General features: G+C 41.0%; 1 protein-coding gene, 1 long non-coding RNA gene and 1 pseudogene across 3 annotated transcripts; 1 reads left to right on the plus strand and 2 right to left on the minus strand.

Moving 5' to 3' along the window:
* Positions 1-799: 799 nt before the first annotated feature.
* LOC150039968 (uncharacterized) lies at positions 800-1973 on the plus strand (annotated as a pseudogene).
* An 8-nt stretch (positions 1974-1981) lies between these two features.
* Positions 1982-15787, minus strand: LOC150039969 (vinculin-like). The gene is given in 7 exon segments (XM_090327465.1): positions 1982-2041; positions 3711-3874; positions 10336-10402; positions 11165-11405; positions 11407-11773; positions 11776-12627; positions 15742-15787. Coding segments are annotated over 7 exon segments (1797 nt in total).
* A 9247-nt stretch (positions 15788-25034) lies between these two features.
* Positions 25035-49270, minus strand: LOC150039970 (uncharacterized). 2 transcript variants are annotated; one of them, XR_016534132.1, is made up of 4 exons: positions 49194-49270; positions 40862-40923; positions 35868-35973; positions 25035-25167 (listed from the first exon to the last, which is right to left on the minus strand). It is a non-coding gene; the product is annotated as an uncharacterized LOC150039970 (long non-coding RNA). The 2 variants fall into 2 exon arrangements; XR_016534131.1 differs by lacking the exon at positions 25035-25167 and adding an exon at positions 29568-29663.
* Between the last annotated feature and the right edge of the window lie 4280 nt (positions 49271-53550).

Genomic DNA, 53550 nt, shown 5'->3' on the forward strand with positions numbered 1-53550 from the left:
TGTGGCTTTTAGCTCTTGCTTTTGGAATTATTTGTGGAATATTTTAGGAGACTGTGAACTTTGAGGATGTGGCCATCAATTTTACCTTGGAAGAATGGGCTTTACTAAGTCTTTCTCAAAGGAAGCTCTACCAAGATGTGATGGGGGAAACATTTAAGAACCTGTCCTCCATAGGTAAATATTCCCTTACTTAACTGTGAGCTGTTCCTGCCCTTGGTAATGCTGCATGATTTAGAATGAAAAATGGAACATGTAGATGAATATATGACTGTAAATATACCATGATCTCATTATGCCATGAAAAGTGATGTAGTCTTAATATTGTTTCTGTAATGTTGAAGGAATCAATGGTTTCTGTGTTTGTATTTTAGAAAAGAAGCAGGGACAAGAAAATAGTGAAGTTAACCAAAACTCCAGGGAAGAAAAAAGGTAATTGTACTAAGTAGAAACAATACTGTTCTTTCAAATATTGTAGGGTGGCAGGAAATTTTTAAACTAAACAGATAATGCAAATACATAAGGATAGAAATTGACTTAATCTTAGGACATTTTTCTTTTAACATGTATACAAGTGGAGTTCCAAAATTTGTAAATTCAGAAGTATAAAATATGACACTATGGAGACCATTTGGAGAAGACCGTGCAGGCACAGGAGATACTTTTTAATGGTTTAGTGCTTTAATAAAAAGTTCTTAGTTTGTGTGCCTTTTGTTTTTCAGAACTATATTTTTAGAGAGGCTCTATGGGTCTGAAGAAGAGAGTCAGTTTAATGAAGCCTTCCAACAGAATGTAGACATCCATGAATAAGAAAACTCTACCCAGACTTGCATCTTTCAAAAACTATATGTTTGGAGAAACCATCTTTGCTCCTTCACCCATGGGTATGTCTTTCAGAGCTCACACAGGACAAATATCTTTTCAGTATCAGGACATATCAGTATATGTGGACAGCCACAACACTCATAAAGAATATGGGAGAGCTTACAGGAAATTCCATCAGGGGAAAATCAGCTGTGGAATGCACAATGAGGAAAATCCATTTGCAGCTAAACAATGTGAAAACTCCTTTAGCAGTTTTTTTCACAGACAAGAAAAAATTGACACTGAAATTAAACACTGCTGTGAAAGTATGCATTGTAGAAGATCTTGCCCTCATTCTGGTATTCTTCAAGGGCATGAAAGAATCCACCCTGGTGAGAAACACTTGGCATATGAGCAATGTGGGAAAACCTCTTTTTCTAGGTCTCTTAAAGCACATGAAAGAATTGACACTGTCAAGAAACCCTATAGATGTAAGCAATGTGGAAAAACATTCGCTTTTTCTGGTGCCCTTCGAAGACATGAAAAAAGTCACACTGGAGAAAACCCCTATGAATGTATGCAATGTGGGAAAACTTTCCCTTTCTCTAGTTACCTTAAAGAACATGAAAGGATTCACACTGGAGAGAAACCCTATGGGTGTAAGCAATGTGGGAAAACATATGTTTTTCGCAGTTCCCTTGGCAGACATGAAAGAAGTCACACTGGCCACAAACCCTACACATGTAAGCAATGTGGGAAAACATTCATTCTTCTCCATTTCCTTCAAAGACATGAAAGAATTCACACTGGAGAGAAACCCTATGGATGTAAGCAGTGTGGGAAAACATTTGTGTTTCCCTGTTCCCTTCGAAGACATGAAAGAATTCACACTGGAGAGAAACCCTATAAATGTAAGCAATGTGGGAAAGCATTTGTTCTTCCCTACCATCTTCACAGACATGAAAGAATACACTAAAGAGAAACCTTACAGATTTAAGCAGTATGGGAAAATATTTGTTCTCATTATAACTCTGATTACCTAGAGTTATAGGATGAGCCCCTGGCTCCTGGCTGTTTTTGCTCTTTTGAAACAGGATCTCCCTATGAGTGTAACCCTGGCTAGCTTAGGGCTAGTGATTTTCCTTCAAGAGGAGAAGCTGTTTCCTCTGTATCCTTACAGTTATCTTTGCTGTTTGGTATCCTGGGATGAGGAGAGTTCTTGGCATAGACTGCTCTTTTTCTGCAATAATAAACCAATCTAGGAACAGAGCCCCGTGATCCTCTGTACCCTGAGCTTTGGGAGAGAGTAAGTAGCTGTTGATTTAGATACAGGCATCTCCCAAGGTCCCCAGCTGGGGATGGGATCCCTGAGATTTCCAGAAGGAAGTGGGCAGATACCAGCAGCCTGCCTGGAAGATACCAGTAGCTGAGTGAAGGATGGGTGGGTGAGGAGGCATGCCTCAATCTTTTCACTCACTGTAGATCTCACTGTCCTGGGCTGATATGAAACAACAGCATAAAAATATTGCATGCATTTTGTAATACTGAACATGTAACTTTTCTGTGCACACACACACACACACACACACACACACAGATATGTGTGGCACCAGTAGTACTGAGGCTTGAACTCAGGACTGGGCATTGTCCCAAGACTATAGCTCTACCACTTGAGCCACATCTCCAGTTCTGGCTTTTTTACTGATTAAATGGTGATGACTCCTGTGCGCCCCTAACCCCTCCCTGCTTTGACACTTAATCTTCTGATCTCAATCTCCTGAGTAGCTGGAATTCCATGTGTGAGCCTCCAGCACCCAGGTTTACTTTGTTTGGATATACTACACCCAAAACTGTAATAGGAACAGCACTGTTTGCCTCAAAACAGGCTGGGAGCTGATGCCTCATATCTGTAATTCTAGTTATTCAGGAGGACTCAAGATCTGAGGATGGCGGTTGGAAGCCTGCCCTGGAAAGAACTTTCATTGAGACTCTTGTCTCTAATTGACCAAAATGAGGAGGGAGGAGAGAGAGGTAAAAAGGAGGAAGAAAAACAGACAAAAGAAACATAGAAAGAAAGCAAGTGCCATAAGATGAGCTAAGGCTTGAGTGGTAGAGCAGTATCCACCCCAGCACCAGGCCCAAGGGGACCCATGCGGGGTTCTGTGCCTCCTGTGCTACACGGAAGGCTGTGGGCCTTGAGGGGCCCTGAGGAACTGGACTCAGCCTGCTCCTGCCAGGTGCTGAAGGGAGCAGCATGGCAGAAAGTTGCTGCATCCTCCTGAAGTTCCCAAGTACATCCACTACCCAGAGAGCAGAGCAAGGCAGTTTCCAGTCTAGGAACCCAGGCCTTGTCTCCCACTGTCCCCTATGCAGAGTGGGTGTGACTGAGAGTGTGTGGGCGGAGCCCATAGGAAGGGAGTGGGGACAGCACAGCCCCAATGCCAGGGCCTCCAGCCAGTCTGCTAGGGTATAGGGGCGTCCTCACTGAGGACCGGGCATAGGACAGGTGAGCTAGATCCTGCCAATCACTGGATGCCATTGGGAAGAGAGGAGACAAGTTGAGCTGCTTCCTATAAATTACTCCCAAAGCTGCAGAACTCAATCTGCCAAACTCCAGTTTTATCTTTCTCTTTGGTGGTCTTCGGGCTTGAACTCAGAGCCAGGGCTCTGTCCTTGAGTTTGTTGTTTTGTTCAACGCTCTCACTTTACCACGTGAGCCACAGCACTACTTGCAGCATTTTCTAAATAGTTTGCTAGATATTAGTCTCATGGCCTTTCCTGCCCTGGCTGGATTTGAACCACTGTCCTTAGATTAGTCTCCCGAGTAGCTCTGATTACAGGCATGGGCCACCATTGCCCATTTTTAGGGTCTGTTGTGTATGTGCACACACATGTACGTATGTAATCACTGAAAATTGTTCCTGGTCATGGATGATCATTATCTGGGTGGTGGTGACCCACGCCCTCGTTTGCACTGTGTTCCCACAGGACCCTGTGGACATCTCTGATGTAACATTTAATGCCCACGTGCCTGATTTCTCCTCCAGTGACAGGGACATCTCATCCCAAACATCTAGAATAGGATCAGAATGAAGATAAGTGAACACAAAATTAAAATCATAAGTGTATTCTGAGTGAATTAAACTCAAGTATTTAATGAGTAAGTAAAGTGCATATGCATTTGATTAATATAGCCATACTATTCAAAGGACTTGTATGAAACTGGAACCTGGTAAAATGAGGTAAGTAGGGTTGGGAGAGATGGGAAAGGAGACATTTATCAAGGTGCAGTGTACTCATTAACTGATTTGGTTGAATAAAAACTTCTTTGCACAACTACTTAGAAATAATCACAGAAGAGGGAGCATCAGTTCCTCTCAATCTCACTCTCACTCATCTTGGGATTCCCCTGAGATGGAAAGGTGGTCAGATGTTAGAACTCTCACAGTGACAAGGGGCATGACACTTGCTTGTTGTCTACTTCCTGACCTTCCCTGCATGATGCCTTGAGGCCTTCTCCCTTCTGGCCCCACTCTCGTTCTCCCTCACCTGGACTGTAGTCCTCTTACCCTGACCAAGCCTTTCTTCATGCCATCCTTCCATATCCCTGGGATATTAGTTTTCCAACTCTGCCATTAAATGCTACCACAAGGAAATCCAAACAGCAGAAATGTATTTACTCAGACTTCTAGAAGCTATATGGGAAGCTGAGGTTGAGAGTATTGTAATTCTTGGTTAGCACAGGCACAGCTAACAGAGGAAGTGGAAAATAGGATCACTGTGGAGCCACACTAGAGGCAAAAATCAAAATACCTCAAAATATCCATGTGGAAAAAGCTTCCTGTATGACTTATTAGTTGAACTGGTGAAAGAAAACTTGAGGCCCTGAGTTCAAACTCCATTGATCATTTCCCCTCCCCACCCCATACACATAGATGAGAATTTGGCTGAGTGTTTCAATGGAGGGTTGTTGGAAAATCTGTCTGTGTGCCCATCCATCTATCTATCCAGTGATCTACTGATTGGTCTATCTCCCTGTTTTGGATGTGGACGTATTTCAGATTAATGAGATTTGCTATGTGCCAGTAGCTCACACCTGTAAACCTAGTATTCAGGAGGCTGGGATGTGGGGATTCAGTTTGAAGCCATTTCAGTCAGAAAACTCTAATACTCTTACCCTTAGTTAAGCAGCAAAATTCCAGCGGTGGCACGATGGATCATACAAGCACACTGCTGATTAGAATAATGAGACATGGGAAAGGGAGGGAGAAATGCTAGTATTGAAATTAGTATGCACCTAATTCCATAGGGCATTTCGTTTTGTTTGTTTTTGGGTTTTCAGAGATCACGTTTTTGGTCTGAGTGGGAGATGTAACCAGACTCTATACAGTAGCCATCTTTACCACACAGCTATGTCCTCCTCCCAAAGCACTGTTTCTTGTCATCAAATACCTTTGTAAAATATCTCTTTGCGTTTGAACAATTTGATTTGGGGTGCTGAACAAAGAAGCTTACACTGGATTGGGAAAGACATATCCATTTCTTTCCAAAACACGTCCCAGCCTTCACTGGTTCTCTTCCAAGTTTGAAAATGAAACTCATCTGTCATTCTAAAACTGATTTAATTCCAGGCTTAAACAGTCATGGAAAACAGATGTGTGAAGAGAGGACTTCTTATAAGCAGGCTCTTCTGAAAGCAAAAACTGAGAGGCAAAGGCGTGGAATTTGACATAGTCCACATCCTGCATAGATTTTTTTTCCTAGAAAGCACTTCAGGCTGCATGTGCACCTGGCTGCAGCGACTTGACCATCATTTAACCTTGTATTTCTACTACTTAACTTCCAAAGAGAAGAGGAATTGTCAGGGTTTTTAGTCCTCGGTCCCTCCTGACCCGCAGGAGGGATAGGAAGAACACGTCCTGACCAGGACGAGCCGAGAAAGGAGTGGGCCGACTGACTGCCCGCACCCAGCCCTCCCTCACTGGAAGACAATCAGATACGTCAGGGAGACCCGTCAAGGCAGGAACTCGTTTAATGAGGAAGTACATTCAGCTAATATAGGTTGCAGGGGCCTATCAACACAAAGGTGGGCAGCGTGGAGGAGGTGCACATGTTTACTCTCACTCTAGGTCTCAGCAGAGAGTGATTCACAATACCAACGGTATAGCTCTAAGTTAGGCATGGTGTTCATACATGACAGCTCATTTCTTTGGGTGGTTATCTGACTCAGTGATGCAGATTCATGGGTCAGCCTGACCCTGCACTCTGCTCCCAACAAGGAACAATTATCTTTTGACCTGTATCTTGTTGCCTATTTAGTTTCAGAACTGAAAACAAGGACATACTGATACCGACAGCCTGTCATGTGTATTCTTTATTGTTACACTATAAATTATTTAACACTCAGATGACAAGTACATGGACTGCAGATCTTTACATCAGCACATAAGTGAACAACATCACTCATTTAGATGGTACCCGTGAAGAAATTAAACAATACACAGAAATTTAGTATGAGTAGTGTAGAAACATCATTCTATCTACAGGGCTGAGTATTGAAACCATGGCACGTGCATGCTAGGCACACAGATCTGCTATTTGAGCCACACCTCTACCTCTGCTATCTGTGCCAGGCCTCTCTGCAGTACTGAGGTTTAACTTTAGAAGCTTGTGCTAGAGGAAGCCTGAAAAGCTTTTGGCAATGCTGCTTCATCATGTGAATCTCTGTTGTGCCTTCAACATGGCCAGGAGTGGACTGGTGACCCACTGGTTCAACTGGATGATAATATTACCGGGAGGATGCACACACACATACACAGTCCTGGGACCTGAAATCAGGGCCTGAGCATTGTCCTTGGGCTTTCTCAAGGCCAGAGCTCTATCACTTGAGCCATAGCACCATTCCCAGCTTTTTCTATGTATGTGGTACCAAGGAATCAAACCCAGGTCCCTTGTGCATGCTAGGCAAGCACTCTGCCACGAGACCAAACTCCTGTCTCAATTCCCTAAATTTTGACTGTGGATGTAATTTCATTAGAAAACCATCACTGCTCATTTAGCAGTTATAATCATGCCTGTTGCCAAGATTTTAACACTTTACCCTCAGTAAATGATGTCTATACACAATTAATTCAGTCAGAAACCTTGGATTCAGATTGATAAGAAAAAGTTTCCATGCTAGATTTGGTGGCTCACACCTTTAACCCTAGCTACTCAGGAGCGCCTAGGCCCCAGAGTTCAAACCCTGCAATCGATGTGACTGACCAAAAAAAAAAGTTATCATTAAGTGTATAGAAAGGCAGTCAAGTAGCTGGGCACTAGTGGCTCATGACTGTAACCCTAGCTACTCAGAAGGCTGAGATCTAAGGATTGAGGTTCAAAGCCAGCCAAGGCATGAAAGTCCATGAGACTTTTTTCTTCTAATTAACCACCAGAAAACCAGAAGTGGCACTGTGGCTCAATGTTGGAGAGCACTAACCTTGAGCTGAAGAGCTCAGGACAGCGCCCAGGCCCAGAGTTCAAGCCCTATGACTACCACCACCAAAAGACAAACCGCTCAGAGTTCAGGCCCCATGACCAACCAAAAACAAAAAGTCTTGGCCAGGAGCATAGCCTAGTGGTAGAATGCTCACCTAGCATGGATGAAGCCCTGGGTTCTATTCGTTACTACCACATACATAGAAAAGGCCAGAAGTGGAGCTGTGGCTTTAGTGGTAGAGTACTACCCTTGAGCAAAACGTGTCCCAGGACCGTGCCCTGGCCCTGAGTTTAAGGCCTAGGACCACCCCTACCCCACCTCACCTCCCTCCAAAAAAAAGGAAGGAAAGAATATCATGTGCAAAATAAGGCAGAAATCCTGAGAGTAAGTCCACTGGCAATTGTCAACAACCCAGAAAATAGGAAAAAGGGGACTTCATGGATAGATTCTTTTCTACCACCTGAGCAAAAACCAAATGGTAGCAGGCACTTCAATATGAAACCTGTGTTCCCCAGTGCCGTGATGTAAGTTGGTAGTACAGAAACTACTTTCTCTGATCATTTGTAACTGCAATCCTAGAAAATGTGAACCCATTGGAATAGGGTCTCATACACAAGGGATCCTATCAGGGTTTTCTAAGAGTTCTCTTCACTGGTAACTAGAACAGCAAGAACTCCATCTCCACACTGGTGTCTTGGTCATTTACTCAACTTGCAAAAGGACAGAATGGCACAGACAAAAGCTGCACTGCTGTGACATTCAAAATAGTTCCCATAAACTTGTTGCCTTGTCTCTGTACATCTTTTATATACATCCCTATCTATATTTGGATATCTGACCTTTTTAAGCAAACCTCTCCCATCATCACTGTGTTCTGGTTCTCTTGAGAACACGGAAGGATTAAATGATTCATAGAAAAATACCATGTGAATTCATACACTTACTTTTTCATCCAAATTAGCTATAATTTATATAGCTTTATATACTGTACATGCATGGGAATATTTCCTGCTTTTTCCATGAAATGAGGCCTCTTACTAAATTAAATGATGACCTCTGCAAAACAAAGTTTTTTATGCATGATCAACCAAGAGTTCTTTCCTTATGAACCTATATAATGTTTACTGTGCTTTTGCTGCTTTCCTTATTTTCCATTTCATTAGCTATGTAGGAACTCAAGCTGACATACCACGTGTATTTCTGCTTCCAGGACTCCTCTGCTCCCTCCTTGCTGGTGCTACTTTTGGCTGCCTCTGATTTTTTTTCCCCAGACCTGGGGCTTGAACGCAGGGCCCGTGCACTGTCCCTGAGCTTCTTTTGCTCAAGGCTAGCCCTCTACCACTTGAGGCACAGTGTCACCTCTGCTTCTGTTTATTTGGTGCTGAGGACTCCAACCTAGGGCTTTCATGCATGCCAGGCAAGCATTCTACCACTAAGCCACATTCCCAGCCCCTGCCTCTCTGATTGATAAAAGGCTCTGCAGTACTCCCATCCAGTGTGATGGTGGGTCTTTCAAAGTAACTTGAGTTGTGTGGTGCAAAGAACGGATTCAGACTCCATTCAGCTATGTTGTACATAAAATCTGTTTCCATTCCCTCCAATAAGTGTTTATTGCATATAAATCCTGTGACCATCTTCATTTAGTCTTGTAGTTCCTAGGACTTGACTTCCAAAGAGAACAGGAGCAATTATCTTTTGACCTGATCTGTTGTTGCCTATTTACTTTCAAAACTGAAGACAAGGATGTACTGATACCCATAGCCTGTCCCGTATACTGTATGGTTACAATACTCTCAATTGTTCCACACTAAAATGAGCAGCATATGGACTCACCAGGTGTTTGGTTCCAGACAAGATCAGAAATCATCGTCCCTTTGGGTGCTGGTGTGTTCACTATGAAGAAATTAAACACACACACAAGAATTCAGTCTGCAGCTAGGTAAGTGCTGGTGTCTCACACATGTAATCCTAGCCACTAGGAGGCTGAGATCTGAACATTGTGGTTCAAAGCCAGCCTGGGCACAAAAAGTCTGTAAGACTCTTATTCTAATTAACAGACAGAAAACCAGAAGTGGCACTATGGCTCAAGTGGTAGAGCCCTAGCGTTGAGCTGAAGAGCTTAGGGACAATGCCCAGGCCCAGAATTCAAGCCCCACGACCATCCCCCCTCCAAAGAAAAGCTGTACAGTGTAGAAGAAAATCATATTTTCCATCTACAATGCTGAGTATTGAAACCATGATTGTCTGCATGCTAGGCACACGATCTACTATTTCAGCTACACCTCCACTTCTTCTATCCCTGCCAGGCCTTTCTTCAATACTGAGGTTTGATTTCAGAAACCTGTGCTAGATGAAGCTGCATAGGAATGAGTCTAGCTTTTGGCAATGCTGCCTCATCACATGAACCCCTTGTGTGCCCTCAGCATGGCCAGGATTGGATTGATGAGCCGCTGGCTCAACTAGATAATATTTACTGGGAGGGTTGAGGCCAGATGATAGTAATTGGAAGGCACTCACAGTAGGAATGGCTTTGAAAGGCCATTTCCAATTCACCCGACCAATACAGTTCAAGGGTTAAAGCATCAGCCAGCAGCCCAAAAGAAGAAGCACAATGCCATACTACTAGTGCATGGGCACACACGTGTGCAAACACACAAGTTCATGGAAGTAGTTTTGGCTGTGAGTTTAAGGACTTGACACTCAAGTTGCAATCAAAAAATGCAAATCATATGAGACTGTAAAAATGGTACTAAAGAGTACAATCAACAAGATGAGGGAAAAAAGGGAAGAAAATAATACAAACCTTCATGGTCCACTTATGTGAAGCACAGAGCTCACCAAACTCACAGGATGAGAAAGTTGAATAGTGAGTTGCAAGCTTACAGAAAAGGAGAAAGACAGGGTGGCTTCTGAGCTGGAGGTTCAGATTAAACAAAATGACCCAAAGTTGCCTCACAGCATAGGCAATGCACCTAACACTACCCAGCTGTACAAAAACAGATATGCTGGCACATCGTGTGCTGTGGTTTTTATACTAATTTTTTAAAAAATCTTACTTCTGGGAGGTCTTCTTTTATGACTAGTTCTTACTCCTTGCTGCAAACCTGTATCATTCTCCAATTCCTAAAACGCAAGGGAACTTTTAACGTTCACATAAGAATTTGATTTTAAAAAGTTAAATTTGTTCCGTTTGGTATTGAAGATGCTTTGTAAATCATTCACCTAGGCCAAACAGGTATGGCTGAGGGGCTTCAAGTCTCTCCAGTAAGAGGTGGTGGAAAACTTTAAGGTTAGTATAATGAACCGCATCAAAGGACATGGCCTTTCCTCTCTTGTTTGCTTTCAAGCAGCTCCTTCTTTACTCTCTTTCTTCCTAGGGCAGTATCAAATATCTTTCTCACCTGTCTCTCATTGTTCCCTTTCTCCATTCTCTTCCTATACACTGGAATAGGCTATTATTCCTCTTTCAAAAAGCTGTGGAATAGAAAGACTATATTCTCTACAGGTAAGGAGACTATTGCTTTCTCCTGCTCCAATCTTGTGTGTCCAAGTGAATGAGCAAACTTTTCCACCTCACTAAAGGTAAAAGATGAAAGCCACCGTGGAGCTCCTCTAGGCAAATAGATGATTTCAGCAAAGGAAGTTCTGGGGCTTGAATTCAGGGACTGGGCACTGATCCTGAGCCTTTCTATGCTCAAGGCTGGCACTCTTAAAATTTTAGCCACAGCATTACTTCTGTTTTCTGCTGGTTACATTTCTACCCAGGCATGCCTCACACTGTGATCCTCAGATCTCAGCCTTCTGAGGAGCTGCAAATACAGGAGTAAGCCGCCAGTGCCTGGCTCAAATCTAGTCTTAAGCAGCTGATCTAAGCAAAAGACCAACATTTAGAAATGTTGGTTCCTGAGGTTGGAATGCTTCTCTGACCTTGGCCACAGCTCCCAGGATCCAATATCCTGAATCCAGGAAGCTCTTTTGCAGGCCAGGGTCAGAGATGTTTCCAGCCACAGCCTTGGCATCCATCACCATCGGAGAGATTGTTTTGCTCAGTTCATCAGAGGCGGCTTTGACAGCCTCACGGAACTTGGGATCCTCAGAGTTCTCCACCTCCCTCTTAGCAACCAGCTCGGTTCGCCCGATGAGCAATACTGGTTGCTCCAGCGACCAGCATCTGTGGCTGAATGCTGGCCATGGCTACCTTACACTTGCCCAGGTCCTTTTTGATGGCTTCTTCAGAAGCATCCAAGAGAGATTTGTTATCAGTTGCTTCGTCAACCAGCCCTGTCATTTTTTCAACATTATCAATCCACTGGTTCTTCATAGTCTCAAAATGTTCATAAGCAGCTTGATTTCCAGGGTTCCTAAGTAAGATGCGAGCAGCAGATACAACCTGGGGTGTGAGTTCTCGGGCTGTCTTCACTGATGCCTGAATGCCTTCCACTGTTGATTTATTAGCAGTACCAACAGCAGCTGCCTTCTCTGCTGTGGCTCCAACCTTCCTGAATGGTTCTCAAAGTTTGATGCTCTCTCATCAAATACCTCTTCCCTATTAGGAGTATCAGGAGGGGCAGTAGCCGCCACTGCCAAAAGCTTGATGGGAGTTGTGGTATCACTGAAAATATCTGACACTTCCTGAGTCATGGCTTCTTGCATCTGGGCTTTCAGATCCTTTAAAGAGTCTTGAAGCTGTGATGCAAGTGCTCTGGCCTGAGGACTCTCCCCTTCCCCTCGAGAAGCCAGGTCAGCCAGCTGAGCTGTCAGCTGATCCACGTGGTCACACTTAGCCAGAAGATCTTGGCGATAAGGTCCCATCATCACATTAGCCAGACGATGCCCTTCAGCTACAAGCCCCCGGATGGCAGCCTGACCGACTCCCCGGTCATCCACTGTGGGATTGTCAATCCACCGCTGGGCTTGCTCAATCTTGCCCTCCAGGTGGACAGCTGCCTTGGCAGGTCTGCTGTTGGCCACAGCCTTGTTGGTTTTGGTCTGCAGGTTCTGCAAGGCCGTAGCTACCTGTTTGGCCAGTGCTCTAGCTTCTGGTGAATTTCCTTTACCCTGTCTTTGTACATCTGCTAATTTAGAAGTCAGAGCAGCTATTTCTCCAAGGGAACGCAGAATGTCATCTCTCTCTTTTGGATCATCACACAATTCGGCTATTTTCTGAGCTTCAGCCAAAGCCCCTCGAATCTGTTCTTCCCCTTCAGGTCCACCATTTGGATCTGCAAGCCAATTCTGAGCAGCATCGATCTTCTTCGCAATGCTCTGCTTCGATTTTGTCATGGATTCCAACTTGCGGGCTGCATTTTCCACCTTTGCTGTGAGCACATCCAGTCCTTGCTCTATTCCTTGGTGATCCCATGTGGTTTTGGCTTTTTAAATTTTATCTCTCCTACTAGAAGTGTAGTGATTTGGGTATCACATTTTAATTGATGATGACATACATTTATTTTACACTTAATACTGAGCTTCATCAAAATGGAGGCAATCCAATGAAGCCAAGTACATATAGCATATACAGTATGAATATGATAGAAAGCTAATAAGGCTTAGTAGTGTGGGGAATCTGGTAATGTCTGTATGTGTGTGTCTGTGTATAGTAAGGCTAGAAATCTGAGGCTCAAATGCTTGGCATTTGATTAGGACTGGTTTTGTATCACTACACTTGACCCTCCACTTTCTTCCTTTTTACTGGTTAAGTATTTACCTGTCTCGGGTAGCTATGAACCCTAAACCTCTGAGTCTCCTGTGTATCTAGGATTATACCTATGAGCTACTGGCATCCAGGTCTATCAGCATGTGATTTCTTTCTTTTATTAAGTTCACCCCAATGTCAAAGGAAAATGTATCCCTTACAGTTAGGACTACTCAGATAAGACACAGATGGTTAACACATGGGTAACTTTAGTAATCCTTATCAACCTTCTGTATGATTTATATCATTTATATGAGTACTACATAATTTTCTCCTTTTATCTCTAATTGTGGAAACATTTTAGTCACTTATAAACCAATTGATTCCTACTCTTAGGATTTGTGTTTGTTTATTTTGTTTGGCTTTGCTGTTTTGTTTTTTGTTTTTGTTTTTGTTTTTGTTTTTGCCAGTCATGGGGCTTGAACATGATGGCTTTCTCAAGGCCGTCTCTCCACCACTTAAGCCACAATACCACTTCTGGCTTTTACTATGTATGTGGTACCTATGAATCAAACCCAGGCCTTCGTGCATGGCGGGCAAGCACTCTACCACAAGGCCAAACTTCCGGGTCTCTTTCTCTTGGTTTTATAAATTGTTAGCTATTTCAGGACAGGGTTTATTGAGGGTTAATTCTCCCCTGGTTACGGAAAACCTTTCTGATGTCCTCTGTTTTGTAAGGTTATCACTTGCCTGCAGTATGTGTGAATAACAGGTAGTTTCCTGTCGTGTCTTCGTGTATTTCTACCTCAATGCCAAGCCCTTTTCTGAGCACATTTGAGTCCACATATGCTAGGCATAAATTGGTAAACTACCCTAGGCAGCTGGTCCTTTAAAGAATGAGCAAATGCCAGTGCTACAGCTGAAGGACCTTAAGAATGAGTTCCTCCTGAAAATGTAAGTTGGGTTCCTTCCCTTCCTCACTGCCTCTCTATCCACTACCCACGTGGGATATGCATCTGTCCTCATTGGATACACAGCCTTGGGCTGTGACCCTTCAGCCTCCAGAACCATATGACAGACTTTTACTTTTCAAATACAGTTTTCTCACTCAGGTCTACTATTAGAGCAATGCAATTATCAAGACAACCACCATTTCCCCTCATGTTCCCACTATTCCTTAGCTCAGTAAATTCAACTGATTGGAACAAGTGGAGAATTACCATTTTGAAAAATGCATACAAGTATAATATTCATTTGATTTTCAACAGTCTGAATGAGTCTGTAATATGACAATCTGATATTTAGAGGAAACTACCGTAATAATACAATTTTACTAATGGTTCTTTAGATCATCATTTGGGACTTAGTGACAGTTATTTTTTATTGTAATTAATAGAAGGGTTACTGGAGAAAGTAATGTACGTATTAGATATTTTTTGAGATTATTTCCAATAGTCTAAATTGAATAAGTTCGTATTTTGTCCAATTCTTTAGTTGATCTTCTGTGATAGCAGAAATGTTCTATACTGTACACCCTAGAAGTCTCATGTGACTTTAGGTTCTAGGAATGTGGCTAGTGGTAACTTTTCATTTGATCGCAACTGAACCAATTGAAATGTACTATGACACAGATATCTGTGTCTGGTGGCTATCATGTTAAATAACACAGATTGTTCCCTTTTCTGCATCTACCTGGGTAGCTCTTATTATCTCTTATGTATTTGTGACATGTCTTTGACAAACGAATGTGTAGAAAGATGGAGAGATGGATGAATGTTTGAATGACATGGAAGGATAGGTGGAGGGATGGTTATGTGGGATGGATGGATGGATGAACAGATGAATGAACATGTTCATTAACCTCAAATATACTTAACAAAACAGTAAGTGCCAAAATTAACATACAGTTTGCCTTTGGTTTTTTAGTTCCGTTTTTATTTTCATTTTTATTGTCGGGTAATGTATAGAGGGGTTACATAGTTCCATTTTTGGCAGTGATGAGGACCTACCAGGGCCTGTGTATGCTGGGTGGTCTTTACCACACATCTCTGCCTCAGCCCATAGCACTGCTTCTTACCATCATATATCCATGCACAATATCTCATTGCAATTGAACAATTTGGGAATTCCTGCCTTATGGTGATTTGGGGTGCCGGCCAACAGAACTTACTCTGCATTGGGAAAGACCTATCTGTTCATTCCAAACTACATGTTGAGCCTTACTGATTCTACGCTCTGGGACACACCCACTCAGCACAGGGCAGGGTAGGAGATGAGGCCTTGGGTTCCTTGACTGGAAACCTCCTTGCTCTGCTCTCTGGGTAGTGGATGTGCTTGGGAGCTTTGGGAGGATGCCCTGTCTTCCCTGTCACGCTGCTCCCTTCTACACAAGGTAGGACCAGGCAAAGTTCCGTTCCTCAGTGCCCTTCAGGCCTATGGCCTTCCTTGTCCTATGTGAGGTGCAGAACTCCACATGGGTCCCCCTGGCCCTGGCCCCGGAGTGGGGGCCATGGTAGCCAGGGTACTGCTCTACCACCTGAGCTCCCGCTTGCCTGCTTTCCTTCCTTCTTGCTTGCTCATCTTAATTTTTCTCCAAAGACTAGGTCACAGGCCCTGAGTTTAAGGACCAATAATCACACACACACACACACACACACACACACACACACACACACACACACACAAACACAGTGGCCAGGAGCATGCTGGATTCCTGTGATGTCTCAGATGACCAGAACATGTGGCCCAGGAAGCATGGCACCTCCTCGGCATAGAGGACCAATTTGTCTGTGCCTGACTCCTAACCTGGCTGGACCAGTCTGGTCACCTTGGACTCCTGTCCCGATTTTGGCCATTACCATGTGCTCACTCATGTCCCCAGGTGAGTCCTAGGTTTCCCCTAAAAAAAGGCTAAAATACCAGAGGGATAGGCTTGGATGTCTGAAGATTACAATTAATAAACAGGCAGCAAATGCACCTGTAATCCTTGCTTCTTGAAAAGCTGAGATCTGAGCACTGGAATTCCAAGTCAACCTTGGCAATTATGTCAATAAAAACTCATCTCTCCGATTACCCATCAGAAAATATTAAGTGGTGCTGTGACAGAAAGTGGTACAGCACTAGCCTTGTTTGAAAAAGCTCAGGAACAGGGTCCAGGCATTGCATTCAAGGCTGTTTTGACCATAAAGATATGAAGGTAGAACAGGGGGTAATAATGTGAAAATACTAACATAATGAATATGATGGGAAAATACTAGAATAATGAATATGTTATGAAAATACTAGATGAATATGATGTGAAAATAATAATATAATGAATATGATTAGAATGAAAAAACAATGGGATGAAATATAGCTAAACTACTTCTAGAAGTATATTGTTAATGCCAACTTGTATCTAAAGGCATATGGCCATAAGAGATAAAACCACTAGAACAGGGCATGGGGCAGTAACGATGGAAACTGCCAGCATCCAGGCACACGGGATAGAGTAATTGCAAATGGCTAAGAACCAGACACCTTGCCACAGGAGAAAAGGTAAGAACCCAGCACACCCCTGGGCACAACTAATTGAAAAGAGACTTTTCTGGGCCCTAACCAAGCAAAATAAACAAGAAGGAGTTTGGGCCAGAGAGGAACAGCCAATGCCCAATATAACCAAAAGACCAAAAATGAGGGTCAGCAATTCTTCTGGCCTTAACCAAGACTGTGGTTTGAGGATCTTTGCTCTACAGGAGCTACTCTTGAGCCGAGAGGATTGATGAGGACTGATGGGGCCCCATAGCTCATACCATGACAGGACTGGGAACTGCATCTACCAACTGACTGGCAGGCCCTGTTTAACTTAGAAACTAAGAGATGTCAGAGTGGTGGGTCCAGCATGTGCACTGGATAGGCAGGCTAAAATTAGGCAAGTTAGGACTAGAATACAGGAACTGTGTTAATTCTGCTAAGCTATGTTAAATCAATAAACTGTTGGTGAATTATGTCCCCTTCTCAAGAGAAAGGCCCATAAAAAAACAGAAACAAAAACAGAAAATCATCAGAAGATGGTTGCTCAGGCCTGTAGTCGTAGCTACTCAGTAGGCTGAAGACTGGGATTGCAATTTGAGGCAGGCCAAGCAAAAAAGCCTCTGAGACTCTGATATCCAATTGACCAGAAACAAAGCAGGAAATTACTGTGGGTCAGGGTGTAGAGTGGCAGCCTTGAGTGTAAATAGGTAAGGGAGAACATGAGGCCCTGAGTTCAAATACCAGGCCTTGGGCAAAAAATAAAATAGAATACAAAACAGTGGTGGGATGCCTGCCTTGAATGAAAAGCTTAGACAGAGGGCCCAGGCCTTGAGGTCAAGCATGGTGACATACGAGAAAAAAAGAGAGAAAGAGGAAAGGAAAAAAAAAACAGCCTCTTGTCTCTTTTTTCCTGGTGATCAGTTTGCTATTATTTTTTATCAAATCTTTGTGTGTGGTGTGTGCGTGCGTGTGCGTGTGTGTGTGTGTGTGTGTGTGTGTGCCTCCATATGTGCATATGTTCATGACTTTGTGTGTTCATACTAGGGTTTTAAGCAGAGCCTTATGCTCTCCCTTAACTATTTCTACTTGAAGCAGAAAACTTATAAGCCAAAGCTCCACTTCTGTCTTTTTTTTTGGAAGACTGGAGATAAGGTTCTCTTGGATTTGATTGCCCAGGCTGGCTCTGGACCTTGATTCTCACATCTCAGCTTCCTGTGTAGCTAAATTACAGGCGTGAGCCACCTTGTGCTGGACTAATTGAAAGTCCTTGTTATCTTCTTGGTTAACGAGAGGAAGAACCATATGGGCCCAGGTTTGAAATCAAAAACCCAGTCTGAAACTGTCTGCACCATTATTGTACCTGAAACTGGGACTTTAGACTCCAGCCACTAAATCAAGGAGTCCTACCCACAATAGGTCCAGCCACTCTCCTAGAGAAGCCAAATAAAGTGATATGGTGAAGTGTGGGTAAAGGATATTTAGTTTATAGCAGGCTTAGGAAGATAGCACTACTTCTTCAGCTGTCTTCAGAGGTACAGATATGGATTTTAGGTTAAATAGGGAGGCTTAGGGGAAGGCAGGGAGAAGAGCTTGCATACAAAAAATAGTCCCAAATCCCACGGTGGCCTGGTTGACCACTAGTGAGCTCAGACATTGTCCCTAGAAGAATTCCAGAGAAGTTGTTATCACTTGATTACAGGAACACAACAGGGACCAAATTATCTCCTGAGATTTGGGCCATTGGTTTTCAGCTGCTAAGAAGCATGTTAAGGCTGTTGTTTCCACACAGGATGCTTCTCAGGGAGTCTTTATTTCCTCCTGGTACCCAAAGGTGATTGTGAAAGAATGCAGCACAGAATAGTTGATATCCAGATAGGAGGCCATTCAGTGAATTCACAAAGCCTGGCAAAAACATCTAAAAGGTTGCATCTTACATACCAAGATCTGCTTTGGATCTAGTAAATCTGTTCCCTGTTCACTTGGATTTAGAGTTTGTGACTGAGTGGCACTGGGGACAACTGAGAGCACATGGAGGCTAGGACAGCTATTGGCCCACAGGCTCTGGAACAGAGAGGGACAGCAGCCACCACATCCAATCCCAAGAATCACACACATGCTCCCTGCAGTGTCTCTAGAACCTTCCAAAGACAGACCTTCAATACCTAGCATTTTGCCCTATGCTAAGGGGGTCCCCCTCTACTTTGGGCAAAGAAAACACAGCACCTGAGCACCGCACAGGGATCTGCCAGACCCACACACAGCTGACCTCTGCCTCCTGTCACTACCCTCCTCTCCATCATCCTTTTAGAGAGCATTTATAAAAATTTTTATTGCTTTTATAAAGCTGAGATACAAAGGTGTTAAGTTGCAAAAGTAGCTAGGATTATAGGCAAGACACATAGTACTTGTCTTGCTCTCTCCCTATTTATGATTTTGCTAATACTGAGGCTTGAACTCAGGCCTTTGGCATTGTTCTTTTGCTTTATCTTTCAAGGGGAGTGTGCTTTAGTACTTGTGCCACAGTTCTACATGTGGTTTTTTGTGGTTGATTACATATAAGTCTCATGGATTGGTGTTTCTACCTGGATTGGCTTCCAACCACAATCCTCAGATCTCAGCCCCCTGTGTAGTTAGGATTATTGATCCCTGGCACCTGGGAGAGCAAATATTGTCAGTGTAGCATGGATGAGCAGAAGGGAGAGCACCTCTTTCTCCCCTGGGCTGTTGTGTGGCCACCCCAGGAAGGTAGGCTAATGTGTGGTGTTCACCCGATGCCAGGGCAGCAGACTGCCTTGACTGCAGAAGCAGGGGGGCTTCTAGACAGTACATTTTGGCTACTGGCATGAAGAAGGTGGTAGCCCTGGCTGACGTTGCACACAGTGGGGCTCATGAGGAACATCCCAGAGGATGATCCCACCCCAGTGTCCTCAGTGTTCAGGGGACACCCCACAAGAGGGTGTGCAGCAACAGAAACCCATAGCTCAATCAAGAGCCTGGTCAGGAAGCCACAGACAGGACTTCAGAGAAGCAAAGCTGTGAGTGCCTATGTGGCAGTGCCCCCTGGGTTGGAACTTCCCTCCTCTGAGCCTCAGTTTCCAAATGTCCAATATGGATTTCCCAGTTGCCACATGTAGTCTTTCTGAGGAAAACTACACGAGGTAGTCCTTGTTAAAACTTCAGACAGCCAGGTCGTTGTGTCTCTTGCCACTAATCCTAGCTACTCAGGAGGCTGAGATATGAGGACTGTGATTGAAAGTTGGTACTGAGTCAGTGAGACTCTTATCTCCAAGAAACAACCAAAAATCTACAAGTGGATTTGTGGCTCTAGGCACAAAGAACAAAACTTGAACCAAAAAAAGTATAAGTTTAATGCCTGCGCCCTGAGTTCAAGGCCCAGGACAGTCTCACAGGCAAATAGACACACACACACACACACACACACACACACACACACACACACACACACACCCCAAAACATAACAAAAATTAAATAAAGCACAACACTCCCCACTGCTATAATTGCCTACCACTAGTCCTCCTGCTATCCAGCTCCTCTGACTTTGGCCTCTCTCCAACCCCAATACCTGTGACAGGAGCTCCCCTTCCAACTGCCAACTTTGGCTCTTTGCAGCTGGCCAGACAGGCAAGATAATGGGTGACGAGTAATGCAAGAAGATTGTGTTAACAGCACAGTAATCGAAGTATGTCTATTTCTTGGAATTAGCACATGAATCAAATCTTATTCTATCAATTGCATGCATTCTATGCAATTTTGTGTGAATAAACTGGTGGTTTGTGGTGCCTGTGTGCGAGAGTGTGCGTGTGTGTGTGTGTGTGTGTGTGTGTGTGTGTGTGTGTGTGTGTGATGGTACTGGGTTTGAACTCACGGATTGCGTGCTGTTGCTTAGCTATTTTGTGCAAGGCTGATGCTCTATCACTTAAGCACAGGTCTACTTTTGATTTTTTTTTTGCCAGTCCTGGGCTTGAGCTCAGGGCATGGGCACTGTCCTTGGACTTTCTCAAGGCTAGAGCTCTACCACTTGAGCCTCAGCACCACTTCCAGCTTTTTTCTACATATGTGGTACCGAGGAATCTAACCCGGGTCTTCATGCATGCTAGGCAAGCACTTTAACCACTAGGCCAAACTCCTGGCCCCCTACTTTTGATTTTTTTTATGTGGTTTACTGCAGAAAAAAGTTTGATGGATTTCCCTGCCTTGATTGGCTTTGAACCTTGATCCTCTCAGCTCCACATACTAAGTAGCCAGGATTATAGGTGTCAAGTACTGGGGCTCAGATTTGGTCAGATGTTAGTAAATGCCAATCATGACTTTACCAAAGGCCAGTAGGAGTCTAAACGTGATACTTATGGGAAGGTTGTCTGAAAAGGACATTTCCAAGAAGTATTTGTGTGTGTATGTGTGGCTGGTGCTGGGGATCAAACCTAAGACCCAGCACTTGCTAAGCAGAGGCTGTGTCAGTGTACCACTGGGAAGCCTAAGTTAATATTGAAGTTGTATGAACTTCAGCAAAAAGGTATTTTTTAGCAGGCCCCACCGGAAGGTCACTCTGAACTAACTCTAAACCAGCAGAGATAGCAGTTTCAAAGAAAGTAATAAATTACAGCCTACTCCCAGTGATTTGAGGCCCCAGGATAAAATAACCATCGAAACATCCTGTGATAACCATTGAGATACCCTGGCCAGCTGCCCTTCAGCTGCCCTGTAGCTTGGCACATATCCCCTAGCACTAGCCAATCAATTAATAATACATCAACCCTGTGAGATAACCCTATAGAAACCGTGTACAACAGGAAGTCAGGACTCTCAATTCAGACCTGCTGTGTCAGTGTCGGTCTTGAGTCTAGGCTCGAGCTTGCAATAAGGACTCTTGTGCTCTTACATTGGGTTCAGCTCCTTGGAGGAGACCCTGAAATCTGGACCGTGTCTTCAGAATGAACAATTCAATTTTCAACAGAATTAATTTAGGTTTGGTCTACAGTCTAGACAGTAGCCATAAACCTAGAGTATCTTGCTATCTAATAGCTTCACTTGTGTCTAAGTATACTGTGCAAATAGGAACAGCAGTTAACATAACGAGCACTTGCTTGAGCCAACAGTTTCAAGGGCCTTGCAAATGGAATAGGATCTGTTACTGTCAACTGTTAATAGGAGAATTAGGGGCCCAGTGAATTTGACTGAGAGAGGCCAGCAGGGAAGACTGAGATCAAACATGGCAGTCTAGTTCCAGATCATAGGCTATCAACCTCCACCCTAGTTTACTTCCAGGTATATTTTAAATTTTAAGTTTTTGTGTGTGTTTGTGCTGGTACTGGATGAATGTATTTTCCTTTAGCTGTTTTTGCTCAATGCTGGTGCTGTATGACGTGAGTCACAGCTTTCCTATCGCCCTTTCATGGTTTATTGGCAGTCAGGCTCTCAGGGTCGTTTCTCCGGGCTGGCTATCCACTGTGGTCTTCATAGCTGAGCCCGCTGAGCAGCTGCCAGGAATCATGATATATTCTCATGTCCCTCAGCTCAGTTCTTTGGGCTGCTGTATAAATTACTATTGTTGTCTTTTCACCTAACGAGAAACTTGTACAAAATTTAATTTTAAACAACAAATTTTCCCTCCTGAGTCCAGGTGCATCAGCGCCGGCGGGTTAGCGGTTCAGATAGACATGGCCGAGTCCAAGAACCACACTGCACACAACAGTCCAGGAAATGGCACAGAAATGGTGTCAGGACACCCAGATCACAAAGATATGCATCTCTGAAGGAGAGGACCCCAAGTTCCTGAGGAACATGCTTTTTGCTAAGGAGCACAACAAGAAGGGCTTTAAGAAGATGAAGGCCAACGATGCCAAGGCCATGAGAACGTGGCCCAAGGCCATCAGACCCTGAGAAGCCCAAAGCAACAAACACAAGTTCCACAGCAGGCTACCAGCAAGCTCCAGCAACTTGCCTACATCGCCCACCCCAAGCTTGGGAATTGCATCCATTCCTACATTTCCAAAGGTCTTAGGCTCACCTGGCCCAAGGCCAGGGCCCAGGCCTTGGCTAGGGCACAATCCAAGGCCCAGACTCCAGCTGCAATGCCAGCTAAGGCCCAGGCCCCAGCTGCTAAGGGTGCTCAGGCCACAGCCTCCTAAGGGTGCGCTGACTTCAGCCTCTAAGCTGGAGGGCTCTGTGAAGGCCCCACAGAGAAGACCTTTGTCTGCCAGTGTGATGACAGGTGAACTGCTGTGGCTCCCTGGCTGCCATCTAGAGGGTGGGGTGTGGCCTGTGTCAATTCTACCAATAAACCTGAGGCAGGAAGACAAAAGTAAATCAATGAATAAATAAATAAATAATGTTTTTTGCCAGTCCTGGGGCTTGAACTTAGTGCCTGAGTACTGTCTCTGAGCTTCTTTTTACTCAAGGTTGGCTCTCTGCAACTTCCCAGCTTTTTGCATGTATGTGTGATACTGGGAATTCCAACCCAGGGCTTTACATGCTAGGCAAGCACTCTACAATTAAGCCACCTTCCCAGCCCACAATTTTAATTTTATACTGTAGTCCATGACAACAATTTAGAAATAAAAGTATGTTTTTTATTTAATTATGTCATTTAAGTTCCTTTCTGCAGTTAGCAACAGAAGACAAATTTAAACACACATACACACACACACACACACATACACACACACACACACAATTTTTAAGATACTTAGCAGAAAAGGAGGAAGACATTTGTAGTGGAATTTTATGTGAAAAATTCAATAATATCATTTCTGATTTGCCTGTTTGATTCTCTTGGTTTTTGCTCTACAGCTGTCCATCATTATGATACCAAGTGAATAAGAAAAAATAGAGAAAGCTATTCCCTTACTGGCGTGCTATCCAAAGTATTAGATTACTATGTTGGGTGTAAATCCTGAATTTGCTACTTTACTAATTTTTTGATATATCTAATTGTCCAAACTTCTAATTTCCCAAGAAAATAGAAGTAATGATAGTACTTGAATTATGAGGACTAAATGAATTTACTATTGAAGAGCTTCTAGGCAGTATGATTTATTATGATTGGGCTCCATAAATGTTACTATTTTTAGAATTATCATGAATAACTCTCTAAAGTAGCTACCGAAGTATACTAATAACTTTGCTCTTCTATGATATTGAAAAGTCTATTTTCGTTTTTAAAATTTGTGTGTTCATGTGTGCATATGTATGTATGTGTGTGTGTGAGAGAGAGAGAGCAAAAGAGAGAGAGAGAGAGAGAGGGAGAGAGAGAGAGAGAGAGAGAGAGAGAGAGAGAGAGAGAGAGAGAGAGAGAGAGAGAGAGAGAGAGGGAGACAGAGAGAGAGAGAGGGAAGGAGAGAGAGGGGGAGAGCCCATACATGCGGGAATGTACCTGGGTAAGTGCCCATTATGTGCTTGAACTGAGGGACAGGGCACTGTCATGAGTTTTTTTGGCTCTAGTGTAGTGTTCTACCACTTAATCCACTTCTTACTTTTTGGGGGACGTGATTAACTGGACATCTGAATCACATACATTCCTGACCAGGCAGTCTTTGAACTGTGATCCTCAAATCTTAGCCTTCTGAGTAGCTAGAATTACAGGCATGAGGCATTATCTCCCAGTTGAAGCATCTTTGGAAAATCTTTTCTGCATTACATTTAATTAGTACATTATATTTAATTAGTGGTTTCAATTGAACATGTCACTTTCTGAGTGCAATGCATGTTGATCCATGCCACGCCTTCAATCATTTTTCCCAATTTCTCCCAATCTTTTCCATTTCTCAAGTTACCTAGGTCCATTTTGATATAAAATTCCTCACCCTTCCTCTCTCTCTGGATCAATCTGATGTAGGGTATCTGAGCTGTTTCCATAACATGGTTGTATAGTAATTAGTGCATCAATGAACATGGAGGTATATATATATATATCTTTATTGTATACTGACTTTCAGTCTTTTGGATAAATTCCCAAGAGGGTTACTGCTGGAACATAAGTAGTTCTAAATACCTATCTTACCTGAAAACTCTTTTTAAAATTTAAAGATCTTGTAACATAGTGTATTGGAAATAAATTATTTTCACTATAGACTATTAGAGGGAGAATGATGTAAATTATATGCATATTTTTCAGCAGTACTTTTTTATTTTTCTGCTGTTCATGGGGTTTGAACTCTGGGCCTGGGCACTATCCCTTTGCTCTTCAGCTCAAGGCTATTGCCCTGGCCCTTGAGCCAGGGGCCACTTCCGGTTTTCCTAGTGGTTAATTGGAGATAAGATTCTCATGGTCTTTAGTACCCTGGCTGGCTTTGAACCCAGATCCTCAGATCTCATCCTCTTGTGTAGCTAGGATTACAGGAGTGAGCCACCACTCCAGCAATTCTGAAAAATGGATACACAGGGAAGAAAGAAAATGAGTTGAGAGAAGAAGGCCAGTAGTTGTGGAGACATACAATTGGTAAATTCATAAAGTAGCCAATTCAAGATTATGATGTATGTACATATGTATACATGCATTGATGAGTTCATAGAAACATACACACTCTGAAGAGAGGTTACTATTACCAATATATAATTTATTTAATAAACATACAGAAAAGTTAAACTGTGATGGGTATATAGTGTGTTTGTCACTGAAAGACTTCTTCAAAGAATATATCTACAGCAAAGTCTGGACGATATATGTTCCATGTCTTTTCTTTATGTGGATTGTCCAGGTCAGCTCGTGTTAAATAAAGTCTAAGGACAGGAAAAAAAGTCATTACATTTTCTTTTAGGGCTTACAGTATGTGATTGTAGTTCTTAATGTACTATGTTATTTCTCTTCTCGTTTTTTTGCCCTTATGGTTTTTCTCATGTTGTTACTGTGTGTGACTTGTTACCTGGTATATTGTATACACATTTATTTGTTTATTTGAAACAGGGAAGGGAAGGGGGGAAAAGAGAGGACTGGGAGTTGGAGGAGGGGACAAAAGCATGAGAAGGGGTACAATTATATGAGAAGTAATGCACCTACTACCTGACGAATATAACTGTAATCCATCTTTACATTCTCCCGACATTAAAAAAAGAACAATAAAACCAAAACAGAAGAGTCATCCAATAGCACACCCTTGTTTACAAAGAGACTTGCTGGCTGCAACCAGGATTTAAGTCCTACTTGTCTTCACTACTTAGCCCATTCTGCCTCTTTGGAATGACATAAAAGACCTTAATCTTCAGAACAAATTGATCAGTCACAACGTGACTGTTAGAGAATTACTGACACCCACTTTGAGCATATTATTTAAGTGTTTTGTAAAACTTTTTAAATTTCATTTGTCAGGTAGTAGGAGGTGCAGGTCTTCTCACACATTAATACACCTTCTCATGTGTTTCTCCCTGTTTCCCTCCACCCACCCCCTTCCAATCATGTTGTTTCCCCCCTTTCCCTACTTCAAATAAACAAACAAACATATATTCTAAGTGTTTATAATTGACAAAAGTTACCAAGGGGCTGGGAGTTTGGCCTAGTGTAAGAGTGCTTGCCTAGCATGCATGAAGACCCAGGTTCAATGACTCAGTACCACATACATAGGAAAAGCTGACAGTGGTGCTGTGGATCAAGTGGTAGGACTCTAGCCTTGAGAAGGCCAAAGGACAGTGCTCAAGCCATGAGTTCAAGCCCTAGGACTGGCACAACAATTACCAAGACATAATTGGGTGTATAATGAAACCTAGTAATTAAATAGTGTCCTGGGGTTTTTTTTGTATTTGTCTTTGTTTTCATTAATGTCAATAGTGGGGTTTCTACTCACGACCTTGAGTTCTCAATAAACTTTCTCTGCTCAAGCTGACCCTCTCTTACTTGAGCTCCAGTTGCATTTCTGATGTTTCAAGGACTCATTGGAGATAAGTGTGACATAGACATGCCTGCCCAGGCTAGCTTCTGACTGTGTTCTTCAGATCTCAGCCTCCTGTGTAGCTAGAATGACAGGTCACTGAGCCACCAGTGCCCAGCTATATCGCCCTGAATCGGTGAAATGATGTTTTTGTCTAATCCACAATCTCATCAGTGTAAAAAAGATTTATCAAGCAAGGAAAAAATGATACCGATTTTACAGAAATGACTACAAAAAGGAGGATCCAATGTTCTTATAATCTCCAATGAGGTGATGGTGGTGGAAAGGACAAAGCTATCCTTTAGCAAGAACCAGTTTGACAAGAAGTAACAAGTAAACACCCTGCCTTTGTTGAGGACTTTGCTCAAGAGACAGCTGGACACGTAGGAAAATTGATAGAATTTTTCCTTTAAATGCAGAGTTTACTCTTTCCAAAATCAAATTGTATGTGAGTTACAAATCTGTAGAAATGAGGCTTTCTTGCTGTTGTCTTAATAGATTTGAGGTATTATCAGGCCCAGTTCAGATTTCAAGAGAAGTCTGGCACTGGATGTAACCAATACTATCCAGCACCACTTCTGGCTTTTTCTATGTATGTGGTACCGAGGAATCAAACCTGGGTCTTTGTGCATGTTAGACAAGCACTCTACCACTAGGACAAACTCATGGCCCAAGGTCTTCATTCTCCTCTCTCTCTCTCTCTCTCTCTCTCTCTCTCTCTCTCTCTCTCTCTCTCTCTCTCTCTCTCTCTCTCTCTCGGTGGGTCATGGGGCCTGAGTGTTGTCCCTGAGCTCTACAACCCAAGAATGACACCCTACCCTTAACCCAACCCCTATTTCCCTTTTCTAGAGGTTAATTGGAGATAAGAGTCTCAGGTCCTTTAGCGCCCAGGGTCGCTTTGAGCCTTCATCTTCAGATCAGGCTCTTGAGTAGCTAGGATAATAGGCCTGAGCCACCTCCCCCAGCTCCAAGGTCTTCATATCTATCCTCACACTTTTATGATAACATGGCAACAGTCATTTCTGCCTTGATATGAATGATCTAGAAAGTGTTTTTGTTTTTACCACCACAGGTCAATACTCCTGAAAACTGAGTCTTTGTAGGTTTAGGAATGAGTTTCTAGATAAAGTAGTAGGTTCTTAGCAATAATACATCATTCAATCATGAGGAAACCTTTTCAAAGGGGAGGTTAACCAAACAATGCTTTTGAAATTGTTAATACTTCTCAGGCCTTAAAACTTCTGTCCTACATGGAAATGTGCCTACAGCAGAAGAAAGCCAGCTAAAGCCTCCCTAGACTAATCCCACCAATCATGACCCAATAAAGTGACATCCACCTAGACCTTTCTATATTCCAGGAACCGGGTAGATGTACACTTTGTGAGAGAACTTGATCATTACTATGATCTGGGTAATTGCCTCTTCACTGACACATTGCCTTGTGGTAGGGGATAGGAAATGTTTGCTTAAGCAATTCTTTATTTTTGTAGAAAATGAGCTTAGTATAGTAGGCAAAGGAATTGCCAATCTGTCTTACAATCTGTCCTTACCTGTTTTTCTCTATGAGAGATGTATGGAACCACATGAAGAATGCACAGTCATCATAATAGGAAGCTTCTAAAAACACATGATTAAAGAAAGAGGTGATTTGTATAATAAAATGGATACCACAATGAAACCTCCCATGGAAAACCTGCTAAGGTCACACCTGGCCCTCAAGAGAATGTTATTTGCTTCTAAGGTTGCCTTGTGTCCCTCAACTGTCAGGTATCGGTTTCCCCTGGATGGCTCCCCTCCATCCACTGGCCCTGCAAGATGTGCTGCCTTTCCCTTCTCTGTCATAAACTGCTTCTCTTAATCACTGTGTTGTGTTTTCATGCTTTATTGGTGACTTATGTAATAAGCATATACAACCTTCTCTATTCAGGGTTTTCCTAGAGTGATTAATTTGATAGAAAGTCAAAACACAACAAGTCAGACAGCAGCTATAGGTCAACTGTCAGTACAAACAAGTTTCCTGTGAGGAGGATCCATGGTCACCAGTGGGACAATTAGACATGAAGCCACTCCCCACCAGGGTAAACAATCATCCTGTGAAAGACACACTGTACAGCATCCACAGCCATTTCACCTGGAGCTCCATCACAACAAAGCTGGAATGCATGGTCCTGTCCAGAGACAGAGTCCTTGAGAGTCAGCCCAAAGACATAGAACTCACATCTATTTCCATAACTGACAGCTAGTTTGAATAATTAGGCATCAATATTGGTGATGGCTAGCTACACAAGAAGCTGAGATCTGGAGGATCAAAGTCAGCCATGGCAAAAAGTAAAATATTGTTTCCACGTTAACCAGCAAACAAACAGGGCTGGAGGCATGACTCGAGTGATAGATGTTTAGCCAAGCAAGTAAACCAAGCAAAAATCCAAACCAAGTATCGCCAAAAACAAAACAAACCAGTAATCAATAATTTCCTCATTTTTCACAAGCATGCCATCCCATCTTAACCCTTAATAATCACAAAACTAGCTCTCATCAAGACCCCCTGCACCAGGGGAAAAAACCACAGTGTTTGTTTAGAGACACTAGCTAAGCAAGAATTCACAGTGGTTCTGTTATCCAAGGGGAAACATTGAAATGGAGAGACTTCCCAGGTGGTCACTTGCTTCAACATTCACATTCACATCTCATTACCTAAGACTGCTCAGCAGTGAGCAAGCAGGTAATGAAGGAGGGCATACAGAACACATGGAAGTTCTTACTCAGAGTAGGAATAGATGATTTCATAGAAAATCATTATAGTCATATATGACACTCAGACATGACATGTACGGCTGATCCATTAAAATTACACAGTCATACTAATGATAGCAAGTCAATAGATAATTATGGACAGGAAAGTAAAATCTCCCTCACATTTGGTAAACACACTGATCATGGCGTGTTTAAAAGATAGACAAGATAAGTGTAATTACTCTTATGGAAAGTCAACAATGTCGGTTTCTTTGTACCATCTTTGCTTTCATCTTTTTCTCATTTGATAAGTAACAGATATCAATTGCTTACAATTCAGAAGAAAGTGATCAGAAATATTTTAAATATATACAAGAAATCCTGATGACTTTGTTTTGTGTTTTCCTCCCCTTCCCGAGACATGCATTTTTATCTGTCCTTTCTATTGTAGGGAACTGCAGCAAAGGAAATCGCAAACCCAGACCAAACAAAAGAGCATACAATCATGCAGGATACTTGAGGACTCACCGAAGAAGAAAATTTTACTTTTACATCATCACATAAGTCCGGACAGTTGGGCACCAAAAAGATTGCTCTATTTGTATCAATATCATGGACAACCTGTTAATGAACACATGGAATTAGGAACTCAAAGTGTTGCCAGCGATTAGTATTATTTTTCACTCATGAAATCATCCTTAATCCATTATATACTCACAATTTCATAGCTCGGTAATTTCATATAGAAAATAGCAGTAATTTTTTCTGAAGTGGTAAAGGTACTGGGCTCCAAATGTTTGATAGCTATCTTAAGACTGTACTTGAGAAGCAAAGTATTCATTTTTGACAAGTGTCTTTTTGTTTATTGTAATGTATAGAGGGGTTACAGTTATATTCACCAGATAGTAGGTGTCTTACTTCTCACACATTGATACCACCTCTCATGGTTTTGTCCCCATTTTCCTCCCCCAACACCTCTCCCAATCATATTGTTTCCCCACTTCTCTTTCCTATTTTAAATAATCAAATAAACATACATACAATATACCAGGTCACAAAGTCAGATATAGTAACAATATGAGATTAACCAGAAGGAAACTAAACAGAAGAGGAATAACGGAGTGCATTAAGAGCCACAATCACACAACATAAAGCTCTTGTTTCAATATCCTAGAGATCCTTTCATTTAGTCTCATCCTATATGACAGGAGTTTCTAATGTAATACACATGACTGTTCTATGTGAATCATCCGATTTTTATATTCTTTTAAGGATGCGCTTTTAACTTCAGTCTGAAACAGTATATTGATGTTCAAGAAGCAATGAATAATTGACCCCACTTTCATGACAAATATTATGTTGCTGATGAGGTCAATGAGCCATTCCAGTGAATGGAATGACCACAAACAGGTCAAGTTTGGGGATTAACAACTATGAAATCATCCCATGTATTACTCTGATATTCATATACCATCATAGAATAAGAAGAAAGCTATGCTAGGCTTCAAGAAACATACCCACAGAAGCTCTCACATGATTTTCAAGTTTTCAGGAAGTTTTCTACATATAGAACAATATGAAAATAATATATTGTTTTCAAGCTTTGTAAGGAAGTGTGCAAGTGTGTCATATGGGAGGGCAGTATACAGCAGAAAGTTTGAATAAAAAAGCATATTCTAGAAAGTAGAATTTCAGTTGGTCACTGGAGGATTTTAGTAAAGGAGGAATAATATAGGCCTGAGAAGAGAAACCAGCAAAAATATCAATGAAACTGAGAATTTTATTCCATGTGCCAAACAGATGAGTCAGTCTTCTCTAATGGGAATTTGTAGGTCCAGATATTGATGGAAATAGCTTGGCTACACTAGGGTTGTTATGTATTCAGAGCTTAAAATCCAGGAAAATAAGAATAAATATGGGCTAAGAATTGATAGGATCAGTGTCCTATGTGACAAAGTGATTTGAAAATGGTCACTTTTTACACTGATTTGATAACTCATAGATTAGAGATTAAATTCAAATATATTACCTAAACCTCACAACACACTACACTTGTGTGCATGTACAGAAGTTACAACAGGAATCATTCTGAAAGCTTCCTTTGGGATTAAAAAGGAAATTTGCCAATTTCTCCTAGAAAAGGTGCACAGTCTTGAGAATTTCTTGAACATTTCAGAAATGGCTGTGGGTAAAGAGGCATCTCCTCAGTCCATATGCTGTCTCTACTGATCTCAAGGTGACAGCCAACAAAACATCTCAATGCAGTCACTGAGCCCATTGCTGAGTGGACAGATTCTGCATCACTCTTTGAACCTATGACTTTCCACTTCCACAAGTGCCAAGGAGACCTTCAAGAACACTGCATTTGAGAATCAGAGCTTTGTAATACATGATCAAAATGATCAACAGGAAGATCATATGGCAAATACTGACATGATGTATGCATTTAAAGCCTCGAATAATTCCTGGGGACATTCTTAGCATTTGTGGGCACAAGTGAATTCGAAGCAGCAGTAAACTGAAGCACAGTTTGACAATATCTTTCAAAAACTCTTTGGAACAAGGCTCTGCTTTGCATCTGAACTAAGCAATGACAACTGGAATGGTGACAGAGGGCAAGAGCTGTCTCTTTTTGGTGAGTGTTACCTTGGGGAAGACCATCATGCCACTTGACTGGGAACTTTGAAACAAACATGAGAATTCTCATTTATGAGCTTTGGCTCACCGTGCAGTTTTGGCGAGTACAAGTAAATATAATCTTGTGCTGCATTATTATTTCAATTTTCAGGTCTGCTCCATTTCCTTCTCCTACTCCTGCATAAAAGTGAAAAAGAAAACGTATATGTTTTTTAGAGTACAGAGCAAAATGTCTTGCCAGTTAACTCAATGGAGAATAAAGAGAGAAAATATTGGCCAGCTAAGGTTGTGGGTTTAGTTAATCATTTGATCTTGCATAGAATTTGTCCTTTACAAATGGTTTCTGCCTCTTAAAGCAGTTCACAATATTGCAAAGAAAGAGAAAAATCATTATATCTTAATCTTCTACAAGATAAATTCTTACTACATCACCATTCCAGGAAAAAAAAAACATTGGGAGCTTCCAGAATTTCTTGCTTATGAAATGCTACCTTTAGAGTTCTATCATAATAATCTAAATTTAATTTTCTCTAAGTCAAATTTATAAATCAATATCAAGGATAATATTGGTCAGGTATACCCAAACAATCCTGTTTGTGTACATTAGAGACAAATAGTTCTATGCCATTTTAACTTATACTTTTAGTATCTTAGGTGGTTACACAAATGGGTTTACATTAACCAATCAGTTTATAAGTACAACATATCTTGATGGATATATCAACCCCTATCCTATCTTCTCCATTTCCCTAGGTTCATGGGATATATGTTGTTAAATATTATGGCTGCATTCCCCTATTCTCTCCACATTAATCTAAATTCCTCCTCTATATAGACATAAAAACCTATGACTCTATAGACATAATGTTTTATTTCATAAATTAATGTGTTTCTATGACATACAAACCTTAGCTTCATTGTGATTAAGTTCTAAATACTAAGTCCCAGTGATTGTAAATAGAGATTGCCTCCTTGAACACTTGTATGTTGAACTTGTCATTTAAAATATGATGTAAAAATCAACGTTAATAAATTCTTTTTTTAAAAAAAGAAAAGGTTAAAAAAACCTAATGGGTTGTCAGCCTGACAAAATGAGTGTGCTCAGGAAAAGCAACCAGGGAATCATTGGGAAAATTCACCGAAGTCAGGCCTTAGGTTTAGCTTCTTTAACCAGTTTGTGCAGAAATTTGCAGGCAAACCAGCAGGAGGTGTGACATTCCATTGGAGTTACTGAGAGATGAAACTGCTGCCACATATTCTGTTCTGCCTGATTCTACCACCACCCCACAGCCGTTTCCTGAGAGGACTGGAACCAAAAACTCTTGATGATGGGACATTCTGTGCTAAACTCAAAGTCCCCTAGTTGGTTCCAGCCATTATGGTGACTCTGGATGGGTGAATTTTCCATCCAGTGCTGGACAGCCTAGATGAGGGAGATGCTAAATGGGTATGAGGACTATGGGGCCCCCAGAGGAACCGTAATCCCCACCCGAGGGATATGCATCTACCGTTGACCGGTGTAAGCATTTGCATGAGGTGCAGCTAAGACTGCGAGGAGACAGCCTAAACAGCCATCAGTCTGGGGGTCTCCTGAGGGACACGCCCAATAGCATGGATGTTGGCATCTATGAAAACCATTCCCCCGCAAATAGATGCTTGGCCTCAGCAGATAGACAGATACATGAGCCAGTGGGTCTTGCTTCTTCCTCAACATGGCCTCCATTCTAGGAATCAGGGCCTCTGTCCCCCCTCTCAGGTTAGTGCCTACCATAATTCAGATATTGCCTAAATCCTTGCCCCTCACTTATTTCAAGATGACGGGAGGAGATCGGGGACATTCTCCCCCTCCCTGAATTCTTACTGTAAGAATGTGCTTGCATCTTGTAAGTAGGTCACTAAGCAACACATGCCTGCTTGCGTTGATATGCAAACATCCTACTACCTGGCCTCTACCCCAAGCAAACATCCTACTACCGGACCCCCTCCCCCGAGCAGTTCCTATACCCAATCCCTCTCCTGAAGAGGCATATAAACCCTTGTGTGAAAAATAAAATTGGCAGCTTGATCAGGATGCTTGTCTTGCTGCCTTCTTCATGTCTCCTGTCCCTTTCATTCCTCCCTCTAGGTTCTTGGCCCTAGTTGATGTCCCACTGGATGGGATACTCTTTCACTTTGGAATATTTATAATTAATTGGGGATAAGTGTTTTCTATCTGGGTTGGCTTCAAACCACAATCCTCAGTTCTCAGCCTCCTAAGTAGCTAGGATAACCAACGTGAACCCAGGGTGTGTGACCTTTTCCTCAGTTCAAATGGCCCCTCTTCCTTTAGCCTTTCCTCCAAGATCTGGTTTCAGAGTCCACAATGAAGTTTTTCCTTTCAACCTTGCCTATTTCACATTAACATGAAGCATGTCTGATTGGGTTTTCATCTTGCCTTGTTTTGGTGTCTCTTAATTTCATGGATCAAACACTATCATCAGAAAGATTTCTGATGGAAACATGGCTTTTGCTGCACTCTCCTCTCCCTTGTTCCAGTTGTCCAACTGCTTTCTACTGATATCCTCTAGCAATAAGCCACTGAAATGCACAAGTACAATGTGCTAAGCATTTATTTTCCTCACATTTAAACAATTTACATCACACAAAGGAATTTCATCCTTGAAAAATACAGACAAAGCTGGGCTCAGTGGCTTCCATAGTAACCATAGCTTCTTAGTGTCTGAGATCTGAGGATCAAGGTTCAAAGCCAGCCTGGGTACAAAAGGACCTGAGACTCTTATCTCCATCTAACCTCCAGAAAACAGGAAGTGGGGCTTGGCTCAAGGGTACTGCAGAGCTCAGGGACAACACCCAGGAACAGGGGTAGGGTCGTAGCCTTGAGCTGAAGAGTTCAGGTACAACTCACAGGTTGGGCTGGAAACCCATGATCCCCCCATGCACCCACCGACAAAATACAGACAAAATGAAGTGAAAATTCTCTGTCTCACCTTCTTCTACATGTTTAGGTTTCTAGCTCTAAATAAATAACCTCTTTCACTATTTTTCTAGGCCAGCCTGGGTAAAGAGAGACTTCATCTAGGAAAAGAGTAGAGCGGCCCAAGCCTGTAGTCCCAGTTGTGGGAAGACTGAGATGAAGAACCCAGGGGAAAACTTTGGAGAACTGGGTGGTCTGTGCCAGTCTTTCCAGCAATATTGGGAAGTCTAAAGTAGACAGTCTCATTTCTTGGAAACAGCACCAACTTGGCAGTTGCTAGAGGAGTCTAGTAGAAGAACAAGTTCTCCAAACCTGTTCTGTGTCCATGGAGATTCAGGTGTGAGTGTCAAACAAGGGCAGTCAGGGGAATCCAAGTGCTGCCCTCTAGGAACCTTGTCAGTACTACCTAAACCTGGCCTGCAACAGAGTCTAACTTTTGTATGTGCAAGTAGCAGAGTTTGAAGTCTGGGTCTTGAACCTGCTCAGCTTGTCTAGCTGACACTCTATCACTTGAGGCATGCCCCCATTTTACTTTTTTTGGTTGCAATTGGAGACTCAGAGTGGCTTGGGATGGCTTCAAACTGTGGTCCTCCACATGTCAGCCTTCTCAGTAAGGAGGCTTTTAGGTAAAGAGCCTTGAGAACCCCTGCATTGTAGTTGGTTTTTTAAAATCTAAGCACTTATTTGTCTTTTCTGCTCACAACCCAAGCTGAATTCTAGAATATGACCTGGCCAAAGGTGGTAACAAATAAAATAAGGCATCCTGATGGAGAAGATAGTGAGGAGATGCTTAGAGGAGGAGGAAAGAGAGAAAAGACTATAGTTCTGAGAAGAAAGGGCCGCTGGAAGGACTGGCCAAGAAAATGAGGCAGGGCCAGCAATGCTGAGATGAACCATGAAGGAGAAATCAGTCTGAGAAAGAAGGACTCTACTGGGTTCTTTAATCTCCTCTTCTCCTATGAAAAAAATCTATCCTAGGTTGAGACAAGAACATCGAGAACAGAACGCAAGGGGTAGAACCTCCCCTCAAGTGGAAATGGGTAAGTGATAAGAGAGGCATCTAAAGAGAGCTGACATGGCAGCTCAAGAGGGAGAAGGTCACATGCATTGACCCTTAGCTGTGATGTAGGATCATTTGCATAACATAAGCAAAACCCTCCCAAATAGTGGATCGCACATCCTCTTGTCTTCTCCTTCCTTTCTAAAGCACTTACCTTGGATGGAGTAAATCACAAACTTCACAATTTTAAGAGGTTTTTTCCCTGGCATTTCCCAGTTCAACACATTCTTCAAGATGTCAAAGTAGTGGACATAGCGACTCTGTAAAGCAACAAAAGCCTCCACTTTAGTGGGAATGCCAGATGTAAAGTCATTATCCTAATTTCCTTCTCTTTTTCACCTTGTGAACAGCAGTAAGAAAGGAAGACAACATTTAGAATGAGCCCTTACATTATCAACATTCTTATGTGTTTTCCTCATTGTGGAAAAAGAGCCCAGCTGAGACTTGCAGACAGTAACATGGAAAGAACAAGCCCTTGCTTCTAGGCTTGCTTATGACCATGAGAACAGTGAAGGTGCTGAAACAGCGATGACAAAATCTGTTGTCATGCACTAGAGAAAGGACTATGGTTTGGGAGATAGTTCCTCATCAGGAGGAATGACATCTCCACATAGCGGCACTAGATGATTGTGTACCCTTAGTGAGGGGTCCTCTACAGAGAAGAGATTTTTTATCTGCCTTTTTCTCCAATATGTTTTTTTTGGTAAGGGAACCTTTCAATACTCTTTGGCTCCTAGCAAGTTGCTCAAACAGGATTTCTTAGAATTCTCTTTGAGAAACTCCAGATGTCTGATGATGAACCAACTGAGAAGAGTTCATAAAGTGAACTGCCACATTTCCAATTAGCAAAAGCACTTGTACTGCATGTGAGTGGCTGATGTCTGTAATCCAAGCTACTCAGGAGGCAGAAGCTGAGAGGACTGAAGAATAATGCCAGCCAGGGCTGAAAACTTTGAGATAATCCATCTCTATATACTTAGCCAGAAGTTGAGCTAGAGATCTAGCTCACCTGATAAAGTGCCACTTATGAAGAGTTCAAGCCTACTGAGCAGCAGGCCACTGAGTTTAAGCCCCAGGATGGGCAAACAATGAAAAGGCAATAGTGAGAAAGATGCCTGAAAATGCAATAGGGCAATGCAAGATGCAATAGGGCAGTGCTGTACCACTTCGCATCTCCAACTCAGGCTGTTTTGGTTCTTCATTAGAACTAAGAATGAAAGGATTTCCTGCCAGGGCTGGCTTTGAAACACCATTCTCAAATCTCAGCCTGTATCTAGAAATACAGACAGGTGCCAGTCATCAGTGTCGGGTAGATGCTTTGTAGTTGTTGGATTTTTTTTTAAGAGTACATATGTTGGGTGTCATGCCAAACTTCTTGTGAGGTAAAAGGACCTGATGAATAGAATTTCCTTCAAAGTAATCCTGGTTGAGGAAAGAAGAGTAGGAAGGGTGACCCAGGGTTTGAGAAGAGTGGGGAAGGAATAAACAAAGCATGACTGTAGGTTGGGATGATGATTGCAGGATACACTGTATGGTTCCATCTTTGTGTGTTAGAATTTGGATATGAAATGTGCACTTAAAAGGCTCATAGGTGGAAGGCTTGATCCCCAGTATACCAGCAGTGTTCAGAGGTGGGTATGGGGAAGTAATTATATTATGAGGCTTTTGACTTTATCCACAGATTCATTTGTTGAGGGCTTCCTAAATTTAAAGCTTTAGTAGGAGGTGGGGAAAATGTTAGGAGTTGGGGCCTCATGAAACCAAAGAAGTCACTGGAAGGATGGATCATGTCGCAAACCCTTCCTTCTCCTCAGCTTCCTGGGAACCTTGAGGTGAGCAATCCTTCTCCACGATACCCGCCTCCTTGACATGATTGTTCAGTGTCAGTGTAGGCCCAAAGTAATGGGATCAAGTGGCCTTAAAGTAAATCCTGAAACTGTGAGCCCAAATGAATCTTTCCCCACTTTAAGTTCTTTGGTCAGTTATTTTTTTTATAGTGACCAACACTCCAATCCAATATAATTGGGATTTTTCATATTTTCATAATAAAGTATTATCAGAAGAAAATAGGACAACAGTGGATAGTTTAAACAATGTTAAGAATATGGCATGAAAGTATATGATAATGTCTGCTGGAACAAGATTTGTAAAATACTTATTTTCCCAGTTCATTCTGTTTTCTTCTTTCATACTCCCATTATCTCTGTGTGTCTTTATCTCTCATTCTTGGTCTGAGGATCTCTCGTTCTTCCTCTTCTCTGCACTATTCTTTCCCCTACACTGGGGTCATCACAAAACCATCCTGGCAGTGTTCTAAAGACCTTGAATTGCTCATTGCCTTAGCAAAAACTGGTGAAGGATCCAATCTCTCTTTCTAGGGAAACCAATGGCTAGTAGATCATCTACTAGCCAGAGATCATCTTCAGGCATCAGAAAACCTCAGATATTTGACCTTCCTTTTTGGGAGGGGACTCAATTCCAGAAGCTGTAGGGAATAAAGAATAAGAAATGGAATGTGTGATGCTCTGTTGAGAACTGTTGGGAGCCAGAGTGGAATCAAACTGTACCTTGATTTGCATCAGACAATTGCTTTATTGTCTTATGGTTTTCTGGCCTTATTCTGTTTAAATGACCTGAGATTTACCATATGAATGTAACACCTGGAAGTTCCCTGGTTTCAAGAAGGGATAGAAGCCTTGAGTTGAGGATAAACGGGGCTGCAGTCTTTACCTGGGCTACAGACCTACCAACCCCATGTGTTTGTCTCTCTTCTATTTTTTCCAGTCCCTGCCCCGTATTTCAGGAACCCCAATTTGCTGCCCGTAGGCCCCAACAGAGAACCAAGCCAAGTAGCCTATGAGGCTACAGATGTGGGCCTCCAAAGATCAGGAAATGGTTAGGAGTCACAAGTCCTCTGCCATCATTGATTGTTAAAGAAGGGTTACAGATGCGACCAGGCTAAATGTGCCACTAACATCTCCCCATAAATAACTTTGTGACAAGAGAAACTTACTTGGAAAGGAGTTTCTACTCCTTGAAACTGACTGCTCACATTTCTGTCAGTTCTGCGCTCCCCGAAGTACTCCAGGCTGTCCTACAGAAAAGGGGTTAATACAATCACAGTGCTTATCTGTCCTCTTTGGACAGAGCTACTTATGAACTTTCTTAGTTCCTAGCTTTTTAAGTGGCTAAGATTACAGGCACAAGTCTACAATGCCCACCTTTCCTTTGATTCTTTTAAAAATTACTTTATTATTTTTTTGAAAGGTCTTTCTAGCTCCTTTGCCAAATTACTGATTAGCTCATTAGTTTTGGGGAGATGTTAATTTTTGAGCTTCTTGTATATTTTGGATATTAGGACTTTGTCAGATATATTGTTGGTAAAGATCTACCAGTCTGTTGGCTGTCTTTTTAGTTTAGCACCTATGTTCTTTGCTGTGCAGAAAATTTTTATTTTGATATAATCACATTTGTCAAGTCTCTCCTACTTTCTGTGGCCTTGCCACTATTTCCAAAAAGTTCCTGCCTATGCCTATCAGTTCTAATATTTCTCCTACTCCAACTTGCAATAGTTTCAGTGTTTCAGGCCTGACTTTGAGGTCTTTAAATTCATTTGAGTTGATATTGGTGCATGGTGATAAACAAGGATCCAATTTTAATTTTCTACATATGGAAGTCCTAATACCAATTATTGAAAAGACTATATTTTTCCATCACACATTTTTATTGTGCCTAATTTCTTTATATATATATATATTATTAAGATGCTGGAGGGGATGTGGCCAGGAGGGATCATTATTACACAGTTGGTGGGAGTGCAAACTCATTCAAGCATTATGGCAGCTCCTCAAAAGACTAAACATAGAGTTCCCCTATGACCCAGCAATTCCAATACTTGGCATTTACCCAACCGTCCAGAAACAAGGACACACTAAAGCCACTAGCACAACGATGTTCACTGCAGCACTATTTACCATAGCAAAGATATGGAACCAACTCTGATACCCTTCGATTGATGAGTGGATCAACAAGATGTGGTATTTTTACACAATGGAATTCTATGCTGCTGTCAGAAAAAATGACATCACTCCATTTGGAAGGAAACGGAAAGACTTAGAAAAAAATCATATTAAGTGAAGTAAGTCAGACTTAAAGGAATATATACTCAATGGTTTCACCTATTTGTCATAATCAGTAGAAACCTTGGGCTCTCCTAGCAGCGATTTGCAATAGAGCAAAACCTAGATACATAAGGACATACAGTATGTCGCTAAATGAAAGGACCTATAGGAAATAGAAACAAAAGCCATAAAATGAGTGATTGTTGTCCTTAATGTACTATGTTATCTCCCATTTCTTTTGCTGTCCCTTAGTTATCTCATATTTTTATAGTATTTCACTTTGTTATCTGATATATTGTATATATGCATATTTGGTTATTTGAAATTGGATAGGAAAGGGGCAAAAACAAGATGAGGGTGGGAGTGGGGGGAGGGAAATGGGGACCAAGACTTGAGAAAGTGTATCAATGTATGTGAAGTAATGCACCTTCTATCTGGCGAAAGTAATGTAACCCTCCTATTAATTACAATAAAAATATTTTTAAAACTCATTATAAAGGTGTTGTACAGAGAGGCTACAATTACATAAGTCAGTTAATGAGGATATAGCTTTTTAGAAAACGTTGATTCTTATTTCTTAAATACGGAATTACAAAGTCACGTGTATATCCTACAACATTAAAGAAATGGTAGGAAGGAAGTAGTGGGTTGAGATGGAGGGAGGAGAATGATGAACGAGTGACCTTACTCACAATGCACTGAATTCTCAGACTACTTTTTTGAATGGCAACTACTTATAGATGGTAAAAAATATACCTTAAAATGCTGTTCTTCTTAGTGATTCTGAATTTGGACATTCCTTTGCATTTGTGTCTTACTGCTCTCACTATAGGCTTGGCCCAGAACAAGAATACAAGGGTACAAGTCCAGTAAATAACTGCATATTAAACAAGGCTGCATTAATCCATGCTTTCACTTTCACTTAATCACCATGAGCTAAGCATTTCCTTAATATTTTACCATGAATGCTTCAGAACTAGCAAATTCAATACATATAAAAGACTAAGTATCAAAACCTTTTTCCTACCTTTGCGGTTAAAAATGTGCCAGTGGCAAGAAGTAGAATAGATATCATTGTTCCTGTTCGTCCTAGAAAAGAGCAGAAATGAGTTCAAGAAACCTTTGTTCCAGTGTAAAAATACACTCACAAATACTCATTTGGTATTGGTACTGTTTCTTCTGAAGTGCTGCTGTCTCAAAATTTCCAGTTGAGAAATATTAAGACTTTATTTTTCATTAATGTAATGAAAAGAACGCTGGTCCTCGTGTATAATTCCAGATTCCCAGGTGGGAAGATCAGGATGGTTGTGATTCTAACCAGCTTAGGCAAAATAAGCAGGACCCCATTCTCAACCAGCAAGATGGGCCGGGTGCTTCACATCTACAGCCCTCATTGTGTGGGAGATATAGAAATGGGTTTCAGACTGATGCCAGCTCAGGAAAATGTAGGATACTTTATCTACAAAAAGCATTGAAGAAAAACAGATCTGAGCATATACCTGAAGTGGGAGAATGCTGGCCAAGCACGTGCCAGGTGCTGAGTGCAAATGCAAGCAGGAACCCACATTACCAACTAGAACTGTAGTCCCTATGTAATTGTATTATTTGAATTGTATTGTGAACATTTGCAAACATAAGAATATAGAGAGACAAGCATAATGAATACGCATATTCCTATTCCTCAGATTATGTAATTCTAAGTATTTTGCTGTAGTGTTCTTGCTCACTTTCTACCTCAGCTTACATGCCTGCTTTTCTCTCTTCTCCCTCTCTCTTTTCCTCTGCCTGTGTGTGTGTGTGTGTGTGTGTGTGTGTGTGTGTGTGTGTGATAGTGTTTTGTAGCAAATACTTTGACAATTATAGCAAATCCTTGACTTCTTCAAATCACTCATCCTCTAAGTCTCTTCTGTTACCTTCTACTTATATCTTAGTTCTGTCCTACAAAATTTAAGTTTGAAAATATGTTCTTTTCTCTTTCTATATTCATCCTTATAATCTAATTTTTAACATACCCTTTCACCTGAAAAGTACAAATTTTTCATCTATTCTTTAAACATTTTTTTCCACTGGAGGAAGAACAGATTTATTATCTTCATGTACAGAGAAATCAACATTGCACATCTAACCCAGCTTAGTAGCCAATTCCTTAGCCTTTGCCTCTTCCAGCTTGCCAATTTGAGTCACATATTTTGGACTGAGGACGTGCCTTCCCAATGAGGATAGATCTCATCGTGAGTATATGTCTTGGGAGCTTCAACCCATGAACTCCTTTGGCTTCTTTTGATCAAGAGAAGGTACTCTACTAATTCAGTCATATTATTTCTACTTCTAGCCTTTTGTTTGTTAAACAGAGACAACCATCTTAGGGATTTTTTCTTGCCTGGGTTGCCACAAATCTCACATTCTTGAGTAGCATGGGTTACCAGTGCCTGGGTGAAACTTTCACATAGGCAAAAACAAAGTATCTTAAATGCCAAGTGAGAAGTCATCCATGTTGAGGTCTGGTTCTCAGAAGATATGCAAATGGCTAATTGATACCTAAAGAAATGTTCAACTTCTTTAACCATAAAGAAAATACAAATAGAATCTGTGCTGATTTCATCACACCAAGGCAAAATGGAAGTCATAAATAAACAACAGCAAAGGCTGGCAAGTATGGAGCAGAAAGGTGAGAATGAACTATATTAGTATACTGTTGGTTGGTTTGAAATTAGTCTATCCACTAGAGAAATCAGTATGGAGGGTCTTCTTCAAAACACTAATCATAGACTTACTTTGTAAGTTTTATAGGTCTTATAAGTTACAAAGTAACTTCTCATTTTATAGAATATCTTGTTTGTGACTTTGGATGTGGTGAGCTCTGTGTGTGTGTGCTGTGTGTGTGTGCTGTGTGTGTGTGTGTGTGTGTGTGTGTGTTTCATACATTTTACTACAGAAAAATCTCAAACCAACAATTTAATGGTACAACTTAAAATGCTGGAAAAAGAGTACCAAACCCAACCAAAATCTAGTAGAAGGAAACAAATTATTAAAAGTAAAGCAGAATCAAATGAATTAAGAATCCAAAAAACCCCAGAATCCACAAACAAGGAGTTGGTTCTTGGAAAAAATTAACAAAACTGAGAGACCCTTACCAAATCAGATCAAAAAATGAAGGGAGAACACCTAAATAAACAAAATTATAGACAAGAAGGGCAATACAACAACAGAAATTACCAATATCCAGAGCATCCCAAGGGATTACTTGTCAAATCTTCATGCCAACAAATTTGAAAATCTAGAAGAGATGGACGAATTTCCAGCAAATATTGAAATAACCAAACTGAACCATGAAGATCTAAATCTACTAAACAGACCCACTTCAAGTAATGAAATAGAAAAAGCAGTAAGAGACCTCTCATCCAAGAAAAGCCCAGGACCTGAAGGATTCATAGCTGAAATCTATAAGGCCTTCAAAGAAGAGCTCACACCAATACTCCCCAAAATCTTCAATGAAGTTTAAAGTGAAGGCTCTCTACCAAACCCATTCTATGAAACCAGCTTAACCCTCATGTCAAAACGAGACAGGAACTCATCAAAGAAAGAGAACCAGAGACCCAGTTCTTTAATAAATATTGATGCAAAACGGCTCAACAAAATATTGGCCAATCAACTTCAACAACTCATCAAAAAATTATACACTGTGATCAAACAGGACTGATCACCGGGATCCAAAGCTGGTTCAATACATGCTAGTGGGTTAATATAATTCATCACATCAAAAGTAGCAAGGACAACAATCACATGCTCATCTAAATAGATGTAGACAAGGCATTTAACAAGATCCAACACCCCTTGATGCAAAAAGTTCTGGAGAAAGTAGGAATCATGGAACATTCCTCAGTATAATCTTACACGACCACCCTACAAACTAGCATAAAAGTAAATGGAGAAAAGGTAAAGCCATTTCCTCTGAAATCAGGAATGATACAAGGATGCCCACTTTCTCCAGTCCTGTTCAATACAGTATTAGAATTCCTAGACAGAGCAATAAGGCAAGAGCCAAACATAAAGGAAGTTGAAATAGGGAAGGCGGAAGTGAAACTTTCTCTCTTTGCAGATGACAGGATTCTTTTTTCCATACATCTTTCATTGTAATTGATAGAAGGATTAGATTATATTTATCAGATAAAAAGTGCATTACTTCATCTTGATTTCCTCCCTTCCCTATCCAATTTCAAATGACCAGTTAAGTATATATAAAATATATCAGATAACAAGGTGAAATATTGTAATAATATGAGATAACCAAGGGACAGCAAAAGAGATGAGACATAACATGGTACATTAAGGACAACAATCACTCATTATATGGCTTTTGTTTCTACATCCTGGAGGTGCTTACTAGATTTTGTTCTATTGTAAATCTCTGCTAGGAGAGCCCAAGGTTTCTACTGATTATGACAAATAAGGGAAACCATTGAGCATATGTTCCTTTGAGTCTGGCTTACTTCACTTAATATGATTTTTTCTAAGTCTTTCCATTACCTTACTAGTGGGACAATGTCATTATTTCTGACCTCAGCATAGAATTCCATTGTGTATAAACACCACATCATCTTGTTGATCCACTCATCAACTGAGGGACATCTGGTTTGGTTCCATATCTTTGCTATGGTAAATAGTGCTGCGATGAACATTGTTGGGTTCGTGGATTTAGTATGTCCTTGTTTCTGGACAATTGGGTAAATGCCAAGTGGTGGAATTGCTGGATCATGGGGTGATCTATGTTTAGTCTTTTGAGGAGCTGCCAAACTGCTTTCCATAGTGGTTGAACAAGTTTGCACTCCCAATCACAGTGTAGTAGTGATCCCTCCTGGCCACATCCCCTCCAGCATCAGTTGTTATTAGATTTCTTGATCCTGGCCATTGTAACTAGACTGAGGTAGAATTTTAGAATTGCTTTGATTTGCATTTCTTTTATGACCAGAGATATTGAGCATTTCTTCATGTGTCTATAGGCCATTGTTATTTCTTCTTCAGAGAACACTCTCTGTAAGTCTTTGGCCCATCTTTTAATGGGATGGTTGTTAATTTGGAGATTAGTTTTGGAGTCATTCAATTTTTTGAGCTGCTGATATAGTTTAGATTTGAGGCTCCCAAAATACAAAACAAAACAAACAAAATTAAACTAAATCATAGACAAGAATGCAAATACCACAGCAGAAATTACCAAGGTACAGAACATCCTAACGGAATACAGTTCTAACTTTATGCCAACAAATTTGAGGATCTAGAAGAGATGAATGAATTTCTAGCCAATATTAGCATACCCAAGCTGAACCAAGAAGACCTAGTCCAAATAAACAGACCTATGTCAAGTCCCGAAATAGAAATGGCAATAAGAGACCTCCCATCCAAGAAAAGCCCAGGGCCAGATGAATTCACAGCTGAATTCTATGAGGCCATCAGAACAGAGCTCACACCAATACTCCTCAAGCTCTTCAATGAAATTGAAAGTGAACACTCTTCTGCCAAACTCATTGTACAAAGCCACCCTAACCCTCATCCCAAAACCAGATAGGGACTCATCAAAGAAAGACTCATCTCTTTGATGAATATTGATGCAAAACTGCTCAACAAAATACTGGCCAACCATCTTCAGCAACTCCTCAAAAAATTATACACTACGAAAAAGAATTATACACTATGCTCAAACAGGATTCAGCACAGGGGTGCAAACCTGGTTCAATAGACACAAGTAAATTCCTATAATTCAACACATCAACAGGAGCAAGGGCAAGAATTCCATGATTGTCTCAACAGATGCAGAAAAGGCATTTGACAAGATCCAACACCCCTTTATGCTAGAAGCTCTGGAGAAACTAGGAATACATGGAACATTCCTCAGTATAATAAAGGCTGTGTATGACAAACCCACAGCTAGCATTATACTTAGTGGTGAAAAGCTAAAGCCATTTCCACTAAATTCAGGAATGAGACAAGGATGCCCACTCTCTCCACTTCTCTTTAACATAGTATAGAATTCCTAGCCAGAGCAATAAGAAAAGAAGCAAGTAGAAAGGGGATCCAAACAGGGAAAGAGGAAGTGAAACTTGCCCTCTTTGCAAATGACATGATTCTTTATTTAAAGAAATCTATAGATTCTACTTGCAAGTTGCTTGAGCTGATTTGAAACTTTGGCAAGGTAGCAGGGTATAAAATTAACCCTCAAAAATTAACAGCCTTCCTGTATACCAGCAATGAGGGGATTGGGGCAGCAATCAGGAAAGCAACTCCGTTTGCAATAGCCTCAAGGAAAATAAAATACATAGGAATTAATTAACTAAGAATGTAAAGGACATTTATGATGGAAACTTTAAAAACCTGAATAATGAAATTTAAGCAGATAAACTTCCCAGGCTCCTGAATTGGAAGAATTCACAACATGAAAATGGCAATCCTGCCAAGGGCTATGTACAAATTCAATGCAATAATCATCAATAGCCCAATGTCATTCTTTAATGAAATTGAAGAAGAAATCCACATATCATATGGAATTATAAAAGACCCTATATAGCAGAAAGAGCAACTCTGAAGGAATATCAATATCAAATTTCAGACTCTATTACAAAGTTATAGTAATCAAAACAACTTGGTACAGGCACAAGAATAGGGCAGAGGACCAATGGAATCAAATTGAAGGCCCAAAAATGAACGCACAAACCTATGGCCACTTAATCTTTGATAAGGGAGCCCAAAAAATAGAATGGAAGAAAGACAGCCTCTTCAACAAGTGATGCTGGCAGAACTGGTTAAGGACCTCCAGAAAATTAAAGTTGGTACATTCTATGTCACCCTACACTAGGATTAGTTCCAAATGGGTCTTAAAAACTTTACAAGAAGGAATAGGAGATACACTAAGTCCCCCTGGCACAGGTCAAAACTTTCTTAATAAAGACCAAACAAGCACAAAAAATTAAACATAGTTAGGACAGAGGGGAATGCATTAAATTGTAGAGCTTCTGTAGGTCAAAGGACATAGGTAGCAGGTTAAATAGAAAGCTCACAGAGTAAGAGAAGATCTTCACTAATCATACAACAGACAAAGGCCTCATATCTAAAATATACCTAAGCTACAAAAAAAGAATCATTCCAAAATTAAGCTCCAAAGAAATAACCATCCTATAAAAAGATTGGCCAAGACTTAGAGTCTTCTCTGAAGAAGAAATAAGAATGGCCAATAGACACATGAAGAAATGCTCAACCTCTCTAACCATAAAAGAAATGCAAATCAAAACAACTTTGAGATTCCACCACACTCCAGTTAGAATGGCCATGATCAAGAAATGCAATAACTACAGATGTTGGCTGGGATGTGGCCAGAAGGGATCATTACTACACTGTTGGTGGGAGTACAAACTCGTTCAACCACTATGGAAAGCAGTGTGGCAGTTCCTCAAAAGGCTAAACATAGATCACCCCATGACCCAGCAATTCCACGACTTTGCATTTACCTAATAGTCCAGAAACAAGGACATACTAAAGCCACTAGCACAACAATGTTCATTGCCACAATATTTACCATAGCAAAGGTATGCAACCAACCCATATGCTCCTCAGTAGATGATTGAAACACCAAGATGTGGTATTTATACACAATGGAATTCTATGCCGCCATCAGAAAGAACGACATTACACGATTTGTAAGGAAATGCAAAAACTTGGAAAAAATCATATTAAGTGAAGTACTGAAAGAAACATAGGCTCAATGGATTCCCATTTGTAATAATTAGTACACATCTAGGATGCCCCTAGCTGAGGAATACCGTAGCTCAAATCCTACACTCATAATGCCATATAGGATGAGGCCAAATTAATGGACTACTAGGACATGGAAACAAGAGCTTAATTATAAGTGACTGTTATTGTAATGTATCATGTTCTTCTCTCTACTCTTGTGTTGCCCTTTGGTTAATCTCATATTGTTACAGTATCCCACTTTGTTACCTGGTATATTATCTAGATGTTACTTGTGTATTTGATATAGGGGGAGAAAAATCAGGGGAGGGGTTGGGCAGAGGGAAATGGGGACAAAAACATGAGACGGGATATAGATGTGTGAGAAGTTTGGCACCTTCTATCTGGCAAATATAACTGTAACCCCTCTATACACTAAATTTTTAAAAATAAAGTAGATAATCAGCTGAGCAAAGAGGTATATGCTATGGAACCAGAGAATCTCCAAAATGGGTTAAGAAACAACACAAATAGCAAGACAATACATTAACCTTTCCTAAAGCAGGACAAAGAGGGAGGTATGGTGGCCATTTCTGCCATTCAGCACACAGAGGCAAGGGCAGGAAGATAACAAGCTTGAGACTATATAGGGAAATCCTGACTCAATCAAAACCAAACAAATGCTCACAAAACACAAAGCCAGCCATAGTGGCTGTATTACTAGCTATTCAGATATAGACAATGGGGAGGTTTGTCATTCAAGGCAAGCCCAAATCTATACAAGAATTCTTCTCAAGTAAAAAGTAGAGCATCACAGTATGTATCCACGACCCCAAGTGTGTGAAAAAGTTAAAGAGGGTCACAGTCTAGGCCTTTCTGGATTCAGGATGAAAAGTGAGAACCAATGTGAATAATGACTAAAGCAAACAGGTATGAGGAATGTAAGTGGCTCCAGTAGTAAAGGGCCCCAGGACGTGTGAGGCCTTGGGTTCCGACCATATTAATGCCAAGAAACAATACAAAATCACCCCACACTCCCAAGAATCAAAAGGCAGTGTGGTAGGACACAGTACTTGGAAAGACATTTCTGAAAACGAAACCTTAAAATGGCCAACAGATTTATGAAACAATTCTCAATGTCACTAGGTAACAGGGAAGAGCATCTTAAAAGCCCAAGGTGAGAATGCATTTGTTAACTAGCTTCATTCAGCATTCCACATTGTATATAAATAGGAAAGTATTACATTTACATGATACATAAGTGCAGCATTGTCAGCTAAAGAAGAAAAAGGCATCACTGCAAATGAGATACAAATGCAATACCATCCTGAAGTTGAACACTGTTTGGGGGAGGCAGGTATGCATGGGTAAACCAAAATGGAAGAAACCCATATAATCAGCAATTAAGAGAAGTAGCTCATTGTCCTCCCTTCTTTACATTAGTTTTTCCTTTATTCTTCCCTCCCCTTCTCTATTTTCCTTTTAGTATTCTTTGCTTCTTTCATCCTTTAAACACAATATTAATATGTTAGCAATGCTGAATCTATCTGAGGAGTAGCAGTAGGTATCTTCCTACTGCCCGTCAATATTTATTCTCAACTATCTTTTTACAAAGGAGACAGAAAGGAAAGCATCATTACCTTTTCCACCTTTGCAGTGAATTATGATGATGTTGTGAGGATCCTTGGATAACCAGGCAATGACTTCTTTAGAGAAGAAAACCATCTCTCTGGTTTAACAAAAATTTTTAGTTAATTAAAATTCATTCCCAAATTCCAAGCCCAGTGAATTTAGTGCTTTTCTGAACATCAGTGTGGCATCAGACTTACTCAAGAGTGGGGACATTGTGATCATCTATCATTATTCTATGCACACGGTGATGAAAATACTTGGGGTCATAAGACCGTTCGCCTGAAAGAAATGAGATATGTATCAGAGCTGTATGCCTACTGACATGAAAGTTAGGAACGAAGTTTAAAATTTCTCTTAGGAATTCTTATCTCCTTTCCATTGTTCTAAAAAGGATTTTTAACATCACCAGCACAAAGGTCCTGAGAGGAACACAGGTAGACTAGTGGACCAAAGAGCCAAAGAGACATGAAGGACGTTAGGGACAGATTCTTGTCCTTAAAGACTTTTTCATTCCAAGTAATCTAAAATCAGCTCATGCTTTATATTCCTTACCTTTAACCTTCTAACAGAGTGATTATTCGATCTTCTAGACTGCATATCCTATCATCCTGCATTCTGCTTATTCTATCTTCTAGACTGCTTATTCTATCATACTACATAGGTACCACTAAGCAGAGGTTAATGGTGCTGTCTAAATGCTCAGTCCCTGAAAATATCATTAAATGTTTATTCTGACAAGAAAATGCAATAAAAATGTACATAAAAATCATGATTGGGAAATCAGGGGACAGTGAAAGGGAGACAAAAACATGAGAAGGGGTATCACGGTTTGAGAAGTAATGTAACCATTACCTAAAAAAATCTAACTGCAACCCTTCTATACATTAACCCTAAATAAAGTACAAAAAAACCCCACACCACCATAAAAAATCTAGACAGGTGTTAATGTCTAGACAGGAGAAAAACTGAAGACAGACACAGCAGAGAAACTGGGGGCACATTCTTCTCTTTCTTCTGTTTTCTTTTGTCGTTTCTCATCACGCGCCTTGTTCTCATCACCAACCCTTTCTGGTGGATCATGGAACATACTTGCTGAATTGTCTGTGATACAATCTGGCATGAAAGGCAGGAAGAGTTGATTGAGCATAAGAGCAGATCTTTCCTGAGCACTTCCTCTGTAAGTCTGCCTCTTCGGTCTCACTGGCCCATCTCTTTCTTAGGGAATGTTGTGCTGCCAAGCTCACACAGCACCAGCGCATTACAGAGATTTCTGATCTGACTTCTTACTATGTAATATTTACAATTAAATGAAAGATACCCAAGGTGACTTTCTTACATATCTACAGTAGCAAATATATTAAAGTGATATACATACTACAAAGGTTGTATACAAAATAATGCTCAGGATGTCTGGTGTTGAAGAAACGAGCCACTTCCTAAAAAAGATAAATACATTCATAAACTATATTGTTGAAGGCGGCTCCTTTGTACAACTACTTAAAGATACTAGTAAAACATGCTGTCTACTTTTGAAAACGCTTTTGTCACAGCTTTAATCTTCTGATTTTCTTCTTCTTCAAGTCTGCGAAATGCTTCTTTTGACCTAAGAGTATACACTAGCTCCCCCCTTGTTCTGAAGGACAAAGCAGCCAAGCATTCATGCCTTCTAATTCTTGTCTATCTCCAGATAGACCCTCATATTAAACAGGAAGGTGCTGGAGGCATTAAGGTAGGCATGTTAAATCTGTCCAAGTCTCAGTCTGAATGACCTGCCCTTAGCCTTTGTCTCTGGAGGCCTGGCTAGTGTTTATAGTTCTGGATTTTTCTCTTCAAGATGACAAGAAAAGGCATTGTGTTTGGAAAGCAGTCTGTCTTTTGCAGTTTTATAAATCCTGTTCTTCCTGGATCCCTAGATATCTATGAAGTGACTGCAAGAGAGCATGGCTAAGATCAAGAACACATTGTATTTTCCAGCAAAAGTAGCTTTTACTTGACTCAGGGGCAAAGGGACATGGCCTGACTGCATACAGAAGTGGCCAGACTTGTTGATGCTTCCTCACTGTGTTTGTTTCTCCAGTAACTGTGGCTGTGTCCCACGCATCTGCACTCTGACCCTTTTCTTTCTATATTCAGTGTTGTTCAAAATACAATGCTGAAACCTTCTTCCCTTTGAAGGACAAGCAGGAGCATATGACCTGCTTAGCCTCCTCAGGAATTAAGTTTGTTCAGTGTTATGTTTATGAGGTACAGATCAACACAAAGTACAATGTTTACCCTCATTGTTTTCAAACTCAAATATTTAAAGTCATATGAGCTATAAAATGTCCACTCAAAAACTTCCAGCTGCCAAATTTACATCTCTTCCTCCAGCTTTATTTTGTCATAGTTGCATGTTTTCCTTTCTACCAAATGGATTTGCAGAATATAATGCATTTCATGACACTTTGGAGCAGTATATAACACTATACTTTATGTGCGTGCATTTTCCAAAGATCCATAAATATTAATCCTATTTTTAAAAGAACAACCAGGGCACAAAACTAGAATTTCTTTTGCTGGTAGAAACTCAGTTACAAAAGAGCTACCATATGTTTCTACTATGAGAAACTCAAGAAACATGAAAACTGATCTATGGCAATCAAAAATCAAAAGAACACTTTCAGTGTTTGAAAAGTGATTATAAATGCCAGAACATTGTCAACAATTTGATAGTGGTCTTCATTGCATGCCCTCATACATAATTGCGTTAATAGACAAATGTAAGATGAGGGCAATGTGGAGTCTGCATCAGTAAAGGTTTATTTATAAAAGCATGCATTACATAATGATAGTTTTTCAGTTAAACACCAATTGTTTTTTTTGTTGTTGTTGTTTTTTGCCAGTCCTGGGATTGAGCTCAGGACCTAAGCACTGTCCTAGGACTTTCTCAAGGCTAGAGCTCTACCACTTCAGCACCACTTCCGGCTTTTTTCTAGGTATGTGGTATCCTATTGATCTTTATTGATACATACGGAAGAATAAATATCATGCATATTACTAAATATCACATGAGATTTTGAGACACACACATGTATATGGGTATACACATACAAAAACACATACATACATGTGCATAAATCAGGTTAAATACAACTATTATGTCAAGCATTAGATAACATCATAGTGAAACTTTAAAATCCTTTCTTCTTTAATAATATATAACACAATGCTGTTGTGTGTAATCAATCTACTGTGCAACAGCTCAGCGAAAAGTTACCTCTTATGTCATTATAATCTCTTGCTCATTGATCAACCTTTGTCCAAACCTTCCTCCTTCTGACTCACCCAAGTTTCTGATATTCACCAGTCTAGGCTCATCTTCATTGAGATCAATGCTTTTTTATTTCACATATTCCATACTTGCCATTTGGCTTATTTTATTAACATATAACTTCTCCTTTTGTGTTATTGACAAAGACAGTTGTTTGCAGGAGTAAACAATGCACTATCATGTAGAGGTGCCACAACATTCACCTTGGAATGGAAACTTAAGAGGTGGATTTCATCTCTTGGCTATTCACTGCTGAGCAGTGAGCTTTTAACCAGGGGTACATATGTCTCTGCCACATAATGATCTCTTTAAGTCGCATCAACACCCACTCGAGGTATGATTGGATCCCAGGATCATTGAAGTGTGATTTGTTTGAGAATCTTCACACTGTTTTCTTGAATGTCTATGCTAATTGATATCCCCATCAATAGCTTGCCATGGGCCATCTTTCTCCACAGTTTACTAGCATGTGTTACCTCTTAACTATTCAATAATTGTCATGCTTGTGGAATGTTGCAGTGCTATCACATTGTGGTTTCCACCTGCATTTTTCTGATGATGAGTGAGGTTCTACATTTTCTCTTACACTATTTTTTTTACCAATCCTGAGGCTTGAATTCAGTGCCAGGTACTCTCCTTGGATTTTCTCAAGGCTAGGGCTCTACCACTTGTGCTACAGCACCACTTCTGGCTTTTTCTGTGAATGTGATACCAAGGAATGGAACCCAGGGCTTCATGCATACTAGGAAAGCACTCTCCTACTAGGACTTGCTCGGTTGTCTCATAAGAGTTTGGATAACTGATGCCCAGCTTACACAACAGTACTCTTATGGGATTAAGCTGCTGAGAATTCCAGGAACTTACTTCAAGTACATTCATTGATGTTCACACACTGAGTGATCACCCATCAGAGCATTTCCTGTCATTGACCACTGAATGTAATACATTATATATGAACCCATACACAGATCTCCAATTATATTTCATTAAGGAAAAACAGTAGGAATTACTACAGGAATTCACTGTATGTGAATACATACGTACATATATCCCTA

The sequence above is a fragment of the Megascapheus bottae genome, unplaced genomic scaffold, assembly GCF_031878675.1.
Source record: "Megascapheus bottae isolate mThoBot1 unplaced genomic scaffold, mThoBot2.hap1 HAP1_SCAFFOLD_43, whole genome shotgun sequence".
NCBI classification, from domain to species: domain Eukaryota; kingdom Metazoa; phylum Chordata; class Mammalia; order Rodentia; family Geomyidae; genus Megascapheus; species Megascapheus bottae.